This window comes from Cherax quadricarinatus, chromosome 58, assembly GCF_038502225.1.
Source record: "Cherax quadricarinatus isolate ZL_2023a chromosome 58, ASM3850222v1, whole genome shotgun sequence".
In the NCBI taxonomy this organism is placed as follows: domain Eukaryota; kingdom Metazoa; phylum Arthropoda; class Malacostraca; order Decapoda; family Parastacidae; genus Cherax; species Cherax quadricarinatus.
This window is the reverse complement of record NC_091349.1, coordinates 7,457,019-7,529,107: the sequence shown is the minus strand read 5'-3', so window position 1 is coordinate 7,529,107 and position 72,089 is coordinate 7,457,019. Positions and strand designations below refer to the sequence as shown.

The following is a 72,089-nucleotide window of genomic DNA, read 5'->3' as shown; positions in this document are numbered from 1 at the left end:
TGCCTTCCTTGTTTCGTCATTACCGCCACCAATTCTGTTACTTGGTGATTTTAATGCCCACCATTTCCTCTGGGGAGGGTCTCACTGTGATTCCCGTGGAATTCAGTTAGAGGCTTTTCTTGCCACCCACCCCCTCCATGTTTTAAATACAGGTACTCACACCCATTTTGATCCTCGGACTCATACTCTCTCTTGCATCGATCTCTCAGTTTGCTCTTCCTCCGCCGCATTAGACTTTACTTGGTCTGTTCTCCCGGACTTACATGACAGTGATCATTTCCCAATCATTCTTACTTCCCCTTCATATTCGCCACCTCTTCGCACCCCACGCTGGCAATTTAATCGGGCAAATTGGAACCTTTACTCACACCTGACTGTTTTTAAAGAGGTTCCTTCTTCGTCCTCCATCGATGAGCTTTTACACCTCTTCTCATCCTCCGTTTTCACCGCAGCTTCTCATTCTATACCCCAAACTTCGAGCAGGCATTCTCAGAAATGCGTGCCTTGGTGGTCTCCTGCTTGTGCTCGTGCAGTACGTTTGAAACGCGCTGCATGGGGCAGGTACCGGTACAATAGAACCACAGAGCGACTCCTTGATTTTAAACAGAAGCGTGCGATCGCTCGCCGTGTCATCCGTGACGCTAAACGCACTTGCTGGCGAGATTATGTCTCCACCATCACCTCTGCTTCCTCTATGAGTGCAGTCTGGAAAAAAGTACGAAAACTGAGTGGTAAATATTCTCCTGACCCGGCTCCTGTTCTGCGGGTTGCCGGTGTTGATATAGCAAACCCACTAGATGTTGCCAATGAAATTGGCAATCATCTGGTCCGTATTTCTCAGGGACTCCATCTATGCCCCTCATTTCTTTCCTCAAAGTCTGCCAGAGAGTTAGCACCCTTGGACTTTTCTTCTCTCAGAGAAGAACAGTATAATGTGCCTTTTACACTTCAAGAACTGGAGGCAACACTCTCAGCTTGTCGATCATCGGCAGCTGGGCCCGACGACATTCATATTCGTATGCTACAACATTTACATCAGTCAGCCCTTGCAGTCCTATTACGCCTTTACAATCTTATTTGGTCACAAGGAGTTCTTCCACAGCTGTGGAAATCCGCCATTGTTCTCCCTTTCCGCAAACCAGGCACTACGGGACATGAAACCTCCCACTATCGTCCCATTGCTCTTACCAGTGCAGTTTGCAAAGTAATGGAACGTCTAGTAAATAGACGTTTAGTGTGGTATTTAGAGACACACAACAGTCTCTCCACTCGTCAATATGGCTTTCGTAAGGGACGTTCTACCATAGACCCCTTACTGCGCTTGGATACGTATGTTCGTAATGCCTTTGCGAATAACCACTCAGTTATTGCCATATTTTTTGATCTTGAGAAGGCATATGACACAACTTGGAGGTATAATATTTTAGCCCAAGCCCACTCCTTAGGCCTTCGAGGCAATCTACCATCCTTCCTTAAGAACTTTTTAACTGACAGGCATTTCCGTGTTCGGGTTAATAATGTGCTCTCCCCGGACTTTATCCAAGCTGAAGGTGTCCCCCAGGGATGTGTTCTGAGCACAACACTTTTTCTCCTTGCTATTAATGATTTGGCCTCTAGTCTTCCATCAAATATTTGGTCATCACTCTATGTTGATGACTTCGCTATTGCCTGTGCAGGCGCTGACTGTCACCTCCTTACAGTTTCTCTCCAGCATGCAGTCGACCGTGTTTCCAATTGGGCCACCACACATGGGTTTAAATTTTCCAGCACTAAAACCCACCAAATCACTTTCACTAGACGCTCTGTCATCTCTGATCATCCTTTGTACCTCTATGGCTCACGTATCCCTGAACGTGATACAGTCAAGTTTCTGGGCCTCCTCTTTGATCGTAGGTTATCCTGGAAACCTCACATTACCTCTCTGAAGGCAACTTGTCACAGCCGGCTGAACCTTCTTAAAACCCTTGCTCATCTTTCGTGGGGAGCTGATCGTCGAACCCTCCTTCACCTACATTCCACCCTTATTTTATCGAAACTTGATTATGGTGACCAGATCTATTCAGCGGCATCTCCTGCTACTCTCTCTAGCCTTAACCCCATTCATCACCAAGGATTACGTTTATGCCTTGGTGCTTTTCGCTCTTCCCCTGTCGAAAGCCTCTATGCAGAAGCGAACGTTCCATCCTTATCCGATCGCCGTGATGCCCATTGCCTGCGCTACTATGTACGCTCTCATGATCTCCGCAATCCTTCCATTTATAGAATGGTCACTGATATTAGTAGACATTCTTTATTTGTTCGCCGCCCCTGCTTACTCCGTCCCTTCTCTCTTCGCCTTCATTCGCTCTTGTCTTCTCTTCAACTACCACCTTTCTATGTACATGTAGCATCACACTTTTCCCTACCCCCCTGGGAAGTTCCAGCTGTTCGAGTCTGTTCTTTCTCCCTCCCTTGCTCGAAAGCCCAACTGTCTACGGTCGCTTCCCGCTCTCTTTTTCTTGACCACTTTCACTCTCATTCTCATGCCATTGCTGTGTACACAGATGGCTCTAAGTCTTCTGACGGCGTAGGATTCGCAGCAGTGTTTCCGGACAGCGTCGTACAAGGGCATTTACTATCTTCAGCTAGTATTTTTACTGCTGAATTATATGCCATCCTTACAGCACTTATCCGTATTGCATCTATGCCTGTGTCATCATTTGTGGTTGTCTCAGACTCCCTTAGTGCTTTACAGGCTATACAAAAATTTGATACACCTCACCCCTTAGTCCTCCGTATCCAACTTTGGCTACGCCGCATCTTTACTAAGCATAAAGATATTGTTTTTTGTTGGGTCCCTGGTCATGTTGACGTACAGGGCAATGAACAGGCAGACACTGCTGCGCGGTCAGCAGTACATGACCTACCAGTTTCTTATAGAGGTATTCCATGTACGGACTATTTTGCTGTAATATCTTCCCACCTTCACACCCGTTGGCAACAACGTTGGTCTACTATGCTCGGCAACAAACTTCAGTCTATTAAACCGAGTATAGGTTACTGGCCGTCTTCTTATCACCAGTGTCGAGGTTGGGAGACTACTCTCTCCCGTCTTCGCATTGGCCATACTCGTCTTACTCATGGATATCTCATGGAGAGGCGTCTTGCTCCTCTCTGTGAGAATTGCCAAGCTCCATTATCAGTCAGCCACATTCTGTTGGACTGCCCACTTTATCAACGAGCACGCAGAATTTACCTCTGTCGTCGTCTTCGCCCCGCTGCTCTCTCTTTACCTTCCCTTCTCGCTGATGGACCCACCTTTCATCCGGACTCTCTCATTGACTTTTTGACAACGACTGACTTACTCCACAAATTTTGATACGTTCAGCCCTTTCTACTTGTATCTCTTGCTACCCTCTACCCCCGTACTATCCCCTGCCCCGCTGTTTTCTGTAACCTGCTGATCATCCCCCCTCCCTTCTGCCATCCAATTCCCTTGCTTCCTTCCCTACCCTGCAGCGCTGTATAGCCCTTGTGGCTTAGCGCTTCTTTTTGATTATAATAATAATAAATTCCCGCTCTCTTTTTCTTGATCACTTCCACTCTCATTCTCATGCCACCGCTGTGTACACAGATGGCTCTAAGTCTTCAGACGGCGTCGGATTCGCAGCAGTGTTTCCGGACAGCGTCGTACGAGGGCATTTACTATCTTCAGCTAGCATTTTTACTGCTGAACTGTATGCCATTCTTGCAGCACTTATTCGTATCGCATCTATGCCTGTGTCATCATTTGTAGTAGTCTCAGACTCCCTTAGTGCTCTACAGGCTATACGAAAATTTGATACATCTCATCCCCTAGTTCTCCGTATCCAACTTTGGCTACGCCGTATCTCTACCAAACATAAAGATATTGTTTTTTGTTGGGTCCCTGGTCATGTCGACGTACAGGGCAATGAACAGGCAGACACTGCTGCGCGGTCAGCAGTATATGACCTACCAATTTCCTATCGAGGTGTTCCATTTCTGGACTATTTTGCTGCAATAGCTACCCACCTTCGCACCCGTTGGCAACAACGTTGGTCAACTCTGCTCGGTAACAAACTTCATTCTATTAAACCGAGCATAGGTTACTGGCCGTCTTCTTGTCATCAGTGCCGAGGTTGGGAGACCACTCTCTCCCGCCTTCGCATTGGCCACACTCGTCTTACTCATGGGTATCTCATGGAGAGGCACCCTGTTCCTCTCTGTGAGCAGTGTCAAGTTCCAGTATCGATTAGCCACATTCTGTTAGACTGCCCTCTCTATCAACGAGCACGCAGAATTTACCTCCAACGTCGTCTTCGTTCTCCTACTCTCTCTTTACCTTCCCTTCTTGCTGATGGACCCTCCTTTAATCCTGACTCTCTCATTGACTTCTTGACAACGACTGATTTACTCCACAAACTCTGATGATACTTTTCGCACTCCCCTCAGCCCTTTCTGGTTCAGTCTCTTGCTGCCCTTTACCCTTTCACCATCCACTGCCCCGCTGTTATCCGTAACCTGTTGCTCATCCATCTCCCTTTTGCCACCTGATGCCCTCGCTTCCTTCCTGCCCTGCAGCGCTGTATAGTCCTTGTGGCTTAGCGCTTCTTTTTGATTATAATAATAATAATATACAGCAGCGTACTATGTTGTAATAAACATAACATTTTTAGTATATTTTTAAATGGTGCAAAGGTGACATTAAAACAATATCAAAGATGGTCGACAAACCCACTACCATTTTAGTATGCTCCTTGCTTAGCAACGAATTTGTTTACCAACATGGTCTTAGGAATGGAACTCGGTCGTTAAGTGAGGAGAGGCTGTACTTTGTTATACGCCAAGATATAATGTCATGAAAAATAAATGTACACAGAGATCTCTGCCCTTGTATCTAAGTATACACACTACTTGGTGACAGACGGCAGAATTTCATATTAGGAGTAATGACGTGATTTCTCCTGTTGTTGCTTGTATTCCTATGATCTCTCTGGAGCTTTTGTTTACTTGATATAGGCTTCCCCTCCCTTCCTCCCTGACTTCCCAGTACACCTGATAAAAAAAAAATCTAAGTGGATTTCAGTCGCTGCAACGTAAGAAGGGTATCCCGTATATCTTGAAACCCCAGACCCCTGTACGTTGACGAGTGCAAAAAGAGTAGGACACTGTGCTTCTCCACGAGACTCCCACGAGTAAGAAGGCCAGAAACCTAAACTTGACCTGATGGAGTCATATTGGACCAACACTGTTGCCAATGGTTGCAAAGATGGTTAGAGATTACAGCAAAATAATTTGTATGCTCACATTATGGATAATCAGAGGTTTCAAATACTGAAAAAGGAAACTTCAAAGTATTTTAAATGGTTTTAATGATTGTATATAATCCAGTGAACTACATTTCTGAATTCATGGCAATTGGTTTTTCTTGTACCGTATATAAAAAATAAAACAATGACAAGTATTATTTGATAACACCTAAACTGGTATACTGCAGCAAATAATACTGTACCTACAGAAAATATACTTGTATAATGCGTAGGTCTGTAAAGACTTGTATAATAAGCAAGAAAGCATAACAAATTATTCTTGCACAGCCCACTTAAAAGGCAAAACAAATTAACAATATAGGCTACCCAGTACAAATTACTCAATATATCGACAACTTTTCATAACCAATTATTTTTCTGGTACATAAATATTAAAATCTTGAGACTCGATACTGACACCAGATATGTCTATCCAATACAATTTGCACTACTGCACTTGCAATATACTGGTCACTTTGCATAACATTTAACAACAATTTTTCTGATTATTAAATTCTTCAGACTCGATACCAACACTTCCATATTTTTCCTCCCTCCAGAAAATCTAATGCTAGAAGCTTATAATAAACAGATTTCACATCTCTAGTACAATATAGAATAGATTTCAATGCTCTTCTACACATCCGGATTCAGTACTGTAATTTAGGATCATACTGCAAGTCCAGTCAAAAGCAAATTTGAAGTAACATTATCAGATCTCAACATTGCACAATTTAATAAAAATATTTCAAACTTAAAATCAACAAAGGATAATCTACTGAACTCAATACTATTTAATGTAAATGCTTTGGTTAACCACAAAATATTTCTACTGGTGCCTTCTCACCTATCACTAGGAGAAACTAACTTAATAAGGCTGTATATCCCTCTTCATATAATTAAGCATGCAACACCAAATTTCACACTCGGGTGTCTGGTTAAATTTCTTATGTACAACCTACTCTATAAAATGGAAATGGTACAACACACAAGCATATTTTTTTGTGTGTAAAGTGTACCACTCCCTAAACCAATCTGACCACACACTAATGCACAATTAAAAGTTCTTTCTCTGATCCACCACTTATTACACATACAGTACCTGTTTGCCTGACAACAATGGCAGTCATTCAACTCTCAAACTGGAAGTGAAACCAGAAGACTAGTTACCATGCCTGCTTCCTCTGGATTTGACTGAAGAAGCCTGTGTAAGCAAAATGCTTCAATCACCAATAAAGATATTTAAGTCTTGCATGTGTGTCTTACTCTTCAACAGGCTTGTTAACAGTGCAGAACATGCTGAAATGTCATCTAGTTTCCTCACCAATTTGTGCTTTGTAACTTTTATTCATCTCCTTATGCATTACATTCAATTACAACCAATTCAAATATTTCTTTAAATCTGTTTACATAATAAATCTTGGCTAACAAGAAGAGACTTTGAATCCCATTTCTTTCATATTCATTCATGAATATGTTGTTTCTTCTCTAATTCTCAGTAATTACAGGGTAGTAATAAAAAATGACCCACAGTGTTCATGCAAAGGGGTCCATTTTTTCCACCCTGTGTATCTAATATCTTACTCCTAGTTTCCTTTCAGCATCCAAAAATTATATCTGTAATATTAGTCTTGAGGTTCAAATATACCTACACTTTTTAAAAAAAAAATTAGGAATGTGAATCCATATAAAAATAGCAAAATTAATATAATCTATACATCTCAATTGTAGAGATCTTGATAGACTAATGCAAATGTTTTTAAAAATCATTATAATGGCACAAGATAAATTTATATTATACAACATAAATGAGGTTGTCAATATATTGCACATAAAGGAACATATTAGGAAGAAAATAAATTCGTCCAGATTCTCTGAAAACTATATATTGCTGTATAGTCCTTGTGGCTTAGCGCTTCTTTTTGATTATAATAATAATCTGAAAACTATAACAATTATGAGTGTTTCACCCAGGAGCAGCAGCAGCAACAGCAAAAGCTGGTTAATAGTAAGGTATTAAATATAGTTCAGTGCTAAGCTCGGACCTGACTGTAGCCCAGTGATGCTGATGAATTCTTCTCTTACTGGGGCAATAGTACAAGAGCAGGGAAAATATAACTAGTCTGAATATCACATTATATGAGAACATATAACCAGAAGACTGTATGGGTAAAGATATAAGCTGCATTCCACAACTGCAGCAATTCACAAAGCATTGTATAAAAATACACTAGAGTACTCAGCTTACTCAGAATACCAAGGGTGTGCTCCACACCAGTCGAGTGTCATAACATTATTACAAAGCTTTGTTTCCAACATTCCCAAACACCCTAAAACTACTGAAAACACAGCTTTATCAGCATACACTGTCTTTGAGCGATGACATCTAAAATTGTAAAATTAATCTGCAATCAATAAGAGAGACATGTATCGAATTATTCACCACTACATGGCAGAAAGTGGAGGTGTTGAGGGAAGGGCATTAGCTGAAAGGCTGGTGGTTCCAGTTGTTAAAATACATCAGTGACAATTAAGAGAATTTTCAGCAAAGGTAAGAGAGGTGTCTCCGAGCAGAGGCACGTTCGACCATTTCACCCCTCTCCTTTAACAAATTGGTAGCAAAGCCTCACCTTCAAGCTAACGCTAAATATGCAAAATGACGAGAGGATTTACTGCAAGACTTACGATAAATCCTGTTTCCTCTCATGTAAAGTACTTTCAGGTCTTATATTCAATGATAATTACATATGTGGCAGTGGTATTGTAATACGTAGATTAAATACTGATGAACAATGCATTTATCAACCACGATTATCTAAATAAATATCTTAAAATATAGTCACATGCCTTTGGTGGGAAATGGGCAATGGGTTAAAAAATAAGGATCCACAATTACATCACAAGAAATTATTTTAGTAAAATGCTCATTACCTAATTATTTGTTGGGCATGAGTTAAACAAGCTTTGTACCCTAATTAATAATATTTAATCACAAATTTGTAAAATTGTGTTTATATCTCTGGGTATTCAATTATGTGGAAGCTTGTGTATGAAATTCATGAAGAGAACTATTGCTTAACTTGTATTAAGAGAAGGTTGCAGGCTATGATAAGCTTTCTCTTAGAATGAATAAAATGTCCAAGTTACCACATGTAAGGTCTCTCACAAATTCTAAACCTAACTTTCTCCCAAACAACAAGGCTCTTTCTGGATTTTGTAGTGTAGTTCTTTTAGCTTGTAACAGAAACTCCCTACCAGATTATAACACAGTATTTACCATTTAAAGCAGCAGTTCCCAACCATCCCCCCCCCATGCATCTCAATCCTCTCTTTTACTGAACAATGAAGGATGATGTACCCCCTTCAATAAATTTTATACCAAATGTGAATTCTGCAACGACCGTTCCTACAACTTTATAAGAATTAGTAATGGCGATTCAATGAAATGCAACTGAAAAATCAAAATTGCTGGCGAAAAATACACAAATCTTTGACTTGCTAGTATTGGAGGTGTGTGTACCACCTGAATGCACAATAAGGTTTTCAACACTTATGATCACCCCATCCTACTGTCACTGTTGAGTTTACAACCCTCCTGAATCATAAATGGTATTGCCCAGGTTTGGAAACAAGTTGAAAGCAAAGGAATTCTTCCATATCATGAATTTAACATTATGAAGAGGAGGATTTTGCCAAAATTGTGGCACAATGGTTTCCTCTTAATCTATGACACAAAATTGGGTTCGCTCAAACTATGACACAAAATTGGGTTCTCTCAAACTATGACACAAAATTGGGTTCTCCCAAACTATGACACAAAATTACATTGCTTACATTATGATGAGGTTTTCCCATATTATGACACATATGATTCCCTCCCTATTATAAGAAGTGGATTAACCTAACGATGCAACAAATATTTTGTATGTTAGCGTTTTTTCGGTGACTAATATAAAAGTTTTTCCAGTACATTTTAGAATCTCACATTAAATTTCTGACACAGATCAACTTATATATATACTGCATACATAGTTAAATCACATTCACTCAAAACAAAGCACTGTATAGCTCAGTTAGACAGTGGGAAAGTACTAATATAAATGTAGAACACTGCAACAATCAAACTGATGTACACCAAAAAAAGGCAGGCATAAGCATTTTAAACAATCACCAAAGACAGTCATCTTTACATACTATGGAGACATTGCAGTTCATATCTAGATGAGACAGTTTTCCCCAGGTGCTCCAGTTAACCACTGGGGTTCAACTCTGTGATGTTTCATGTAGTATTAGCAACACTGATGAGTGTAAAAATCACAAGTGTCAGCAATGTGTAAATGTAAACATCTAGAGTGATCAAGGCCTTTCTTAGAGTTGGTAATGTCACCCAATTTAACATGTAAAATAATACTGCAATAGTAAGCAGGGGCTGGTGATTTAAATATTGTAAAGTACAGCAAACCATAAACAAAATAAGATATAGCAATGTTAAAAATGATGCTTCCTATATAACCTATGTTGGTGAAAAACCCAAGAGTGTACAGCATATCATCAATTATCCAAAAACCTTTATGGGGAGAATAAACTGGAAAAGGAAGGACTGAGGGAAGTTCCTGGATTTTTTAACACCAGATAATACAACATTTATCTGTGTCCCTTATTTTTATATTGCAATTTTAGTGTTGAATTCTTCCTCCACAAGCCATGTGTGTCGTAAGAGGCGACTACAACGCTAGGAGCAAGAGCCTAGTAACCCCCTCTCCTGTATAAATTACTACATGTGAAACTTATGTTTTTCTTTTTAGGTCACTCTGCCTTGGTGGGAGATGGTCAGTGCATTGAAAAATAAATTATTATCTGTTAGGCAAAAATTCAAACAAGATTGCCTAGGTAATGTAAGACATTGAATAACTGATGGTGTACTGCACTGCTTTCAAACCTTAGAATCTCCCAACTCCTTAGATATGAACATGGTTCACATCTTTGTGGCCAACACAGTAGTGGAAGAAACAACAAAATAGTTTGACACGTTTCATTGATGAAAAAGTTAGATTAAGAACAAGATGAGAGCCATGGTGCCAAGGGCAGCAAGCAGATAAATGAGCATAAAGATCCACAATGTTGAGTAAGCCTTAATTTTAGATTTTTCACTTGAGCTTTACCAAGTCTCTATCAAATCTGATCAAGCTTGATCCTGAGTTAATTTAGCTCAATAGCATTATTATGCACATCCCACCCATCCCGTAGACAGTAATTAAAAAGATAACATAATGGGCCCAGTGACTGGTCCCGAGCAAAAACACCATCTAAAATAAAGGCTTGCTCTGGCAGTGACAATAATGCAGCATGTGATTCTTAATTGATGACGTGGGCAAAACATCATCAATTAAGAATTCAATTACACTGCACTTGTCTCCTTTTTTTACCATTGTGTCAGTATTTTATATTTTATAATATCTCTCTCCAAAGGCTTCTGCTGTGAGACAGTCAACTTTTACTCCTTTCCTTATTATCTTTACCAAGGAAAAAAAATCATGTCAACTCTCAACCTTTCAAATAGTGTACCCTTTTCTAAACAATTCAAAAGCCAGTAAACATTTTATTTTGCACATGATTATGGATTTGTTTTTTTTTGAGAATATGGTGTGTTGCAATAATAATTTGCAAGCAAGTAACCAGTGGATAAATTAAGCCATTTCTGTTTGGGTTTCTGAGGTTGCAAATGCATTAACTCACAGTGTCATATTCTAGTGTCCCCAAAAACATTAGCCTGATAAGCACATTACCAATCAACTTTGCTAAGACAACAAACAGGAAGTATAATTTTTCACACGTGTTTGTGAATAATGGTGGTTGAAACTACCATTTACTGTCCCCTTCCTCTGCATCAGATTTTCTCTTACAATAACAAGGTGGGACAAATTTCTTCTCAAAAAGATGCGACCTCCAAAATCGCCAATGAATTGCTTTTGAATACCAAGTTTTATATATTAGTTTTGCTACCCTGGAGCAAATTCCCAACCCACACAAAAAGAAAGTATAGGCAGAATAAGGACTTCTTTGGAAAGACAGTGATAGTGTGACTGATGGTGAAAGTGTTTCTGTTTTGGGTGACCCTACCTTGGTGAGAGACTGCCAGCATATAAAAAAATATATACGAGGGACAAATCAAGGAAAACATAGGAAAATATAACCAGGAAATTGTGTGAATATTCATTACAAAGTAGAGAAAATGTAACAAGCACTAAGTATTAAGATCATTTTCTAATACTGTTTTTAGGAACTTGGTCAAAACATTAACATGTTAAAACAATCGCCAAACAACCTTTTTTTACGTTTATTAACAATTTACCCAAGTTATCCTAGGTTTTGAGCACTATACTAAATTCTAAAGAAAATGAAGACATTGTTCTCCCCTCTGGCTGAGAACAAGTTGAGAGACAGGGCCAAAAGCTAGAGTTTGACCCACACAACCATATGTAGTGAATATGTTTAACACTCCACATAAATCTAAATATTCATTAACATGTGTTAATTTGCTGGAGAGAAGTACTTGTCACTGTCTACTGGTATACCTGGAGAGAAATACTTGTCATTATCTACTGGTATACCTGGAGGGACATACTTGTCACTGTCTACTGGTATATGTGGAGGGTAGTATTTGTCACTGTCTACTGGTATACCTGGAGAGAAGTACTTGTCATTATCTACTGGTATACCTGGAGAGAAATACTTGTCATTGTCTACTGTTATACCTGGAGGGACATACTTGTCACTGTCTACTGGTATATGTGGAGGGTGTTTCAGGTGTCAACGTCCCTGCAGCCAATTCCATGTCCAGGCCTCATACTGACAGCAGCCAAGAAATAATTACAGTACTATCTATCTGTTAGCACACTGAGATGCCTTCACACATGAAGTACATACCTGTGATTAGTATTGAGTATTATTTTAACCTTGCTGCCTGCCTGAGGCCAAACTTTCTGCTGACTGCCTGTTCAACCAGATTGCTACAAACATCAAATAATTACTAACCACTAACTTTACATTTACACAAACACAAAAATAATTCAGCAGTGTGACTGTGTTAACAGATAGTTGTAGTGGAAGATTAAGATGATTATAATCAAGAGGAAGTACTAATCCTATAGAAGCCATACAGTGCCTGGGAATGGTGAGACATATATCATCTATGGAAGAGAAGGGTTGCTACAAGTCCTTGGAAAGGGAGCAATCATTTTTTGTTTTCATAGTCCAATAGTCCTCAAACATTAGACCAGATAGGGATAATCAAATAGTTTCACATTCAATAGTGTCATACAACAGCTATTTCCCTATTACATTAAAATGGAGTTCCAGGACAAGACAACCAATGTAGGTAACATAATATGTGAGTTATGGCATTTTATTTATAGAGATGTTGTGTCTTGGCGGATAAAACATCCTTATAAATATATAAACCATAACCCACATATTGCCTTATTTACATGCTATTGGTATATTCTATAACTGTACAACCAAGACAACCAATATTTTTGTGATTTAGCACTACCCTCTCATGTCTCTCAGTCTGATCAACAGGTCACTAGCAATGACCTAAGTCATTTTCAAGTCACACAACAAAAATCATTTCTTTGGAACATGGTATCTTGGGTACCAATACTCATACATCTCTTACACCCAGTACACTGCGTGTATTTGGAATCAGCAGAGTACAAGGATTCTATTGGATATCTGAGCTCCTGACCTGGTCTAGATGTCATCAAATGATCTTTGGAGGCTACACCTAATGTTAGCAGGAATCATCTAAAAATAAAGATTTGTCTATTATGTATTGACAAGAAACTGCAAGGGTAACTTGTATATACAAGGATGCCTGCCTGTCTATTAGGTCCCAATTAACTCTGCAGAGCCTAAATAGGCTCAGTAGATTTAGCTGAAACTAAAGAGAAAGAAAAACAAATATACATAAAGTTATTGATGCAGTTTCTTATAGAAAATACAGCCTCTCCTCACTTAGTGACGTACTTGTTCACCAACGACTAGGACTTATGGGGTCTCTGACCAGTATGCATACCTGAATAATGCATATTAAGAGCTGATTTCCTCTATTCTGTTTATTACAATATACAGTACACTATGTATAAACATTTAAAAATATACCAGAAATATTATAAATGGTGCAAAGATGACATTAAAACAATATCAAACATGGCTGACACAAACCCACTAACATTATAATATACCCCTCACTTAGCAACGAATTTGTTTGCTGACATGGTATTAGGAATGGAACTCCTTCGTTAAGTGAGGAGAGGCTGTACACAACTCTTCATGTTTAGCTTCTGTGTCCAGATGATACCCAGGGGTCACAGTGACTTCTAAGTTTAAATTAAAAGGCCAAATAATGAATTTTTGATCTAGGGGGAAATAAAACTTACATCAATGAAATTCTTGTACACTTCTAAATCCAACTGTGCATAGCTAAAAAGTCAAAACACGATTATTACTCAGGGTATCATGTTACAATAATGCATGTTATTCTACAACCTTAAAATGTCCAAGGTCACAACTCAACTTATAAGTCAGACTCAGCTAAAATTTACAAAGTTCAGAGCATAGGATAATCTTTAATATCCTATTAGATAAAGCTTCAAGGTGGTAGGGTGGAAGAACTGGTTGTTTCATCCAAGACTTCCATACAGTACTTGAAGTCCATTACCCAACAATTTATAATTATATGCAAACTACCACCTACTGTTTTTCCTCATTATCAACCCACCAAATTTTCCATTTTTTTTTTTTTCAACTTGTTCCATTTAGTACAGCATAATTTTTCTTGTGGTACAAGTGGGGATTCACAAGTTGGCAGCAAAACTAACCAAACAAATTCTAAACATTGCATTAATAACCCTGTGTTTTTAATAAGATCTTGTTAAGTAACAGCCAGATGAATGTACAACCACTAAACTTTACAAGCAAGACCCTGCTTTTGGATGAAGCACACCTGAACAAAAGAGCCAGACAAAATATTTCACAAGAAGACATAACAAATTTTGAGCAAGAAGGAATACTGCATGATTGATATGATGTAACTTAGAAAAGTCAGTATGGCTAATGCAAGTTAACTACAAGCAAGTTATAAGTAGTCAGTCACTACTAAAGATATACAGCAAATTCTTACAGTGATGTCCCAACACACGGCATGATGACATTGTCATACTGGGGAAAATAATTTTTCCCTGACACTTTCTGTAGATAGCAAAAGTGAATAAAAAAAAAGGACCATGTGGATAACTACACCAAGTATCTAAATATTTCTATGCTCTTTTCCAAACAAAGCATGGTGGGCCAAGCTCATTAAGCTGCTCGCAATCTGCTCGTATGCTTTCTACTCAATGAGTCCCTCTTCTCACGAAAGATGAGTCCCTCAACACATGGAAGATCAGTCCCTCTAGTCGCTAAAGACATACTACCCTACTCGTGAAAAAATTTCCCTTAGCTCACAAAAGACCAGTCCTTCTCAAAGACAATGAATCCACATAAACGTTTTCTTCCACAATGCCGCAGCACAAAACTGTAAATACCTAAGTTGACTCGTTAGATATTAGCTAAAAACAATTTAAAGAAATGTACTATGTAAAAATATGCTGATCTAGGAGAAAGAGAGCACACTGGAGAGTTTTCCTGTGCCAAGGAAAAGGTACTATACCATACAGTGAAAAACTGAAATTTTGCTAACCTTCTAAACTCAAGGGAAATGTGCCTACAACATGATGACATGACTGTGTTAAAAAAAATTTATATATATATATATATATATATGTATACGAATATATGTGCAGTTTTTTGTTTACATACATGTCATATAAAAATCAAAGCTTTTGCTACCCTTCCAGTAAAAAATATAAAGAAACTGCACAAATAATGGCCCAGGAGACCTATTATTAGTCTAAATTAAAGTCAGAGCTGCCCTAGACCTAGACTTGGCTATAGACATGCAAGACTCAATGGTCTTTCACGATATGACCTGAGGTTATCGCATATAATATCATCACCTCAAAGAAACAAAAAGTAGTCACCCAAGAGCACACATTTCATTAATTTCATCCAAGATTACGTCAGCAGTGGAAAAATAATGACTGTCCAATAAACAATAAAAACAATTACATATTTAGTAACATATAAAATCAGAGTTGTCTTCATTTATGTAAGCGGTGCAAATTGCTCTCTTGTAGTTGTTGTCTTCCTGCTTGACAAATTTTTATTAATAAAGTTATATACAAATTAAATAAAAAATACCCATAATTTTTTTTATGTAAACAGAGATTATTCTTTAAAAAAAAAAAAAAAAAAAAAAATCTGGTGCATGATAAACTTCACTGATTTAACCCTTAAACTGTCCAAACAAATTTAAGTTCACATGCGTAGTGCTCAAAAAGTAGATCTACGTTTTTTTTACATATTTTCGAATATAACAAAAAAAAGTAGATCAAAGTTTTTTTTTACATGTTTTCAAATGTAAAAAAAAAAAAAAAAAAAAAATCCACGTTTTATTACATACTTTCAAATGTTGAAAAAACATAGATCTACGTTTGGACAGTTTAAGGGTTAATAACCAAATTTCTAAAAAAGAATAAAAAAAAAAATAATAATACAGGATCTTCTAGAAAAATGTATACCTTGCATTATAAATTTTGCTGAAAAAAATTGTGCAAGATAATTTTTTAAACACAGTAAGTAACAGAATAGCATTTTGAGTGAAAAATAAACTACAAAAGAAACAGCTACAGTATGTACTTCTATTTATAGCACCAGTCAATATAAAAAAAATGAGAGGAAAGTCAGGCTAACCATTGCACTATACTAAAGGGGGCTGACTTATACCCTGCCTGTCGTCTTTCACTCCAAAACGTCACTTTCCCTTTCGTTCATCTGCCGACTGACATCTTTCTCAGACAGCTCTTTCAGCGTCTCAATGAATCCATTAGGATTCTTGATCCAGATGATGTGAGAGTAGTTGACGTCCTTGCAGGATTTGCGGCCAGGTATCTTGCGAAGGATGTTCAATGAATTCATGAATGCCACATACTCTCGAATGATTTTTGTCCTGTCTTTTTCCTTGATGTCTGGCTCATTGCAAATCTCCTTCTCCCAAGCTTGGTTGATGGACTGTATCCAACAACCAATGGCTTTGCTGGGTGCTATACAGTTTTTCTTCCGCTTGTGAAGAGCTGGCTGTCCTGTAACATGTAAGGGCACATTTTAATTTTTATAAGAGAAAACTCTGGTTATTATTATTTTTAACATGCTGGCCATCTCCTACTGAGGCAGGGTGACCTGAAAAAGAAACACTTTTCCTGTCATTCACTCCATCACTGTCTTGCCAGAGGTGTGCAGACACCTACTACTACAGTGGACCCCCGCTTAACGATCACCTTCCAATGCGACCAATTATGTAAGTGTATTTATGTAAGTGCGTTTGTACGTGTATGTTTGGGGCTCTGAAATGGACTAATCTACTTCACAATATTCCTTATGGGAACAAATTCAGTCAGTACTGGCACCTGAACATACTTCTGGAATGAAAAAATATCGTTAACCGGGGGTCCACTGTACTTGTAATACTGTTATCAATTTCGTCTACATTAAACTATAAAACTTATTAACTACAAATTTGGCTACCTCATACGTATTAATATATTCCTTATGGGAACAAATTCGGTCAGTACTGGCACCTGAACATACTTCTGGAATGAAAAAATATCGTTAACCGGGGGTCCACTGTACTTGTAATACTGTTATCAATTTCGTCTACATTAAACTATAAAACTTATTAACTACAAATTTGGCTACCTCATACGTATTAATAATAGAGTAAAATATTGAATATGTATTTGAAATTTACCACTTTACCTGTCTAGACCTAAGTAGTTCTTAAGTACGTACTAGGTTAAGTCTGCCCAAAATGCCCTGGCATGATAAGTGGTTTTCTTTGTGCCAATCAAATTATGAAATGTAAACACATACTGTAACCTTTGCAGCGAAATAAACTTTTGCTTGTTTTATTTTTTTAAATATTCCTCCAAACAACAAATATCCCCACCACACAATTATTATGAAATATATTCATGGAAAAGTGCTAAACCCATGGGGGTCAAAAAAGCATGAGTGGAATAAGAGATAAGTAGTTTTGATCAAAGGAAGAGGGAGGCAGCTCCAAGTCCTTTCATCAAGAGCCTTTCATCACCATCAAGGCACCTTCCATGATGGGGCAGAACACTATATGCAGCTAATCTGAATTTGGCTAATTAAATATTTTGTCTCGGTAAACTTTTGTTAATTTTGATGGAATATTCTCATCAGGTTAAACCCAAGTTTAGTTGAACATGAACAAGAAAAAGTGGTGAATAAAATAATGATTTTACTTATGGAAGAACTTGCAAAATAAATATCTGGATGCCTGAATGCCATTATTTAACATAAGAGAACTAATATATCACTCTGACATACTACAGGACTTCTTCAGCTAGAAGATTAACATTATGAAAAAAAAAAAAAAAAATCACTATCTTAAGAAGTTGCAAGCCTTTCCTACACTCCATGAATTATATTTCTTCAAGCTCAATCATCTTTATATATATATATATATATATCAACATGTATATCTGGATACTGTAACTTCTGGAGTGCCGAGTTGACCAACAAGGCAAAACCAAAACCATAAACTCCTGGGCAAAAGCACCACAAATCTTATCTTTCCAAAAAGTAATTTAAAATCAATGAACTGTTCCAAAAATAATTTTTAGAGCTAAGTGCCATACACTGAATTGTGTTTTTCCACAGACTTTCAGTGTATGAACAGAGATTTTTTTTTTTTTTTAACAAGTCGGCCGTCTCCCACCGAGGCAGGGTGACCCAAAAAAGAAAGAAAATCCCCAAAAAGAAAATACTTTCATCATCATTCAACACTTTCACCACACTCGCACATTATCACTGTTTTTGCAGAGGTGCTCAGAATACAACAGTTTAGAAGCATACACATATAAAGATACACAACATATCCCTCCAAACTGCCAATATCCCAAACCCCTCCTTTAAAGTGCAGGCATTGTACTTCCCATTTCCAGGACTCAAGTCCGACTATATGAAAATAACCGGTTTCCCTGAATCCCTTCACTAAATATTACCCTGCTCACACTCCAACAGATCGTCAGGTCCCAAGTACCATTCGTCTCCATTCACTCCTATCTAACACGCTCACGCACGCTTGCTGGAAGTCCAAGCCCCTCGCCCACAAAACCTCCTTTACCCCCTCTCTCCAACCCTTTCGAGGACGACCCCTACCCCTCCTTCCTTCCCCTATAGATTTATATGCTTTCCATGTCATTCTACTTTGATCCATTCTCTCTAAATGACCAAACCACCTCAACAACCCCTCTTCAGCCCTCTGACTAATGCTTTTATTAACTCCACACCTTCTCCTAATTTCCACACTCCGAATTTTCTGCATAATATTTACACCACACATTGCCCTTAGACAGGACATCTCCACTGCCTCCAACCGTCTCCTCGCTGCTGCATTTACCACCCAAGCTTCACATCCATATAAGAGTGTTGATACTACTATACTTTCATCTATACATCTATGCATATTAATACATCATCACACTCATAATCTCAAGATGGCTGCCATCTATTTCAAAACATATTCTAGGCAGCGAATCTCCAAGGTTACTTGCAAGACTATCACAAGAATATTTTAACAATAACATTTACTAAGCCAAATCTCTCATACCCTATAAATTATAAGATAACAACAAATAAATTATAGGTAGTAGGTTGGTAGACAGCAACCGCCCAGGGAGGTACTACCGTCCTGCCAAGTGAGTGTAAAACGAAAGCCTGTAATTGTTTTACATGATGGTAGGATTGCTGGTGTCCTTTTTTCTGTCTCATGAACATGTAAGATTTCAGGTATGTCTTGCTACTTCTACTTACACTTAGGTCACACTACACATACATGTACAAGCACATATATACACACCCCTCTGGGTTTTCTTCTATTTTCTTTCTAATTCTTATTCTTGTTAATTTCCTCTTATCTCCATGGGGAAGTGGAACAGAATTCTTCCTCCGTAAGCCATGCGTGTTGTAAGAGGTGACTAAAATGCTGGGAGCAAGGGGCTAGTAACCTCTTCTCCTGTATATATTACTAAATGTAAAAGGAGAAACTTTTGTTTTTCCTTTTGGGCCACCCCGCCTTGGTGGGATATGGCCGGTGTGTTGAAAGAAGAACAAATAAATTATAATAACCACATGTATATGATAAACTAAACCTGTATGCATCAAATAACAATGAAAGCATGATCCTCCACCTATTAATTGCAAGACAAAAATACTGCTCTTGCTTAACAAATGAACACTCATTAGGCAAAGTCTGCAGATATATAGAACCTGAATGATTGTATACTTACGTAGCAATTCCCGGTTAAAGAGTTCAACAGCACGATCCCAGCTCATGTTGTTATTAGCGCCACCCTTGACATTAACTGTACGATTGTGAACAGTATCGTGTGCTGCCAGTCTTGGAATACGCCCTGCCACCCCTGAAACCAGAAATTAATTCTCACATAGGTGATGTGAGAATTTTAACAAGCCTACAGGTAGAGGCTCATTAAAACTATTCTTGGTACCATTATTATAATGTACACATTACTTTATATATATTTTTTAACATGCTAGCCGTCTTCCACCGAGGCAAGGTACCCCCCCCCCACAAAAAAAAAAGAAAACACTTTCACCATCATTCACACTATCACTGTTTTTGCAGAGGTACACAGATACAACAGCTTAGATGTCACTCTAAACAGCAAATATCCCAAACCCCTCTTTTAAAGTGCAGGCATTGTACTTCCCACCTCCAGGACTTGAGTCCAGCTAACTGGTTTCACAAAATATTACCCTGATTACACTCTAATAGCTGCTCGTCAAGTCCCAAGAAAAGGGGGTGAATTTGAATTTGAGTAGGGATTCAGGGAAACGAGTTGGCTGGACTTAGGCCCTGGAGGCGAGAAGGGCAGTATCTGCACTCCGAAGGAGAGGTGGGGATGTTGAAGTTGGAGGGGCAATGTGAGATGTCAGCACACTTTTGGAAAGACAGCGACTGAGTGAGTGTTGGTGACAGCATTTTCTATTTTGCGTCACCCTGCATTGGTGAGAGATGGTCAAGTTAAAAAAAAAAAAAAATGGGAATGGATTTGTCTGTAGATGGGCCTATGAGAGACAAAGTGAACCACAAAATAGATGTGGGGGGGGGGGGGGGGTAGCACACTAAGGCATCTGTGGAGGCAGTAAAGATGTCATGTCTGAGTGTGCTGTGGGGTGTAAATATTAAACAGAGAATCTGGAGCTTGGAGATTAGAATATGGTGTGCTGTTCTCAAGGACTTTGGAGGGGTTGTTGAAAGCATTTATAGACAATGAAACAGAATGGGGTGGAAGGCAGGAAGGGTTGGAGGGGTATAAAGATTCTGAGCACTTGGGGGCAGGAGCATCCAACAGGTTTGTAGTGAGTGGAGACAAATGGCTTTTGTGACTTGATTTACAACTGGAGTGTGAGCAAGGTAACATTTGGTTAACCAGTTTTAGGGAAAACTAGTTACTCAGACTTGAATCCTGAGGGCAGAAAGTAAAGTTCCTACACTCTAGGGGAGTGATGAAAATGTTGCAGTTCAGAGGGTCATTTGAACCATGATGTCTGCACACTTCAGGCAAGACAGTATGAATGACAGTAAATGAGTTTCCTCATTTTTTGGGGGTCACCCTACCTCAGTGGAAGAGGACTGGTGTGTTAAAAACATATTGTTGCATCTATAACTAAATATTAAAATTTTCTTGTACTATATTGATCACCATTTGGGCCTGTGTGATACAGGAAGCAAAAGGCTAGATGAACAAGCAGTCACCAAGGAAGTCTGGCCACAAGCTGGCTATCAGGAGTATAGCTCATGAAACTGGTTACAGGTATGCCACTTACCAGAAAGAAAGGAGTATCCCTGGTGAAGATAATCAGAGTATCCTCTGGTTTCAAACAGTGGCATAGAGACCTTCCACACAGCATGCAGAAGCCAACCGTTGCCTTGCTTCTCTGCCGAGTGACCCACCCAGAAGAAGAGGCAGTACCAGAGCAGCCCCCGGTGGTATTCCCAGAGGCCATCGGTCTTCTCCAGCAGCGTTGCCATTCGTCTTTTGTGAGCACACGTGCTGCACAACCAGTCATCTGCCCGCACAAAAGTCATTAATACAATACACAACATTTATTTTAAAGTGCTAGATCTACAGGTGTCAGATAATGCCTGGGGAATGGGAGGTAATCAGGTTTAAGAGGAGGGTCACTCCAATCCCTTGGATCAAAAGCCTTTCACTAGCATCTCCATATCTTGAAGGATGGAGAAGTCAAAAATATTTCCTTTTCAGAAACTTACCAAGCTAAATTAGTTATCATGTATAGCCAAAAGGAAAATATAAGGTCACAGCCTAATACTAATGCTAATATTTATTTTTTATTTCAAACTGTTTAATTATTCAGTTTTCTTTCATCAAACTCTGTAATATAGTATATATATATTTTAGCTCAGTAATTAAAATACAGACCATACAAATGTTACAAAAGTAACTTTGAAAATAATATTTTATTATTTTATTATCACACTGGCCGATTCCCACCAAGGCAGGGTGGCCCGAAAAAGAAAAACTTTCACCATCATTCACTCCATCACTGTCTTGCCAGAAGGGTGCTTTACACTACAGTTTTTAAACTGCAACATTAACACCCCTCCTTCAGAGTGCAGGCACTGTACTTCCCATCTCCAGGACTCAAGTCCAGCCTGCCGGTTTCCCTGAACCCCTTCATAAATGTTACTTTGCTCACACTCCAACAGCACGTCAAGTATTAAAAACCATTTGTCTCCATTCACTCCTATCAAACACGCTCACGCATACCTGCTGGAAGTCCAAGCCCCTTGCACACAAAACCTCCTTTACCCCCTCTCTCCAACCTTTCCTAGGCCAACCCCTACTCCGCCTTCCTTCCACTAAGACTGATACACTCTTGAAGTCATTCTATTTCGCTCCATTCTCTCTACATGTCCAAACCACCTCAACAACCCTTCCTCAGCCCTCTGGACAACAGTTTTGGTAATCCCGCACCTCCTCCTAACTTCCAAACTACGAATTCTCTGCATTATATTCACACCACACATTGCCCTCAGACATGACATCTCCACTGCCTCCAGCCTTCTCCTCGCTGCAACATTCATCACCCATGCTTCACACCCATATAAGAGCATTGGTAAAACTATACTCTCATACATTCCCCTCTTTGCCTCCAAGGACAAAGTTCTTTGTCTCCACAGACTCCTAAGTGCACCACTCACTCTTTTCCCCTCATCAATTCTATGATTCACCTCATCTTTCATAGACCCATCCGCTGACACGTCCACTCCCAAATATCTGAATACATTCACCTCCTCCATACTCTCTCCCTCCAATCTGATATTCAATCTTTCATCACCTAATCTTTTTGTTATCCTCATAACCTTACTCTTTCCTGTATTCACCTTTAATTTTCTTCTTTTGCACACCCTACCAAATTCATCCACCAATCTCTGCAACTTCTCTTCAGAATCTCCCAAGAGCACAGTGTCATCAGCAAAGAGCAGCTGTGACAACTCCCACTTTGTGTGTGATTCTTTATCTTTTAACTCCACGCCTCTTGCCAAGACCCTCGCATTTACTTCTCTTACAACCCCATCTATAAATATATTAAACAACCACGGTGACATCACACATCCCTGTCTAAGGCCTACTTTTACTGGGAAATAATTTCCCTCTTTCCTACATACTCTAACTTGAGCCTCACTATCCTCGTAAAAACTCTTCACTGCTTTCAGTAACCTACCTCCTACACCATACACTTGCAACATCTGCCACATTGCCCCCCTATCCACCCTGTCATACGCCTTTTCCAAATCCATAAATGCCACAAAGACCTCTTTAGCCTTACCTAAATACTGTTCACTTATATGTTTCACTGTAAACACCTGGTCCACACACCCCCTACCTTTCCTAAAGCCTCCTTGTTCATCTGCTATCCTATTCTCCGTCTTACTCTTAGTTCTTTCAATAATAACTCTACCATACACTTTACTAGGTATACTCAGCAGACTTATCCCCCTATAATTTTTGCACTCTCTTTTATCCCCTTTGCCTTTATACAAAGGAACTATGCATGCTCTCTGCCAATCCCTAGGTACCTTACCCTCTTCCATACATTTATTAAATAATTGCACCAACCACTCCAAAACTATATCCCCACCTGCTTTTAACATTTCTATCTTTATCCCATCAATCCCGGCTGCCTTACCCCCTTTCATTTTACCTACTGCCTCACGAACTTCCCCCACACTCACAACTGGCTCTTCCTCACTCCTACAAGATGTTATTCCTCCTTGTCCTATACACGAAATCACAGCCTCCCTATCTTCATCAACATTTAACAATTCCTCAAAATATTCCCTCCATCTTCCCAATACCTCTAACTCTCCATTTAATAACTCTCCTCTCCTATTTTTAACTGACAAATCCATTTGTTTTCTAGGTTTTCTTAACTTGTTAATCTCACTCCAAAACTTTTTCTTATTTTCAACAAAATTTGTTGATAACATCTCACCCACTCTCTCATTTGCTCTCTTTTTACATTGCTTCACCACTCTCTTAACCTCTCTCTTTTTCTCCATATACAGTGGACCCCCGGTTAACGATTTTAATCCGTGCAAGAGGGCTCATCGTTATGCGAAATAATCGTTATGCGAATGAATTTTCCCCATAAGAAATAATGGAAATCAAATTAATCCGTGCAAGACGCCCAAAAGTATGAAAAAAATTTTTTTTTACCACATGAAATGTTAATTTTAATACACACAAACTGAAAAAGGCATGCACAATTAAATGACACTTACTTTTATTGAAGATCTGGTGATGATTGATGGGATGGGAGGAGGGGAGAGCATTATCTTCTTACTGTTTAGAAGGGGAATCCCCTTCCATTACGACTTGAGGTAGCAAGTCCTTTTCCGGGGTTACTTCCCTTCTTCTTTTAATGCCACTAGGACCAGCTTGAGAGTCACTGGACCTCTGTCGCACAACAAATCTGTCCATAGAGCTCTGTACCTCCCGTTCCTTTACGATTTGTCTAAAATGGGCCACAACATTGTCATTGAAATAGTCACCAGCACGGCTTGCAACAGCTGTGTCAGGGTGATTTTCATCTATAAAGGTTTGCAGTTCAACCCACTGTGCACACATTTCCTTAATCTTTGAAGTAGGCACAATGGATTCCACAACTGGCATAGGCTTCTCAGGGTTAGCCCCAAACCCTTCAAAATCTTTCTTAATTTCCATACTAATTCTCACCCTTTTTACCACAGGGTTGGCACTAGAAGCTTTCTTGGGGCCCATGGTCACTTATTTTCCAGAAACAGCACCGAAAACACTGTAATAATACGAAATATTCCGAGTGTATGCTTGGATGTTACCGCGGAGGCTGGCTGGTAAACAATGGGACGGCCGGCACATGTGAGGCTGGCTGAGGGCACATTGGACGCGTCTCGGACGAAAATCGGTAAGCGGGTTTTTAATCGGTATGCGCGGCAAAAATTTTGCGATAAAAGTAATCGGTATGCGGAAAAATCGCTATGTGATGCCATCGTTATGCGGGGGTCCACTGTACTCTTCCCTCCTTGCATCACTTCTACTTTGTAAAAACTTCTCATATGCTAACTTTTTCTCCCTTACTACTCTCTTTACATCATCATTCCACCAATCGCTCCTCTTCCCTCCCGCACCCACTTTCCTGTAACCACAAACTTCTGCTGAACACTCTAACACTACATTTTTAAACCTACCCCATACCTCTTCGACCCCATTGCCTATGCTCTCATTAGCCCATCTATCCTCCAATAGCTGTTTATATCTTACCCTAACTGCCTCCTCTTTTAGTTTATAAACCTTCACCTCTCTCTTCCCTGATGCTTCTATTCTCCTTTTATCCCATCTACCTTTTACTCTCAGTGTAGCTACAACTAGAAAGTGATCTGATATATCTGTGGCCCCTCTATAAACATGTACATCCTGAAGTCTACTCAACAGTCTTTTATCTACCAATGCATAATCCAACAAACTACTGTCGTTTCGCCCTACATCATATCTTGTATACTTATTTATCCTCTTTTTCTTAAAATATGTATTACCTATAACTAAACCCCTTTCTATACAAAGTTCAATCAAAGGGCTCCCATTATCATTTACACCTGGCACCCCAAACTTACCTACCACACCCTCTCTAAAAGTTTCTCCTACTTTAGCATTCAGGTCCCCTACCACAATTACTCTCTCACTTGGTTCCAAGGTTCCTATACATTCACTTAACATCTCCCAAAATCTCTCTCTCTCCTCTGCATTCCTCTCTTCTCCAGGTGCATACACGCTTATTATGACCCACTTCTTGCATCCAACCTTTACTTTAATCCACATAATTCTTGAATTTACACATTCATATTCTCTTTTCTCCTTCCATAACTGATCATTTAACATTACTGCTACCCCTTCCTTTGCTCTAACTCTCTCAGATACTCCAGATTTAATCCCATTTATTTCCCCCCACTGAAACTCCCCTACCCCCTTCAGCTTCGTTTCGCTTAGGGCCAGGACATCCAACTTCTTTTCATTCATAACATCAGCAATCATCTGTTTCTTGTCATCCGCACTACATCCACGCACATTTAAGCATCCCAGTTTTATAAAGTTTTTCTTCTTCTCTTTTTTAGTAAATGTCTACAGGAGAAGGGGTTACTAGCCCATTGCTCCCGGCATTTTAGTCGTCTCATACGACACGCATGGCTTACGGAGGAAAGATTCTTTTCCACTTCCCCATGGACAATAGAAGAAATAAAGAAGAACAAGAGCTATTTAGAAAAAGGAGAAAAACCTAGATGTATGTATATATATATGCATGTGCGTGTCTGTGAAGTGTGACCAAAGTGTAAGTAGGAGTAGCAGGATATCCCTGTTATCTAGCGTGTTTATGAGACAGAAAAAGAAACCAGCAATCCTACCATCATGCAAAACAGTTATAGGTTTCTGTTTCACAGTCATCTGGCAGGACGGTAGTACTTCCCTGGGTGGTTGCTGTCTACCAACCTACTACCTAATAATAATGTGATTAAAATATATAATAATGTGATTAAAATAAAATTATAAAGAAAAAGGTTGGAGGGAAAGGGTAAAGGTTTTGGGTGTTAGGGGCTTGGACATCCTATAGAACTGGGTGTGGGTGTTAGACAGGAGCAAGTGGAGGCAAGTGGTTTTTATGATTTGACGCACTGCTGGAGTGTGAGCAAGGTGACAGTTGTTAAGGGATTCAGGGCAACTGATTGGCTGGACTCGAGTCCTAGGGGTGGGAGTTAGTGTCTGCACTCTGGAGGGGTGGGGATGTGGCTGTCTGGAGGGTCAACAGAAGCGTGATGTTAGTGCACTTCTGGCAAGACAATGATTGAATGAGTGACAGTGTTTTCTTCTTAGTCAGGTCACTGTACCTTGGTGGGACGCAGCTGGTGTATTTAGACAAAATGAAAAAAATGACAAAGAAGACTTCCTAAGACCAACTCGTAAGAGATATAAAGTGAGTAAGAAGTGCCAAAGGTAACCTAAGTGATATGAATAAGGGATCCTAAGTGATATGATGAAATTCAGGGACAATAATTAGCCAGATATGAGTCCTGGAGGTAGGAAGGACAGTGCTAGCATTCTGAAGGAGGGGCAAGGTGTAAGGCTCAAGAAACTTACAACCTACACACTTCAGAAATATTTAATCCTGTTCTCCTAGCACTAAGCAACATTTAATTCTGTTCTCCTAGCAGCATATAGTGTCAATACTTATGTAGTATTAGTGATGGTTTTGGGTTACACCCTGGGGAAGGGTGCACCACAACTAGAGCCAGGCTCTGAAACGAGCTGAGATAGGTAACAACCTCACCTTGTAAAGAAAAATGAGTAGCAATGTTGCATAAACAAAAAACTTCAGAATGCTATTGTGCACTTCACAGACTTCAAACAATAATACAATATGACTGAAATCTACAAAGGTAGGCTGGCTGCCTTACCCTCAGGTGCCTCCACCAACCCCGAGCACTTCTTGTTGAGGTGAAACCATGCACCCCGAGGGCAGTTCTCCCTTCTGGCGCATTCCACCAAACCATCATTTAGGGGCTTCTTGCAACAAAAATAAAACGGCCGCCCGCAACGTTCTGAGCAGGGTAGACGAGCCTTGTCCCTAAAGTTTACACAATCACCGAAGGTGCACTCTGAAGAAAAAAAAAAAATTATCTCCAAGGTAAATGTTAAAGACACTTATAAATAACCTGTCTTTTTTTAGCTTAAATATTACATGCAATCGTGTCATTACGATTTCGTGAGTCATATAAATCTCATGTTAATATCTCAATAAAAATTCAGTTTGTAAAATAAAGTTCAGTATATCAATACGGAGTAAATGTTTATAGAAGGAATTTGGTTCTTAACCTTTCACCATCTCTCCAGGGAACCACTCACCATGGGGTTAAACTCCACTTGTCCGTGGTTAGTGTATCCTTGCTAACTTCAGTTAGTAAGAAAATATTGTATACGAGGAAATACAGTGGAATCTTAGTTTTTGTATGCCCTAGTCTGTATGTAAAACTATAGTTTTTTTTTTTTTTTTTCAACAAGTCGGCCGTCTCCCACCGAGGCAGGGTGACCCAAAAAAGAAAGAAAATCCCCAAAAAGAAAATACTTTCATCATCATTCAACACTTTCACCACACTCGCACATTATCACTGTTTTTGCAGAGGTGCTCAGAATACAACAGTCTAGAAGCATACACATATAAAGATACACAACATATCCCTCCAAACTGCCAATATCCCAAACCCCTCCTTTAAAGTGCAGGCATTGTACTTCCCAGTTCCAGGACTCAAGTCCGACTATATGAAAATAACCGGTTTCCCTGAATCCCTTCACTAAATATTACCCTGCTCACACTCCAACAGATCGTCAGGTCCCAAGTACCATTCGTCTCCATTCACTCCTATCTAACACGCTCACGCACGCTTGCTGGAAGTCCAAGCCCCTTACCCACAAAACCTCCTTTACCCCCTCTCTCCAACCCTTTCGAGGACGACCCCCTACCCCGCCTTCCTTCCCCTATAGATTTATATGCTTTCCATGTCATTCTACTTTGATCCATTCTCTCTAAATGACCAAACCACCTCAACAACCCCTCTTCTGCCCTCTGACTAATACTTTTATTAACTCCACACCTTTTCCTAATTTCCACACTCCGAATTTTCTGCATAATATTTACACCACACATTGCCCTTAAACAGGACATCTCCACTGCCTCCAACCGTCTCCTCGCTGCTGCATTTACCACCCAAGCTTCACACCCATATATTCTCTATAAAATGTATTTTTTGTTAACATTTCCCAAAAGAAATAATGTAAATACAATTAATTCATTCCAGACACCCAAAAATGTTAACAAAAAATACATTTTATAGAGAATAACTATAGTTTTACATAAAGACAAGGGCATACGAAAACCGAGGTTCCACTGTACATAAAAACCTGAACACCTGTTAAAAACCTAAGTCTGTAAAAGTTAAACCTTCCAATTACAGAAGTGATTTAGTCTTATAAGAAGAATAAGTATGATTTGAACTTCATGGTAAGGAAAGCCAATTCTCATCTCTTTTAAGAGCACAAAATTAATCAAGATTAATTACAGTACAGGACAGTAGTGTACGTTCATGCAGTATTACCTCCGTCTCTCACAGGCTCATTTCCTTGGCGTACAATATCAAGGGAAGAAGTGTCCACATTGGGCCAAATATCTGCCACAATTTCTTCAGAGACTTTCTCCAAAATAATTTGCTTTTCATCTGTAGTCAGCTGACTCCTGTTTGCCATGAATAACTTGTTCTCAGCCATAGCAACAATATAACTATGTGCAACAATTTCCAAAATGATACAAATTGCATTGAAATCCAACTCTTCGCACCTCTTCAGAAGAGTCTTTTCTGATTCACATAAATGATGCAGATTTCCAAACTCTTTAGCCAGTCCATTGGGAAAAAAAGTTTTGATGATATCCTGAAAGAAATCAGCAAAGATACACAATTCTGAACTGCAGCTTGAGCAGCAAACATTATCACACTATATAGAGTAAGACATTTAAAAAAAATAATCATTCTTGTAAGCAAACATTTGAGACATCAGTACCTTTGCCAGGAGTATCTGCCGACCAAAATCTGTTATAGCAGGTTCAAGGCCATCCAATCTGTCCAGCTTTTCAGAGAAGCAAGACATAACATCCTTAGCACACACCATCCTCTCCACAGACTCTTGTCCTCCGAAGATACATAATGGTATGGGTTCGCCTTCATCGTAAGCCATATATCCCTTCATATCTTTCATTAGAGATGCTACAGAACCATTATCTGCTGGACTTCGGAACACAGCGCCAAGATCCACCTTTCAAAAATTAATATTGTTTTTTAACACACCGGCCGTCTCCCACTGAGGCAGGGTGGCCCGAAAAAGATGAAAACTATAAAGTTTTTCACTCTACTTAATACATCGGGCCTAATCACTGATTGACAAAGCTATAATTCAGTGTATTTGGTAAACACATGGAGAGAATGAATTTTTCTATTATTCAACATGTGAAAAACTATATAATTTACACAATATACTTGCACAGGAGTATATTGTGTAAATTATATAGTTTTTCACATGTTGAATAATAGAAAAATTCATTCTCTCCATATGTTTACCAAATACACTGAATTATAGCTTTGTCAATCAGTGATTAGGCCCGATGTATTAAGTAGAGTGAATGCAGCAGCGAGGAGACGGTTGGAGGCAGTGGAGATGTCCTGTTTAAGGGCAATGTGTGGTGTAAATATTATGCAGAAAATTCGGAGTGTGGAAATTAGGAAAAGGTGTGGAGTTAATAAAAGTATTAGTCAGAGGGCAGAAGAGGGGGTTGTTGAGGTGGTTTGGTCATTTAGAGAGAATGGATCAAAGTAGAATGACATGGAAAGCATATAAATCTATAGGGGAAGGAAGGCGGGGTAGGGGTCGTCCTCGAAAGGGTTGGAGAGAGGGGGTAAAGGAGGTTTTGTGGGCAAGGGGCTTGGACTTCCAGCAAGCGTGTGTGAGCGTGTTAGATAGGAGTGAATGGAGACGAATGGTACTTGGGACCTGATGATCTGTTGGAGTGTGAGCAGGGTAATATTTAGTGAAGGGATTCAGGGAAACCGGTTATTTTCATATAGTCGGACTTGAGTCCTGGAACTGGGAAGTACAATGCCTGCACTTTAAAGGAGGGGTTTGGGATATTGGCAGTTTGGAGGGATATGTTGTGTATCTTTATACGTATATGCTTCTAAGCTGTTGTATTCTGAGCACCTCTGCAAAAACAGTGATAATGTGCGAGTGTGGTGAAAGTGTTGAATGATGATGAAAGTATTTTGTTTTTGGGGATTTTCTTTCTTTTTTGGGTCACCCTGCCTCGGTGGGAGACGGCCGACTTGTTGGAAAAAAAAAAAAAAAAAAAAAACTTGCACAGGAGACATAATTTGGAATGAAATTAAAGGATATTATAATTATTTTTATAATTATGGTATTATATTCACAAGGAAGTGCTAAACCCAAAAGAGTTATACAGAACCTGAGGAATGGGATGTATAGTAATTAGTTTCAGGCCAAGGAAGCAAAGGGCAGCTTCAATTCCTTAGATCAAAAGCCCTTCGCTGGCATCAAGGTACCTTCCCCACGAAGTGAAAAATATGGAAGGCTTCATAACTAAGACAATTTGCAAAGGGAAGATCGAGACATCTTGCTCGATCCTGAACCATCTATAACTGTCCAGGGTAAAAAAATGTTGCCTCAAGTTTCCTCTCTAAACTGAAAGTTACAGAGAGCTCTTATAAAGCTCCTCTGTATAGTGTATTCTTATTTTTTTTTTTGTAAACGAAAATGAAAAGGTGAATCCAGAATTGAAAGGTGCATACTATGAATTTTTCTGCTCAATTCTATTTTGGATGTACTTATTCAATCATATTTACAAAAGCCACACTATGTAATACAGCCTCTCCCCACTTAGCGATGTACTCGTTTACTGACGCCTCGGACTTACAACGGGCTCTCTGACCAGTATTCATACATAAATAATGTACATTAGAGCTGATTTACTCTAATCTGTTTACTTCAATATACAGTACACCACTGTATAAACATTTAAAAATATACCAGAAATGTTATAAATGGTGCAAAGGTGACATTAAAACAATATCAAAGATGGTTGACACAAACTCACTACCATTATAGTATGCTCCTCACTTAGCGATGAATTCTTTAAACAATGTGGTCTCAGGAACGGAACTCCGTTGTTAAGTGAGGAGAGGCTATATAAGGATGTACTGTATATAGGACATGATATGGCTGACATGGTGGAAAATGTTCGAGAGGTGAGAAATGACAATAAAGGAGACAGAAGATAAGGCTGTAAATAAGCCACAAGAATGGCAGGAAAGATTTCCTCAACCTTACTGTGATGTGGAAGCTCACTGTAATTGTGAATTGTTTCAACCAAAGTATTGTAACTTTTTATTCTTCATGGACGACTTACAATCTCACTCTTCTGCATCATGAAGTTGGAATACTGGTGCTTCTCCACCACACTTAGATCCTCAAAGGTGCTGTTATATTTAATGAGAACTCTCTGCACTTCCTTCTTCATCTGCTCTCGAATTCTGATCAGATCTTCTGAATCTGGGACAAACTCTTCATAGGAAATGTTGTCTGCAAGCCTGGTGTCTGTGTTCTTGTAGGTCATCATGAATGGCACTCGATTCTTGACAGCATAGACCTGTGCCATGAGGGGATCGGGATTTTCTTTTCGACCTTTGGAAGAGTGACCAGGATACTGAATGCTGTCCCAGCATAGCCCATATGAAGTCACTGAAAGATATTTTAATCCAATTATTAAAGACACTGAACACTTTCTGGTACACATTTTCAGGTGCATGAAATTAGCAATTCAATAAACACTCAGTATAAATTATTTTTGGAATAATGGACAAAATTCACTAAATTGTGCTTTTAACCCATTTAACCTTAATGTTTATTGAAGTTTATCTATGAGCTGTGTGTGCAATTCTGTATTAGGTATACAGTAGAGTACTTGAGTGTTTTTTCTGCAATTTTTTAACTATTTTGGTTTAATGGATATTCAGCCAATTCCTCTTATTAGTCCAACATGGGTTTATTATCAAAAAATTCTCAAACATAGCTTAAATGCAAACTATATTCTATTTCTCTAGGTCAACTTTACCTGAAGTTGGTTTTGGCAGTACACTTCGCTGTTTTCTTCTCTCGGCATAGTACTTCTTTGGTGTGGCTTCAGGCTTGCGATGAACAATTTCAATTGCAAGCTGCAGGAAATATCAACCATAGGCTTGTTATGAGAAAATTTGTATATGAAATCATTTTAAAAACAATCTCTCAGTGGCTGAGGAGAATTGCCCTAAAATTAAAAAAATTAAATAGAAGATCTTGTATAGAGGATACTGAAACTTTATACAAATTAAAACACTGATATTCAATACAGTAGGGCCCAACTTATAAAGCAGGTTAGGTTCCAGGCTACTGCCAGAAAGCAGACATCGCCAGAAAGCAGAACACCATTTTTTCCACATATAAATGCATATAAATGCCAGGTAACAAGTTTACACTAACATATATTAAGTTAGCAATAGAACTAGGCATTAAAAAACAATAAAAAGTAAAATACACACACGGTATACCCATTACTTACCTTAAAATATTTGTAGCCTTAATGTAGGTGAGAGGTGAGTTATATTTGCAGAAAGTCAGGTCTGGGAGGTATGGTAGCCAGCCAGGTCAGCCACCCCATCCACACATAATATACTACATTTAATTAAAGCTCCCCAGAGCAATAAAATACATGTACAGTACATTCATTAATTACTTTAAAATATTTGTAGTCTTAATGTAGGGTGTGAGGTGAGTTTTATTACTTACTTAAGACAGGTTTGGGAAGTATGCATAGCCAGCCAGGGCAGCCTTCCCCCCTCCACTCACATAAGAAGGAAGGAACACTGCAACAAGCCTACTGACCCATGCGGAGCAGGTCCATGTCCTCCACCCCCCGGATTAGCCCAATGACCCACCCAGTCTGGTCACCTCCACTCAAGGATGAAGCAGAGCACCAGACCCAGCAGCACAAGCTAGTCAGGTCCAACTCACACACACCCACACCCACTCATGTATTTATCTAACCTGTTTTTAAAACTACACAACGTTTTAGCCTGAATAACTGTACTCGGGAGTTTGTTCCACTCATCCACGACTCTATTACCAAACCAGTGCTTTCCTATATCCTTCCTGAATCTGAATTTTTCCAACTTGAAACCATTGCTGCGAGTCCTGTCTTGGCTGGAAATTTTCAGCACGCTATTTACATCCCCTTTATTTATTCCTGTTTTCCTTTTATACACCTCGATCATATCCCCCATAATTCTACGTCTTTTGAGAGAGTGCAGATTCAGGGCCCTCGGTCTATCCTCATATGGAAGATTTCTGATATATGGGATCACATGTAATATTTTTTTTTTTTTTTTTTAACAAGTCGGCCGTCTCCCACCGAGGCAGGGTGACCCAAAAAAGAAAGAAAATCCCCAAAAAGAAAATACTTTCATCATCATTCAACACTTTCACCACACTCGCACATTATCACTGTTTTTGCAGAGGTGCTCAGAATACAACAGTTTAGAAGCGAGATGCCCTCTGAATGTCACATACAAGGCTATAAATTATTCCACACTGACAGGGTCAACAGGAAAGGTGGTGGAGTAGCGATGTATGTCAGAGACAATTTAAATTGTTGTGTTAGACAAGATATTAAATTAGAAGCGTCAGCCACTGAATCTGTTTGGTTACAGCTTCTCGAGGGCCGAGAAAAACTAATTTTGGGTGTGATTTACAGGGCCCCAAATCTTGATAGGGAGTGCAGTAAACTTCTATGGGACGAAATTCGTAAGGCATCTACATACGAAAATGTTGTGCTAATGGGAGATTTCAACTATAGACAGATTGACTGGAGCAATTTGACAGGAAATTTAGAGTCGGGTGACTTTCTTGATACGATCCAGGATTGTTTTTTAAAACAGTTTGTGACAGAGCCAACTAGGGGAAATAACCTCCTTGACTTGGTTCTTGCCAGTAGGGAAACACTAATTAATAATCTTGAGGTTAATGATGAGCTTGGGGAGAGTGATCACAAATCACTCAGTTTTAATATATCATGGAATTCCCCTAATAATGGCAATCAAGTCTCCGTCCCTGACTTTCGCTTGGCTGATTTCATAGGACTGAAAAATTACTTAGGTGGGCTGAACTGGAATGACCTGACTAAGGGTCAGGTAGGTGGTGATGGTTGCCGATATGATGCTTTCCAGGGCATAGTTCTAGCTGCTCAGTCAAATTATGTTCCAAATAGGGAAATCAGATCAAACAAAAATGATCCTAAATGGATGAACAATAGATTAAAATATCTGATTGGTCAAAAGAGAGGCATATATAGGCAAATCAAAAGAGGAGAGGGGCAATTAAGAAATCGATATATTCAGTTAAAGAGAGAAATAAAAAAGGGAATTAGAAAAGCAAAAAGAGATTATGAGGTTAAAGTTGCAAAAGAATCGAAGACTAACCCAAAAGGATTCTTTCAGGTATACAGAAGTAAGATCAGGGACAAGATAGGCCCACTCAAAAGTTCCTCGGGTCAGCTCACTGACAGTGATAAGGAAATGTGTAGAATTTTTAACACATACTTCCTCTCAGTTTTTACACAGGAGGATACTAGCGATATTCCAGTAATGATAAATTATGTAGAACAGGACGATAATAAACTGTGCACTATTAGGGTCACAAGTGACATGGTCCTTAGGCAAATAGATAAATTAAAACCTAACAAATCCCCAGGCCCTGATGAACTGTATGCAAGGGTTCTAAAGGAATGTAAAGAGGAGCTTAGCACACCTTTGGCTAATCTTTTCAACATATCACTACAAACTGGCATGGTGCCAGATAAGTGGAAAATGGCAAATGTGATACCTATTTTCAAAACAGGTGACAGGTCCTTAGCTTCGAACTATAGACCAATAAGCCTAACCTCCATAGTGGGAAAATTTATGGAATCAATAATTGCCGAGGCAGTTCGTAGCCATCTTGAAAAGCATAAATTAATCAACGAATCTCAGCATGGTTTTACAAAGGGGCGTTCCTGCCTTACGAATTTATTAACTTTTTTCACTAAGGTATTTGAGGAGGTAGATCATGGTAATGAATATGATATTGTGTATATGGACTTCAGTAAGGCTTTTGACAGGGTCCCACATCAGAGACTATTGAGGAAAATTAAAGCACATGGAATAGGAGGAGAAATTCTTTCCTGGATAGAGGCATGGTTGACAAATAGGCAGCAGAGAGTTTGCATAAATGGGGAGAAATCAGAGTGGGGAAGCGTCACGAGCGGTGTTCCACAGGGGTCAGTGTTGGGCCCCCTGCTGTTCACAATCTACATAAACGACATAGATGAGGGCATAAAGAGCGACATCGGCAAGTTTGCCGATGACACCAAAATAGGCCGTCGAATTCATTCTGACGAGGACATTCGAGCACTCCAGGAAGATTTGAATAGACTGATGCAGTGGTCGGAGAAGTGGCAGATGCAGTTTAATATAGACAAATGCAAAGTTCTAAATGTTGGACAGGACAATAACCATGCCACATATAAACTAAATAATGTAGATCTTAATATTACGGATTGCGAAAAAGATTTAGGAGTTCTGGTTAGCAGTAATCTGAAACCAAGACAACAGTGCATAAGTGTTCGCAATAAAGCTAATAGAATCCTTGGCTTCATATCAAGAAGCATAAATAATAGGAGTCCTCAGGTTGTTCTTCAACTCTATACATCCTTGGTTAGGCCTCATTTAGATTATGCTGCACAGTTTTGGTCACCGTATTACAGAATGGATATAAATTCTCTGGAAAATGTACAAAGGAGGATGACAAAGATGATCCCATGTATCAGAAACCTTCCCTATGAGGATAGACTAAGGGCCCTGAAACTGCACTCTCTAGAAAGACGTAGAATTAGGGGGGATATGATTGAGGTGTATAAATGGAAGACAGGAATAAATAAAGGGGATGTAAATAGTGTGCTGAAAATATCTAGCCTAGACAGGACTCGCAGCAATGGTTTTAAGTTGGAAAAATTCAGATTCAGGAAGGATATAGGAAAGTACTGGTTTGGTAATAGAGTTGTGGATGTGTGGAACAAACTCCCAGGTACCGTTATAGAGGCCAGAACGTTGTGTAGCTTTAAAAATAGGTTGGATAAATACATGAGTAGATGTGGGTGGGTGTGAGTTAGACCTGATAACTTGCTACCAGGTCGGTTGCCGTGTTCCTCCCTTAAGTCAATGTGACCTGACCTGACTAGGCTGGGTGCATTGGCTTAAGCCGGTAGGAGACTTGGACCTGCCTCGCATGGGCCAGTAGGCCTTCTGCAGTGTTCCTTCGTTCTTATGTTCTTATGAAGCATATACGTATAGCGATACACAACATATCCCTCCAAACTGCCAATATCCCAAACCCCTCCTTTAAAGTGCAGGCATTGTACTTCCCATTTCCAGGGCTCAAGTCCGACTATATGAAAATAACCGGTTTCCCTGAATCCCTTCACTAAATATTACCCTGCTCACACTCCAACAGATCGTCAGGTCCCAAGTATCATTCGTCTCCATTCACTCCTATCTAACACGCTCACACACGCTTGCTGGAAGTCCAAGCCCCTCGCCCACAAAACCTCCTTTACCCCCTCTTTCCAACCCTTTCGAGGACGACCCCTACCCCTCCTTCCTTCCCCTATAGATTTATATGCTTTCCATGTCATTCTACTTTGATCCATTCTCTCTAAATGACCAAACCACCTCAACAACCCCTCTTCAGCCCTCTGACTAATGCTTTTATTAACTCCACACCTTCTCCTAATTTCCACACTCCGAATTTTCTGCATAATATTTACACCACACATTGCCCTTAGACAGGACATCTCCACTGCCTCCAACCGTCTCCTCGCTGCTGCATTTACCACCCAAGCTTCACATCCATATAAGAGTGTTGGTACTACTATACTTTCATACATTCCCTTCTTTGCCTCCATAGATAACGTTTTTTGACTCCACATATACCTCAACGCACCACTCACCTTTTTTCCCTCATCAATTCTATGATTAACCTCATCCTTCATAAATCCATCCGCCGACACGTCAATTCCCAAGTACAGTAGACCCACGGTTAACGATATTTTTTCACTCCAGAAGTATGTTCAGGTGCCAGTACTGACCGAATTTGTTCCCATAAGGAATATTGTGAAGTAGATTAGTCCATTTCAGACCCCCAAACATACACGTACAAATGCACTTACATAAATACACTTACATAATTGGTCGCATTCGGAGGTGATCGTTATGCGGGGGTCCACTGTACATGTATCTGAAAACATTCACTTCTTCCATACTCCTCCTCCCCAATTTGATATCCAATTTTTCTTTATCTAAATCATTTGATACCCTCATCACCTTACTCTTTTCTATGTTCACTTTCAATTTTCTACCTTTACACACATTCTCAATCTCATCCACTAACCTTTGCAGTTTTTCTTTAGAATCTCCCGTAAGCACAGTATCATCAGCAAAAAGTAACTGTGTCAATTCCCATTTTGAATTTGATTCCCCAAAATTTAATCCCACCCCTCTCCCGAACACCCTAGCATTTACTTCCTTTACAACCCCATCTATAAATATATTAAACAACCATGGTGACATTACACATCCCTGTCTAAGACCTACTTTTACCGGGAAGTAGTCTCCCTCTCTTCTACACACCCTAACCTGAGCCTCACTATCCTCATAAAAACTCTTAACAGCATTTAGTAACTTACCACCTATTCCATATACTTGCAACATCTGCCACATTGCTCCTCTATCCACTCTATCATATGCCTTTTCTAAATCCATAAATGCAATAAAAACTTCCCTACCTTTATCTAAATACTGTTCACATATATGCTTCAATGTAAACACTTGATCTACACATCCCCTACCCACTCTGAAGCCTCCCTGCTCATCCACAATCCTACATTCTGTCTTACCTCTAATTCTTTCAATTATAACCCTACCGTATACTTTTCCTGGTATACTCAGTAAACTTATTCCTCTATAATTTTTACAATCTCTTTTGTCCCCTTTCCCTTTATATAAAGGGACTATACATGCTCTCCGCCAATCCCTAGGTACCTTCCCCTCTTTCATACATTTATTAAACAAAAGTACCAACCACTCCAACACTATATCCCCCCCTGCTTTTAACATTTCTGTCATGATCCCATCAGTTCCAGCTGCTTTACCCCCTTTCATTCTACATAATGCCTCACATACCTCCACCACACTTACATTCTGCTCTTCTTCACTCCTAAAAGATGGTATACCTCCCTGGCCAGTGCATGAAATTACCGCCTCCCTTTCTTCCTCAACATTTAAAAGTTTCTCAAAATATTCTCGCCATCTACCTAATACCTCCCTCTCCCCATCTACTAACTCCCCTACTCTGTTTTTAACTGACAAATCCATACTTTCCCTAGGCTTTCTTAACTTGTTTAACTCACTCCAAATTTTTTTCTTATTTTCATTAAAATTTCTTGACAGTGTCTCTCCCAATCTATCATCTGCTCTCCTTTTGCACTCTCTCACCACTCTCTTCACCTTTCTTTTACTCTCCATATACTCTGCTCTTCTTATAACACTTCTGCTTTGTAAAAACCTCTCATAAGCTACCTTTTTCTCTTTTATCACACCCTTTACTTCATCATTCCACCAATCACTCCCAAGAGCGATAAAATGCACATACAGTATATTTATTAATTACCTTAAAATATTTGTAGTCTTAATGTAGGGTGAGAGGTAGGAAGTCAGGTTTGGAAAGTGTGGGTAGCCAGCCAGGGAAGCCCTCCCTACCCCACCCAAACATAATGTAAACAAACCAGGCGAACGTGTCTAGTTTTTGTCACTTTACGTTGTGTACAAGTTGTCTCACATTGATACAGTAGAATAAATAAAGAGAAATACTCCCATTCTCATGTAACCCCATTTTTAGAAGAAATGATGCCTTGAGTGAAGGCATACTTAGGTACAGGTACACATACGTATAATTATCAGTTATAATAATAATGTATACGTAGTCCGCCTGGGCTACATACTTACACCTACCTACGATATTTTATGTGGCCCAGAGCCATATTATTATCATCAACATACCATGTTCACGGAGTTTAATCATTTCTAACAACTACCTTTAGATGCCATCATAAACAAAGGGAGAAGTAATGAATAATTCATGCCAAGAATTGTAAACAAAAGCATTATGTATTAAAGGGAGTGATGTACTGTTTTCCCTCCGCCCAGCAACCACCCCTCCATAGCATATAAACAGCATGTTTATATGCTATGTAATGTGTTTCTTACATGATTTTGAAGAAAATATCATAGGTGGATTAATGAAAATGTCTATATTGACGTAAAATAAGACATTTAATGCGCCCAAGAGTGGTTATTTTTAGTATTACGTAATGTTTTCCCTCCGCCCGGCAACCACACCTCCACAGCATATAAACAGCATGTTTATATGCTATGTAATGTGTTATATAATTTTGAAGAAAATATCATAGATGGATTAATGAAAATGCCTACATTGACATAAAATAAGACATTTAATGTGCCCAAGAGTGATTATTATTACATAATAGAGAGAGGTGCTCATGGAGAATGTAAACAAACTGGGTGGCGCGTGCTGTATTTGAAAGACCGCTCGGCATATAGAAAGTTTTGGTCATAATTTGAGATTGCCGTATTAGCGGAATGCCATAAGAAGAAACACCGAGAAGCGGGGCCCTACTGTATACCAAAGGGGACAAGCAGAAGCCAAAGAATTTTCATAGAAATATGCAGGGTTTCGGATGTTCTAGTACGGCTTACACACCAGGGTTTCTGACATACTAGTATGCCTAAATTCTAGCGCCCTCAAATCTAGTGAGAAAGCTGGTAGGCCTACAAATGAAAGAATGGGTCTATGTGGTCAGTGTGTGCAGTATAAAAAAAATCACTACGCGCTGTGTGCGTAATGAGAAAAAAATAACTTTGACCGCATTTTTGGATTAAAATAGCGACTTTGCACTGTATTTTCGTATGGCATTTATTGTTGTATTCTAGTTTTCCTGGTCTCATTTTATAGAATGGAAGACATATTACAGAAATTGAGATGATTTTGACTGGTTTTACAATGAAAAGTACCTTGAAATTGAGCTCAAAGTAGCAGAAATGTTCGATTTTTACCAAAGTTCAAAAGTAAACAAATAATGCTACACGTCCAATACACGTCAACTGGTGAGTCTAATATTCTTTCACAAGTGCGCTGATATTATTTATACCGTTTCTACACTAATGCAGTAGTCTGCATAACAGTAAATATTCTATTTTGTTGTGAGAATATAAATTCAAAGTGGAAAGCAAAAGAATGTAAGAGGGGCATGGGGACGTGACTAATGAACAGAGGAAATGTTATTTTAGTGCCAGGAATGTCTTTCTTGTTTATTCTGGACCCTATTCAGAAATTGGCATCTTTTGAAATTTGTGTGAAGTTGGCAAAATTGCTAAATTCTGACCACTTCACTGGATAGTTGAAATCGGTAAATGGGTGGTTTCTTGTACTCGTTCGATAGAAAAAATGGAGATCTAGCGAAATAGTTATGATTTTTGCCAACTAGTACACTGGAATTGGCTGAAAATAGGGCTCAAAGTGGGCAAAATCGCCAATGTATAAACATCGTCGAGACCACTAACTTCGCGAGAGCATAATTCCGTAAGTTTTCCATCAAATTTCATACTTTTGGTGTCATTATGATCGGGAAAAGATTCTCTATCTTTTCAAAAGAAAAAAATTTTTTTTTTTTAACCCTTTCAGGGTCCGTCCCGTAGATCTACGGCTTTACGTTCGTGGTCCAAACCGTAGATGAGAGAATACATCTATGTGGTATGTGTGCACCACATAAAACAGATCCTGCAGCACACTGTGTATAATGAGAGAAAAAAAAACTGAAATCATGATTTTTCAATTAAAACAGCGACTTTGCAGTGTTTTTCGTATGTTTTTTATAGTTGTATTTGCGATTTCTTGGTCTCATTTGATAGAATGGAAGACATATTACAGAAATAGACATGGTTTTGATTGGTTTTAGCACTGGAAATGGCTTGAAACTGAGCTCAAATTAGCAGAAATGTTAAATTTTTGCCGATATTCAAGAGTAAACAAACGACCTCACACATCTAATACACGCCAGCTGGTGGGTCTAATATACATTCACAAATATGGTGATGATATTTATACAATTATTACAGTATTGCATAACAGTAAATCTTCTATTTTTTGGTGTGAATAAAAATTTATTATGTGAATAAAAAATCAAAATGGAATTTATTTGTAAAGCCTCAAAACATAACTAATGAACAGAGGAAATGTTAGTTTAGTTCCAGGAATACCTACATTATTTATTCTGGACCCTATTTTGAAATTGGAATATTTTGAACTTTGTGTTAAATTGGCCAAATTAACAATTTCCAATCACTTTAATTTGTAGTTGAAATAGTTGACTTGGCGATTTCTTGTGCTCAATCGATAGAATCGGAGTAATACTAGTGAAATAGCTAAGAATTTGGTTGACTGGAATAATGTAATTGGCCTAAAATGGGAGTCAAAGTCGGCAAAATCGCTGATTCGTAAATATCATTGACACATCAAAATTTGCGAGAGCATAATTTCGTCAATTTTCCATCAAATTTCGTACTTTTTGTTTTATTACCTTCACAAAAAGATTCTCTACCATTTCATAAGAAAAAATAACAAATTTTTTTTTTGGAAAATTCTTGGACACTGGGGCACCACTTCAGATTTGGGCCTTTGGCCCTGAAGGGGTTAAATTTGGCGACCCTGAGAACAAGTTTAGGAGGGGGCCTGGTGACCCTGAAAGGGTTAATAAGGGAAACCAACTGGATAAATTTAAATGCAAGGAGTTCTCACAATCATCCCACACCTCTAATTCCTTCTTCCACAGTTGAGTCACTTCACTGTTTGAAGTCGAGATCAGCTTGAAGAGGGCAGGCAATTTGAAAGCTGGGACAGTCAGACCTAACTGATGAAGAACTCTATTCACCTGAAGGAAGAGAAATTCAATGAATATACTACACTCAAATTTTCTTTTATCACATGAATGCAGCATCTTTCATTAAATACAGACAAAGCAATCATTAGTAATATCGCTAAATACATAATTATTTGTTTATCTATCTATTCAGCGACAGTAGTTATTTATTTACTTATTTATTTACGACATCATATTCATATTTGACTTACGATATTTTCAACTTATGATGGGTTCGTCAGAACGTAATCAGGAAGGATTAAAAGTGCAAGGGTTAAACAGTGCCTGGGGACTGCTAGGTAGTATAGTTTAATCCTAGGAATGAAAGAGTAGCTCCATTTCCCTGAAACAAGAGCCCTTCCCCATTGAAGGGAAAAATCTGCCAGGCACTGCTATTGCAATGCAGATTAAAAAAACACCTACCGACAGGGGAGTCCCAATATTGTGGAGATATAACGAGTGCAGCAGAGGGATGAAATTTGCACGCCGCTTGTATCGTTTATACAGAGCCATCGACAGCATACAACCAGCTAAGTTCTGTTTCGCTTCTTTTGCTTCTTGGGACCTGACAAAATAAGAAGTTGACCCATATTCAACTGTTAATCAATTTTAACAAAAATGAATAATTATCATTATATTCAGGGGAAGCACTAAGCTCGTACTGGTCATGGAGTGCCTGGGGAGTGGTAAACGCTCAGGCTCAATCTAAGGAAGGGGAGAACAAGTCCAGTTCCTTAGATGAACAGCCCCCTCTCCGGCAACAAGAAACATCCCTTGAGTGGACAAAACTAAGCAATTTGAAGTCTAAAACTTTCACCTCAAGCTGTTCATTGTGAAATACTATCCAAGGAATTCTACACATGAAAGATACAATCTTAACTGTGCAGTGGTAATCATGATTTAACCTTAACGACTTTCACATAACATTAACCCTTTCAGGGTTGGTGCTGTACTAGTACGGCTTGCACGCCAGGGTTGGTGCTGTACTAGTACGTACTCATAAATTCTAGCTTCTTCAAATCAAGCGAGAGAAAGCTGGTAGGCCTACATATGAAAGAATGGGTCTATGTGGTCAGTGTGCGCAGTATCAAAAAAAAACTGCAGCACACAGTACATAATGAGAAAAAATCTCCAACTGTATTTTTGGTTTATAACAGCGACTTTGCAGTGTATTTTTGTATGCTATTTATGGTTGTATTCTAGTTTTCCTGGTCTCATTTTATAGAATGGAAGACATATTACAGAAATTGAGATGATTTTTATTGGTTTCACAATTAAAAGTACCTTGAAATTGAGCTCAAAGTAGCAGAAATGTTCGATTTTTGCCAAAGTTCAAAAGTAAATAAATTAATCCATGCATCCAATACACATCAACTGGTGAGTCTAATATTCTTTTACAAGTGTGCTGATGTTATTTATACCATTTCTACACTAATACAGTAGTCTGCATAACAGTAAATCTTCTATTTTTTGTGAGAATAAAAATTCAAAGTGGAAAACAAAAGAAATGTAACAGAGGCCTGGGGACGTGACTAATGAACAGAGGAAATGTTATTTTTGTGCCAGGAATGTCTGTCTTATTTATTCTGGACTCTATTTGGAAATTGGCATCTTTTGAAATTTTTGTGAAATTGGCAAAATGCCAATTTCGGAGCACTTTATTGGATAGTTGGAATCGGTAAATGGGTGGTTTCTTGTACTCATTCAGTAGAAAAAATGGAGTTCTAGTGAAATAGTTATGGTTTTTGTAGACTGGTACATTGAAATTGGCAGAAAATAGGGCTCAAAGTGGGTGAAATCGCCGATGTTTATACATCGTCAAGACCGCTAACTTCGCGAGAGCATAATTCCGTAAGTTTTCCATCAAATTTCATACTTTTGGTGTCATTATGATCGGGAAAAGATACTCTATCATTTCCTAAGAATTTTTTTTTTTTTTCCAAAAAATTTCCAACTCTGAGAACAAGTTTAGGAGGGGGGCTGCCAACCCTGAAAGGGTTAAATAATGAAAAACTTTCCATCATGGAGTAAGCAAACCTCATTCACACTTGCTCCTTATAGTCACAAAAGCTTGACACAACTGTCATAACCCCAAGAAAAATATAAAATGACAGTAAGAACACAGAGAACAGTTATGAGAACCTTCTAATATACCAAGCTACGACAAAAGTCAATTACAGTCCTAAAAGAGAAAGTTTAAAATAGAAAGCTATGAGATGGGTCCAAAAGATAGAACTCATCTCCTCCTCTCCTTCCCTTCCCCATCAACTCAATTACTGAACCTTAGATAGCAGAAACTCATCATTATAATTTTTTTTAACCTCAATGGCCATGTTCTGCCAAGGCAAGGTGACCCAAAGAAAAAATGGATTCACCAACATCCATTCTATTGCTGTCTTTCCAGAAGTGTGTTGACATCACAATCATGGTGCTCATGAAAAAAGTCCTGCACATCAAAGAGAAAGAGATAGAGGGAAAGGGAAGAGGCAGAAGTTCTGAGGGAAGGTTATTGACTGAGAGTGGTGGCTTGTTGATGAAGCAATTCAGAGTCAGTTAAAATAAAGGAATCCAACGAGCAAAGGTGGAAAGGTCAGAAATGGGAGCTGGGACAGTAAGCATGTCAGGGCATTGGAGAAGATATTCAAAATGAAGTTGGTGTGAGATGGTAGAATATTATGTAGGATAGTTCTAACATCTACTGTAAAATTATCTTCAATTCTTTTTTGAAGTCTTTTCTCTTTAAATCAATTATACTCTTTGGGCATTTATGTTTTGTTTATGGATACTATTGCAATAAAAGTCATTGCGGTAGACTGAGGCCTTTATTTCCTAGAACATAACACAGAAGAAAAGTGAAAAAGCAGGAAAAATACAGAGGAATGACAGAATGATACTCCCACTATGCATTGTTCTCTCTCCTTAACACATCTTTCTTTCTTTCAACGCACCAGCCATATCCCACTGAGGTGGGGTGGCCCAAAAGGAAAAATGAAAGTTTCGCCTTTTAAATTTAGTAATATATACAGGAGAAGGGGTTACTAGCCCCTTGCTCTCAGCATTTTAGTCACCTCTTACGACACGCATGGCTTACAGAGGAAGAATTCTGTTCCACTTCCCCATGGAGTCCTTAACACATATTCCTCAATATAATAAATCTGCAAATCTATTATGATTTCAAGTTGCTAAAATGCATAAATTTAGACTCCACACTCTAGTGCAAAAAAACTATTATCAACTTACGCTCTTCGCATGTCTAGTCCCAGCAATGCAAACAGGATGTGAAGGGTGGTGGGAGCCACTTGGGATACTTTGTTCATTGTCGGTCCCCATGACACATCCTTGATGGTATTACCATCAAATTTTTTAGTAAACAGAGTCCCATGCTTCAACAAATCTGAAAAAATGGTGTATTATCATCATGTATTCCAGGAGGCACACTAAACTCATAGGAGGTCATACAGCACCTGGGGAATGGGATGTAATCAGGGTTGGTGCAGGAAGGTGGAGGGTAGCTCCAATTCCTTGGATTAAGAGCCCTTCATCAGCATCAAGGTACCCCTTTAAAATGGGGGAGAAATGGAAAGAATAAGTAAAGGCTTGTAGATAAAATCAGGTCTGTTAAGCACCAGATTCTACCAGTGAGATACTATTTAGGTTCTTATATATGCTTCCAGCATCGAACATCCTTGTACCCAAAGTTTTAGTACCTAATGAATGCTCTTGTGGTAAGATACTCAGAGATTTTTCATTGGGTTGTAACCTGTCCAATGTAGTGTCCTATGGCAACCAGCATGCCGATTTGTAAGGAAAACTGTTCCATAATTAAGACTGGAAAATATAATGCAATGCTAATAAGTCTACAATTTGCAAAGCTGACAAGTTTTTTTTTACTGTGCTAACACACTGGTTTACTTCTCTTTGTGGGAGTTTAGGCAAATTTGCTATTTTTCAATGCCCAATTTCTACCAGTAATTCCGTAGTGTAGTATACATTCCCTGGTCAGAGAGTCTAGCTGGTCTAGTGGCTAACGCGACGGGCTGGAGATTTGATACATTCCCTGTATGTGATCACTGAAGTTTACAAAGTGTATTGAAATTGATGGCCTCACTGACTTAGTATTGCTGCCATGGGCTTAAAACACATGTACCGCCTAAGACAGGGAACACCTGTACAGTAGAGCTTACCTATGATGTTTCTCACTTACAGCATTTGCATTTTGGAACCAATTAATTTCTTACAAACATGTGACTTGCACTGCCAAGGTGCGGGGGGACCACTAATGCTGGTGGAGGTGTAGATGATGTGCAGCAAACATTTTCCTAACTCTTTGTTTCCCCTCACCCTAGCATGTCAGCTGTAATTTTTTAGAGGTTACTTTGGAAAACAGCTGTGCAACATGATGAAACTGCATGAGCAGTGGTAGCAATACCAAAATACCAGGAGTAAGGAAACCTGTGATTTTTGAGATGAAGCTCGATATTATAAAGAATTCTGAAAAGAATGAAACAGCAACTAGAATTGCAAGTTTGTATGGTGTAAACAGGTCAACTATTGCAACTATTATTAAGGAGAAACATCGAATTCTGGCACAAGTTAAAGGCTATGCATTGATGAATTTGATGATCTTATGCAAGAAGTATAATGGTTGGGTAACAAAAAAGAAAAACCATTTGATGATATGGGTAGATGACTGGCACCACAAAAAAAAACCCTCTTGACAGAATGTTGATTCAAGAAAAATCCTTGAGCGTGTGATGACTTCAAGGAATATTTAGGTGATAGTTCTGGTTTTATTATATAGAATAGACAAACAATGGAACAGGTGGGGTTAGTATCCATGGCCAGTGAGTTGCAAAACTCATCAGGGGTCTAACCCCACCCATTCATAGAGTTGTTTGCAATTATGGTATTACAATTTTGCGAGTCATACAGAGTAAGCAATTGAAAAAAAAAAAACATACTGAAGGTAAGACAGGGTAAAAATTCTTGCAAGAAAAAATGAACTAAAATTAGATATAAAGAAAAGCTCTTTTTAACACATTGTTTCTTTTATGCTGTTGCTCGTGGGAAAAGAGAGTTCAGAGAAGAGTAGTTCAGTCGACTGAACATAAATTTTCAGGAACACTTTTAGCATTGCTGGGATCTTATGGCATTTGCCAATCTAAGGCAAAGTATTTTCTTCCCAACACTTGTTAGACTACTGAATCTAGATTTAGACTACGAGTCTATTTTACAAATGACTGTCTCGTATATTAAAACATTAATAAATATTTCCAATCAGGGTTAAGATACAGCAATAAAAAGTAATAAACCTTACTTCTTGTCTCTCTCTTAATGACTATGGCGAGGAAGGACAAACAGCTAGTTCTAAAGCTCTTGCTTCGTCCCCACAGCTTCCTAATTGAAGCTCGATAGTGACCATTTTCCAAGAGCTCCATGGCTTCAAATCTGAAAGCTCCCGTCTTCTGTGAATGAAAGGCATTTTAAGCTTAAACTGAAAAGAGAGTATTATATAACTCTTCCTTTTAAATTTCAACAGAAAGATATACATTTTAAGATTAAAACATTAATTCCTTATAATCTAGAGCATTATTTCTAATCGTCATGCAAAATTAAATACAAAAAATGGATGTTGAGCACCATTATTGGGGACATGTCAAGATTAAGACCCTTCCAACTGAAATCCTGGAACAGAAGAGTAAATGGGAAAAAAAGTATTTCTTCTTTCAACAAACCAGCTGCATCCCACCAAAGAAAAGTATTTACCACTTAATAAATTATATCCTCTTTCAAATAAGTGGACATAAACTTATAAACAGTAAACCCCTCAGTACAATTATATAATGATATTATATGATGAAAAATTACTGAATACAGGATAATCCAAGCACAGCTGTAGTCCTGAAATTACAGATACTCAATTATACTTTTACACCAGCTGGCTGGCAGAATAAATGTGCAAGACTGACTCACGAAATCGTAATGACACGATTGCAAACAAACCATACCACGGGCGAGGATAGAACCCGCTAGTCCAGTGGCTAACGCGACGGTCTGGAGTTTTGAGACTCTGATCGCGGGTTCTATCCCCGCCCGTGGTATGGTTTATGTGCAAGATCAATGAAGATGTGATGGGCCGGTGGGCCATCAACAGCAACAACCTGGTAGACCAGGAAATTGACAGAAAACCCTGCTTCTCAAGCAGGACTGCAGGAACAGGAAAATTCTCAAAGCCACTCACAGGTATACCACAGGAGTGGACCCCCGCATAACGATCACCTCCCAATGCAACCAATTATGTAAGTGTATTTATGTAAGTGCGTTTGTACGTGTATGTTTGGGGGTCTGAAATGGACTAATCTACTTCACAATATTCCTTATGGGAAAAAATTCAGTCAGTACTGGCACCTGAACATACTTCTGGAATGAAAAAATATCGTTAACCGGGGGTCCACTGTACGTATTGCCAAAAATTTGCCTCGGTTCCAGTTACAAAACCTGGTATGCAATACGATTCATACGAGATGTGTCCAGTGTTTACAAGCCAGCCAGTGTGCGCGCATCTAAGGATACATTCGGTACATTCTATATTATCCATATTATCAATGTTTTTGGTGCTTTTTTCTGCAAAATAAGCCACCATGGGCCCCAAGAAAGCTTCTAGTGCCAACCCTTCGAGACCAAGGGTGCTAATGACTATTGAAATGAAGAAAAAGATAATTGCAAAGTACGAAAGTGGAGTGCGTGTATCGGAGCTGGTCAGGTTGTATAGTAAACCCCAATCAACCATCTCTACTATAGTGAGCAAGAAAACGGCAATTAAGGAAGCTGTTCCTGTAAAGGTGCAACTGTGATTACGAAACAGCGACTGCAAGTGTTAGAAAATGTTGAGAATGTTATTGGTGTGGATAAATGAAAAACAGATAGCAGGAGATAGCATCTCTCAAGCGATCATTTGTGAAAAGGCTAGGCAGTTGCATGACGATTTGGTAAAGAAATTGCCTGCAACTAGTGGTGATGTGAGTGAATTTAAGGCAAGCAAAGGTTGGTTTGAAAGATTTAAGAATCGTAGTGGCATACATAGTGTGATTAGGCATGGTGAGGCTGCAAGTTCAACCGCAAAGCGGCTGAAAAATATGTGCATGAATTCAAGGGGTACATAGAGGCTGAAGGATTGAAACCTGAACAAGTGTTTAATTGTGACAAAACAGGCCTGTTTTGGAAGAAATTGCCAAGCAGGACCTACATTACTCAGGAGGTAAAGCTACCTCAAGTCCTAATGGAGGGGGATTCCCCTTCTAAACAATAGGTTCAACACACTCCCCTCCTCCCATCCCATCAATCATCACCAGATCTTCATTAAAGGTAAGTGTCAATTATTTTATTGTTATTGTAATTATTCTATTGCATTAAACTTAATATTTCATGTGGTAAAAGTTTTTTTTGTTCATACTTTTGGGTGTCTTGCACGGATTAATTTGATTTCCATTATTTCTCATGGGGAAAATTGATTCGCTTTCTGATAATTTTGGTTTACGATGAGCTCTCAGGAATGAATTAATATCGCGAACCAGGGGTCCACTGTATATGTATAACTATTTACAGGCATTGAAAAACACCTAGGTATCATCTGCAGGTAGGACTACAGATTATTATATGCATATGAAAGCACTAAGCACTTGGGGAATGGAAGGCAATCAAGTTTGGTCCAAGAAAGGGAAGGTTTCAAGGCACCCTCTTTAATGAGAAAATAAGTGCAGAAAGAGCTGGGACATGCATTATTACTAAATTTATTAGGAAGCGATGAACCTATCAAGGTCACACATTATTATAATCAAGGGGGAAGTGCTAAACCCATAGGATTATACAGCTCAAGGACACACAGATCCTGGAAATGGAAGGCATATTCAATTTAAGGGTGGCTACCTCCAAATCCTTGAATTAAAAGTAAGGATGGGACAATACCAAAATTTTCTGCTGATACCCCACCAACACTTAATTTAAGCCTGGTACTGATATCAAGATTAGCCAATACCCACTGATACCATTACTCAATTTTAAGGCAATAATGAAATTAGCCGACACTTGCTGATACCAATACCCATACTTCAGCACATCCCTAATTAAGAGCCCTTCACCAGTATCAAGGAAATGGTCTATAGAGGACAGGAATGTGTAGATTCTAAAACCACAGGAAAACAAGTACCATTAGTCATCTGATTATTTATATACAGTGGACCCCCGGTTAACGAACTTTTTTCATTCCAGTAGTATGTTCAGGTGCCAGTACTGACCGAATTTTTTCCCATAAGGAATATTGTGAAGTAGATTAGTCCATTTCAGACCCCCAAACATACACGTACAAACGCACTTACATAAATACACTTACATAATTGGTCGCATTTGGAGGTGATCGTTAAGCGGGGGTCCACTGTATTCCTAAACCTGTAGAGCCATGCAATGCCTGGGAAGTGATATAGTTTGATCCATGAAAAGGGTGGGTGGATCTAATTCCTTGAATAACAAACCTTTATCAGCATTAAAGCACTTCCCTTGAGGAGTCTTGTCATTTGACATACAGCTGGTCAAATGTGCTATGTCTGGTTCCTTAACAATTAAGTAATTAAGTGTTTTAAGTGGCTGCTCAAAATAGATACCAAATTTTTCAGTCAACAGTGATATTTGAGAAGTAAGACCTGCCAACAAGCATGAAAGGACATGATGAACACCATACATTTATTTACAGAGAGAACTTTATTAAATTTATAAATGGATGTGTCAGCTGAGCCAGTCAATGCAGGTATTAGTAAGAGTTCTCCTCAAAACAATAAACCCTGCCATTACAAAGCAACCAACAATTTCCTTTTCTACTGCTGCCACCACCACTACCAACATGGGCCAGTAGGCCTACTGCAGTGCATATGCTCTTTCATCTCACATTGTTACCAATACAGTAAGTCCTCGACAAACATGTTGAGAATCTTCTGTATTGTGTATATTATTATTATATCATTATTGTGTATAACATTATTATACACAAACAGAAGGTCCTTAACATGTTCGTAAGTTGAACACTTCCTGTATTATGAATATTATACACAATTCAGGAGGTCCCTGATGTGTTCATAAGTTGAGGCCTTCCTGTATATACCCTGTGTCCCCCAGGACGTTTGTCCTTAACAAACATCCTGGAGAGCAAAACATTGCCACATCAAAATGTCACTTTAGTTGCGCATGCCCTTTTGCCTAACATAGTCGATAATTCTACCATTATTACAACCGAAATGTGGTCTGGTTTCATCTTCAATTTGTGGTTTAGTTGTGAACTGTTGCATCTACAGTGCTAGGACACTTATTATTAACTTTGCTCCGTCCTTGCTATGAAGGACGAGGTGAATCATAGAATTAACGAGGGGAAAATGGCGAGTGGTGCACTAAGGAGTCTGTGGAGACAAAGAGCTTTATCCATGAAAGCAAAGAGGGGAATGTATGAGAGTAGAGTTATACCAATGCTCTTGTATAGGTGTGAGGCATGGGTTGTGAATATTGCAACACGGAGAAGGCTGGAGGAAGTGGAGGTGTCATGTCTGAGGACAATGTGTGGTGTGAATATAATGCAGAGAATCTGTAGTTTGGAGATTAGGAGGAAGTGTGGGATTACCAAAACTATTATCCAGAGTATGTAAAGTAAAAGGACACAAGTGCAACTAATGTGACATTTTATTGTGGCAACGTTTCGATCTATAGGAGCTTTGTCAAGCTGATACAAACAGTATATGGACACAGAGGGTATATAAAGGCTCAGAGTGAGGTGCAATACTGGCGGCGGCGGCGGCATTACAGAGAGTGAACACTGAAACAGGCCTTCTCTATCCAGTCTATATTTGTCCAACCTATTTTTATGTTACCCATGTAATAGCGTTTATATCCTTTTACTCATGTATGAATTAATTGCTCTACTACTGCTGGCGGCTGCTGCTGCTGCTGCTGCCGCTGCCGCTGCCGGCGGCGGCGGCGGCGGCGGCGGCGGCAGCGGCAGCGGCAGCGGCAGCAGCAGCCGCCAGCAGTAGTAGAGGAATTAATTCATACACGAGTAAAAGGATATAAACGCTATTACATGGGTAACATAAAAATAGGTTGGACAAATATAGACTGGATAGAGAAGGCCTGTTTCAGTGTTCACTCTCTGTAATGTGCTTTGTGTAGTATAACAGGAGAGACTTTGTGATGGCAGGGTTTACTGTTTTCAGGAGGATTCTTGCTAAGACTTCAGAGATGGTGAAGCTGCGGTTGTTTTGTTTAACTGTATTCGAAACAGCGATCAGTGCTGATTCGAGGCACTTGCGTCTGCGGAAATTAGTTTCTTTGATCACTAATTGGGCGTCACTGAATTTCATGAGATGATTGGTGGAATTTCGGTGTTGTACACAGGCATTGTTCAAGTTATCATTCCTACATGCGTAAATGTGTTCATTGAGGCGGGTGTCGAGGTTTCTTGCTGTCTCACCTACACAAATCTTGTCACAGCCTTCACAGGGTATAGTGTAAACCCCTGCATTGACTGGTTCGTGGTGCTTTGATTTTGTCCTGGTTAGATCCTTTATTGAAGCACTAGAAGCGATGGTGACTCTGGTGTTAGCTTGTGAAAGTACTTTAGAAACGTTCAGTGCAACCTGGCTGTTGGGAAAAATTATAACTTTGTTGGGAGTGGTGTTGGTGCGTGGAGAATTAATGATCTGAAGAGCTCTTTTCTTGCAGTCTTTGATGAAAAAGGAAGGAAAATGTTAACTCAGTGAAGGTTTGGTGAATGTATGTACATTCCTCGTCAAGAAACTCAGGACTACAAATTCGGTATGCTCTTAGGAAAAACCCGATGATGATGCCTCTTTTGGTCTTGGTATCTTGACTGGAATAGAAGTGTGTGAGATCATTTTTACTGGTAGGTTTCCGATAAACTTGAAATCTTAGGTTGTTGTCTACTGTGTGAATGAGGACGTCGAGGAAAGGTAGCTTGTCATTGGACTCCTCCTCTAGTGTAAACTGGATCGCCGGTTCAACTGCGTTGAGCCTTGCCTGAAGATTCTGTACATCAAAACGTTTGGGAGTTATTACAAGGACGTCGTCCACGTAACGTAACCAAATGACGCTTGAAGGGACGATGTTGGCGAAGTGTTCGGACTCTAGGTGTTCCATGTATAAGTTGGCTAGGATGGCAATGATGGGGGACCCCATTCCCATGCCGTAGGTTTGTTTGTAGAACTTGTTATTGAAAGAAAAACAGTTGAAATTAACACAGAGTTCAATCAAGTCAACAAAATCTCCGGGAGGTAGAGGAAGATTAAGGTCCTGATTGACTTTACGTCGTAGAACCTCGATGGCTTTTGTGGTATGTACTTTTGTGAAGAGGGAAGTCACGTCCAAACTGCTTAGTTTCTTGTTAAGGATGGAGAGGTTTTGGATGCGGTTGAGAAGGTCGCCTGAGTGTTTAAGATGAGTGGGGCTGATGGTCCTCAGAAGGCAGGAAAGATGTTTGGCAAGAACTCCGGCTAGTTTGTGTGGAGCACTGCCTATACCTGACGCGACTGGTCTGAGAGGAATAGTGTGTTTATGGGTCTTGGGTAAACCATACATGTGTGCTGGTTTAGGGTTGCTTGGTAACAAGTACAGAAGTTTCTTCCCTTCTCTAGTGTGTTTGAGTATTTGTCTGGTTTGTATAGAAAATCTTTGGTGAGTGTCTCCCACTGTTGAGTGCTGATGGGTTCGTATGCAGACTGATCACTCAAAAGGTCCATCATTTTAGTGTTGTAGTCACTGGTGTCGAGTATGACGACTCCACCTCCTTTGTCGGCGGTGGAGAGCGAAACGTTGCCACAATAAAATGTCACATTAGTTGCACTTGTGTCCTTTTACTTTACATATTGTCGGTAATTCTACCAATATTATTATTATCCAGAGGGATGAGGAGGGGTTATTGAGATGGTTTGGACATGTAGAGAGGATGGAGTGAAATAGAATGACTTAGAGAGTATGCAAATCTGTAGTGGAGGGAAAGTGGGGTAGGAGTCGGCCTAGGAAAGGTTGGAGGGAGGGGGTAAAGGAGGTTTTGTGTGTAAGGGGCTTGGACTTATAGCAAGCATGCATGAGCACGTTAGACAGGAGCAAATGGAGACAAATGGTTTTTAGGACTTGACGTTCTGTTGAAGTGTAAGCAAGGTAACATTTATGAAGGGATTCAGGGAAACCGGCAGGCCGGACTTGAGTACAGTGTCTGCACTCTGAAGGAGGGGTGTTAAAGTTGCAGTTTTATAACTGTAGTGTAAGCGTGCCTCTAGCAAGACAGTGATGGAGTGAATGATGATGATGAAAGATTTTCTTTTTTGGGCCACCCTGCCTTGGTGGGAAACAGCCGATGTGTTAATAAAAAATAAAAAAAAATATTATTGGGAATTTTAACCCAGAGGGTTGGCCACTCAGGATGACCACTAAAGTCAGTGCATCATCAGGAACTGTCTGCTATATTTCCATTGGGGTTCTTCAATTTTCTCTCTTAGGATGCAACCCATACAACAGTTGACTGCTGCTGTCCCTGAGTGAACATGGGCAGCAAGTGTAAGGAAAAACACCCAACATTTCACCCATGCCGAGTATCAATCCTGGTCTCTCAGTGTGTAAGCTGAGGGCACTACCAACAAAGTGTATGTATAAATTATTTAACAACTGCAAACCACAGTACCTGAAAATACAACTTTCAGAAAGTTTGAGGAAAGTACATATAAAAAATTAAAACAACAAAGACACAGTTACCAAAGTCTCTCTTCACTCACTGAGGGTCGGACTCCAGCTTCGCCTTTTTTTGCCTGCCCATTGTTCACATTTTGTGTATCATCCAAAACTTCTTCTACTGGTTGAACTTTGGGCTCCTTTTTTTCTGGACTCTGCCCAGGAGAGGATTTAGATTCTGCTGCACTACTGTCAATTTTCTGAATTTTTGATGGCCTTAATAACATTAACTCTGAATTGGGTCTATGCAAACACTTGCGTTTCAAATATGGCACGAATGGTAGCTGCCCCTGCTCATTTGCTTCCATTGGTTCTGTTAGAAGCTTTAAAGCTTCCATTTCTCGGAACTTGAAATTGGTTTTAGCTGTTGTGTAGTTGCTGAATACTGTTCGACATGAATAACAAATGAACACAAGTTCCTTCCTCAGAGGTGCTACTGTGATGTCCAGCATCTCCAACAGCCCTGAAAAAAAAATAAAGCACATTAAATAATATCATTGAAAAACAAATATCTGGGGTGGAAATGAACCTGGCAATTCAGAAAGAAAATGGTGTTATGTTAGATAGGAAGGTGAGTATAATTAAAGATGGAGAGAACATTCTGAACACTGGTGATGAAAGGAAGGCAGTGAATTAATGAGTGGGATGTTAAGGAATAGGATCTATTAGGAGAAAAAAAACGAGTGGTGAATGAGGAAGAGAGCAAGCTGAAGGGAGGAAAAGCAGTGGGAATAGAATGGAATTAAGAGTGACATGGAGAAAACAGGTGGGGATATACCAGTAGTTCTGGAATGGATAGTTTAATATACCATCATGCATGAAAGAAGGCAAATAAGCTTATTTAGGTACAGATACACACAAGTACAATTATCATAAATAGTGTAAATTACCAGGAAGCATGTATAATTTGTTTATGCAGGAGACAAAATGGGACAGGAGCATAACAGTGGAATACATTTTAGTTTACCAGGTAAGGTTTGGGAAAGATAAGGCAGGATTGTAGAGGAAACTAAAAGGATTTAGGAAAGGAATGGAATGTGTGGAACAGGTGCAGCACTGGCACTCTAAAGTATAGGTAGAGATGCTGTGATTCAGTTTATCTGAATTGTAAAGTATGTGCATGCCTGGAAGCAAACAATGAAAAAGAGTAAATTTCAAGAGTTACTTATTTCCACAACAATCATGAAGGCAGTGGGCTATTTTTTTCCCATGGCTGCGGTTAGCAGGTGGTGTCTCGCTACATTCAATATGGGCATTTTAATTATTTTCAGAGCAAATGTACAAGATAGGCTTCTCTTCTTGATTCGCTGGTACTCTCCCGGCCTGGGTCTTTACCAGATGGCGACTCGGCCTTGGCTACATGTCTTGGGAGTGACTGAGATACAAGTACCTCTTCATCTGGGACCAACTGTCACTAGGCCTAGCCCCATTCCCCACCCTCACAGGGCTCATAAGGAGAAGCTAGGCCTCTGGTCTGCCATCTTCCCTGCCCTGGGGGGGGGCTTGTGGGAATGGCAGTCTTGTGAGCTGCAGGTGGTAGCAAGCTCTGGCACCTTCCCTGCCCTAGGAAGGCTTGTAGGACTGGTGTCTTCTCTACAGGTAGGCTGAGGTTAGGTTAGTTAGGCCATTTACAAAATCTTTCTTCTAACCTTGATAATAATGCCAAGCAACCAAATACATGTAATTTAGGTCAGCCAAATTGTCTAACAACTTGCAGAAGGTTAACCATTCAAATACAGTAATACAAATTTAAATTGTGGATTTATAGACAATTTTACAAATAGCTGTGCATTTTAAACAAGCATAAATAACATTCTGCAAAACAACTTCAGTGGAAGAATGGTTCAAAATTAACAAATCTGAATAGAAAATATCAAGAAAGAAGGTAGGAGTATAACTTAAAGTATATGGAATACGTGCTTTACCCTGGGACCCACATGTTCAGTACGATTTTGTGAGCTAAATCATGTGAAATTAATGTGGATGTACATTTAAGATAATTTTTTTTGTGGAAAAGTAAAATACTAATGCAACTCAACCATACCCAATGTAACCCAAATTAACGTAAGCCAACATCGTTACGTAATGGATTCAAAATGGATAGTTTTAGATTTAGAAAGGAGGTATGAAAGTGCTGGTTCAGAAATATAGTAATGAGTGGAACAATCTGCCAAGTAGCATCACTGAAGACAGAACATCAGGCATTTTGACTGAAGAATTCTTCTGAGCAGGTGAAATATCTTGTCAGTGAAGATAATATATGATATCAAACAGTTATATATATCTCCTTGAAGGGAACGATACCAAACTTATACAATTGTATATTTCGGGATAAAGTATGACCATCTTCAGTGTAAAACAGTGACAACAACCACAATTAACTCACCCACAACCCTGACAACCTAACAACCACCATTCACACCACAATTCAAGAAAAATCACAACCATTTGGCGTTATGAAAGCGAATTCAGGACGGGATCCCCAGAACGTCCCTCCCAGAACGTCCCTCGCTCCATATTACAATGATACTCTTAACATTCATCACCATGACAGATATTACAATTCAATCTCAATTTCCACAAGACTCTACGCTGATTTTAAGGTGTAATCCAGGGTGGAAATAAAGAATGTGGTGGTGGGTGAGGAGGATGGACGCACCAGACTGCTCGACCACAGGGGACGCCAGGGACGTCCTTATATTAAGCTTGTCAGAGCCGAAGCGGTCGAAGGAGTAGCCACAGAGGGAGCAGAAGTTGCTGGAGAGTGTGTCCGCCATCTCAGGGGCTCTCTCAGGCCGCTGCTGAGCTAACACAAGCTGAGAGAAACATCACCTCCACCCGGGTTGTCCTGGTCAACTCCAGGATCGAAATGGCTCAAAACACAGAGACATAAACAGAAGCTGTTTGTGTGCTCCTCCCCCGCCACCACCGTCCCTTTACCCTAACACAACCCTTATTAAACAACATTTTCCCCCATTACCAAGTATATTTATTAATAAAATATACTCTTTTAATTTAAACACATTAAGATTCTTACCCTAATTACACAAAACTACGTCATAATCGTTATTATTTCAAAATATATAAACTAATAGAACAATTACTGCACAACTTTGCTTAAGAACACTTATGGGATTGCAATGTCTGATCCCAGAAGTTTTATAATACAAATTAATCAGTAAATAAGTTTATTTAGGTACAGGTACACATAAATACAGTTACATGAAATATCTTACATGGTGACTTATGTGTACATTACCCAGGATAACAAAAAAAAAGTCAAGGTTACTTATTTCCATAACACAAACGTTATTAATCACCATTTTTTTCCTCTATTACCAAACAAGACTTATTAACATATTATACTCTACTATTTAAAGCATTTTAAAATCCTTACTAACATTACAGAAAAATATAAATAATTTTTGTTGAATAATGGTGTTATACTTCTATACGGTTAATAATAATAATAATAATAATAATAATAATAATAATAATAATAATAATAATAATAATAATAATAATAATAATAATAATAATAATAATAATAATAATAGACAACCAGTCTACCTGGAGGGCATTCCGGGGATCAACGCCCCCGCGGCCCGGTCCACGACCAGGCCTCCCGGTGGATCAGGGCCTGATCAACTAGGCTGTTACTGCTGGCCGCATGCAATCCAACGTAAGAACCACAGCCCGGCTGATCCGGCACCGACTTTAGGTATCTGTCCAGCTTCCTCTTGAAGGAAACACGTCCGATGTTTCCACCCCTTCGCCGGGAATCGAACCCGGACCCTCACCGTGTGAAGCAACAGGTTTTACTCTTGCTTCACACGGTGAATCCTAATGACTGAAGAAGCCAGTCGTGGCGAAACGTTTCCCCTAATAAATGTGCTAAACTTTGAATAATTGTCCACCAGGCCACGGTGGCCCGTGGCCTGGTGGCTAAAGCTCTCGCGTCACACAGTGAGGGTCCGGGTTCGATTCCCCGTCCGGGTTCGATTCCCAGCGAGGGTAGAAACATCGGACGTGTTTCCTTACACCGGTTGTCTATGTTCCTCATCAGTAATAATGGGTACCTGAATAATGGGTACCTGGGTGTTAGTGGACTGGTGTGGGTCGCATCCTGGGACAAAACTGACCTAATTTACCAGAAATGCTCAGCATAACAAGTGGCTTTCTATATAGTAGTATGTTACTGACCTATAACCTCGGAGAAGTAGATTTATATATTAAAAATGCTTCGAGGGGGGAAATATTTGGATTTATTCCCCGAGGCTGTGGCAATATTCCACCTCCAACACCACCCACGCTCTTATAAATGCTCGAAATTCTCCATTTCAAAATTACTGTACATGGAAAGCATACAGTGGAGTAACAGTCTACAGCAAGGGCAACATCTGGTCGCTTTCTGATAGCTTACTGCGACCCAGTGAGGCTAGAGTAAGCAAATAAATAATTACCGCTGTCAGCCACAGTGCTGACCAGGCCTGAAGACACCGTTAACACTAATGGAAATATAACCCCCTTTAAGCTTTTATTTTAGTTTTTTGCACGCATATATAGAATTTTTTTGGACAGATCTGAGGGCACATAAAATAGTATATTATGTATATTTAACCCAGGGTAATGTTCTCTTTCTCTCTCTCTCTCTCTCTCTCTCTCTCTCTCTCTCTCTCTCTCTCTCTCTCTCTCTCTCTCTCTCTCTCTCTCTCTCTCTCTCTCTCTCTCTCTCTCTCTCTCTCTCTCTCTCTCTCTCTGTCTCGGGTGCTCGTGGCTCGGTTGGTAGCTGTCACAGCTAAACACATTGAGGGAACGGGGTTCGATCCCGGGTTTAATAAATAATAATAATAATAATAATAATAATAATAATAATAATAATAATAATAATAATAATAATAACAATGACAGTAGCCTCATGCCATGAAATGTATAAGCACGTCTATTGTCGTGCTTATACATTTTATGACATGATGCTACTGTATAACTCTCTCTCTCTCTCGTACACTGTAACTGTCCCTCTCAGAGTACACCGTGTCTCTCCCTCTCAGAGTACATTGTACTCTGAGAGGGAGATTTACATAATACATTAAGAAGACTTTAACCCGGGGTAACCTAACGAAGTCAAAATTTGTGTTTTATTCACATGAGGATTCTAATTTAGGATTAATAATGGTACGTAATAACCCATGAGAAGTAAGCACTGTGGCTTACACTGGAGATACCAGGAACCCAGGTACCTATTTATTGCTAGGTGGACAGCGGAAGCATGCATAACGATACTAAAATCCAGGTACCTATTTACTGCTAGGTGAACAAGAGAAGAATATGTAAGGATACTAACAACCAGGTACCTATTTACTGCTAGGTGAACAAGAGAAGAATATGTAAGGATACTAACAACCAGGTACCTATTTACTGTTAGGTGAACAGGGGAAGCATGTATGAGGATACTAACACCCAGGCAGTAGGTGACTTAAACCTACCTAACATGGACCAGTAGGCCTTCTCCAGTGCTCCTTCTCTCTTATGTATGAGGATACTAACACCCAATTACCTATTTACTACTAGGTGATTAGGTAGTAGGTGACTTGGACCTACTTAGCAGATGACACCCGAATCTGCATGACAGTGTCTTCCATTGCAGACACTGCAAGGCTCCAGGCGGACATCAACCAAATCTTTCAGTGGGCTGCAGAAAACAATATGAAATTCAACGATGAGAAATTTCAATTACTCAGACATGGTAAACACGAGGAAATTAAATCTTCATCAGAGTACAAAACAAATTCTGGCCACAAAATAGAGCGAAACACCAACGTCAAAGACCTGGGAGTGATCATGTCGGAGGATCTCACCTTCAAGGACCATAACATTGTATCAATCGCATCTGCTAGAAAAATGACAGGATGGATAATGAGAACCTTCAAAACTAGGGAGGCCAAGCCCATGATGACACTCTTCAGGTCACTTGTTCTATCTAGGCTGGAATATTGCTGCACACTAACAGCACCTTTCAAGGCAGGTGAAATTGCTGACCTAGAAAATGTACAGAGAACCTTCACGGCGCGCATAACGGAGATAAAACACCTCAATTACTGGGAGCACTTGAGGTTCCTAAACCTGTATTCCCTGGAACGCAGGAGGGAGAGATACATGATTATATACACCTGGAAAATCCTAGACCTAGAGGGACTAGTACCGAACTTGCAAACGAAAATCACTCACTACGAAAACAAAAGACTTGGCAGACGATGCAACATCCCCCCAATGAAAAGCAGGGGTGTCACTAGCACGTTAAGAGACCATACAATAAGTGTCAGGGGCCCGAGACTGTTCAACTGCCTCTCAGCATACATAAGGGGGATTACCAACAGACCCCTGGCAGTCTTCAAGCTGGCACTGGACAAGCACCTAAGTCGGTTCCTGACCAGCCGGGCTGTGGCTCGTACGTTGGTTTGCGTGCAGCCAGCAGTAACTGCCTGGTTGATCAGGCTCTGATCCACCAGGAGGCCTGGTCACAGACCGGGCCGCGGGGGCGTTGACCCCCGGAACTCTCTCCAGGTAAACTCCAGGTAAACTTAGCATGGACCAGTAGGTATGCTGCAGTACTCCTTTCTTACATACGAGGATACTAGCACCATGGTACCTATTTACTGCTAAGTGAATAGGGAAAGCATGTGTAGGTGAGGTGCCCGTAAGACTGGCCCGACCTACTAGGTGACAAGGTGACTGAGAGAGGACAGTGGCCCCCACTGTTTATCATGGGGGTGGTGGGGAAGGGAGGTGGTGTCGAATAACCAACCTCTCCAACACCCTGCCCATACCTACCCAATGTATCCCTTTCAGTATATATATTCTGAGAGATGTATATATACCTCGTATCTCCATGGAATTATGAACCCTCCTGAAAATATGTCCCATTGGCTCTATTAGGCTATCCTAGGTTATCTTTGGTTAAATTTACTTAATGTGTTACCTAAGTACATTCACACCTGTCAGTGAATATGTATAGATATAGTATATACATCACTCGATGTATATACTATATCTGTATATATACAGATATATATCTGTATATATACTCTCGCAGGCCTCCTCTACCCTCCCCAACTCTCCCTTTTGCATGTCAACTCTCTATCCTTGTCAACTCAATAAGATACTAGTACAGTACATAGAAAGTCCCTTGTTATGCAGAGCATTTCGGGTAAATTAGGCCAATTTTGACCCAGGATGAGACGCACACCAGTCGACTCATACCCGGGTACCTATTTTACTGCTTGGTGAACACGGTCAGCAGGTGCCTTAAGGAAACACGTCCTGTTTCCACCTGTACCGGGGATCAAACCAGTGACCTCAGTGTGTGTCTACCTACCTGTGAAATGAGTGCGCTGCCAATCGAGCTATGGGACACAGAGTAAGAAAGTTTATTTAGGCACAAGAACACAAAAGTTTAATTATCATGCAGTGTAAGTTACCTAAGATAACCCAAAAAAGTCAGACAAATGGATTTTTTTTTTCCAGTGAGGTCTACAGGCAATGAGTAAGGAAGAATCTCTGTCTCTACCTACATAAAGATGTATGTTACAACTTACCAGCCTAGGGAAAAGCTGTGAATCTTGTAGGCCCAAGCCAGTGGGGAAGCCACGCCTGTCTCCAAGTAGGCCTATGTGGCCTGGTTAATGAGTTCAGTGATAACTCACTCACAAATGTTCAAGCAAGTTTATATAGGCACAGGTACATATAAATACATATGTACAAATTATCATACATAGTAACATGTGTAAATTACCTAGGATAACCCAAAATAGTCAATGTGAAGCATTTCCATTGGGGTCAAAGTATTTTATCCACAGTGGAATAATACCCAGAATTTGTCCCAGTGGAAATCACTGTCTGACTTTTTTTTGAAGGTTAGGTAGGCAGGTTTTGACCCGAGGTTTGGAAAGATGGGGAAGGAAGAAGGATAGGCAAAGATAGAATATGGGAAAAGAGGTTTATCCTAAGTGATTTACACTGTGTGTGATAATTGTACATATGTGTAAGTAGGTATAATGTTTGTCAGGAAACAGGACAAGTGTTTCCTGACGCTGATCTTAGTCATATGATGACCCACAGCTGGAGCTTTCGGTCATCTGACCGAGGCCTCCCGCTGGCTTACCGCTCCACTTCTTTAAAAATTGTGGTTAAAATTATAATAATTTCTATTATACTTATGTGTGCCTAAACTACTTATAAACATATAATGTCGAAGAGCATAACAGTACCTTGAACTTTTTGGAACAAAAATGGAAATAAGTCGCTTTGTCTGAGTTTTTTTGGTTATCCTAGGTAATTTACATATAATTTAAACTATATATGATAATTGTACTTATATGTAACTTACTTACTTACTTACTTACATAAATAAATTTACTCACTGCGGCCGCAGCCGCAGCAAGCAGCAACAAGGCTGCTCCTACATCTTGCCGTCCCCTGGGCCTATCCGAACTCCAGTGATGGCAAGTACTGCTGCAACAACATGCAAGGAACCTATAGTGACATAAAAACTGACGGTGACGACAACGAAATGGACTAAATATGACAAAAGAGGGACCGGCATTCAAGTACCAGACCTGCTGCCATACGTGAACCAGACACGAGACGTTTTCCACTACAATGAAATAACTGACCTCCATATCAACTGCACCAGTGTTTAACGGGAAGACAACATGGCAGAAAACCTGATCAACTAAATCTCCAAGGAAATGACAGGTCTGTAGGACTTTTTTCTTCAGTGCCAAACGAGGGAAAGAATTGAGCATTTAAACATGGCTGACCGGCATCCAAACAGCCGCTACTGCCAGACGTACAACTAGCGAAGTGAAATTCTCATCTTTACTGACGTTCATCTGTTGACAGTAGCATCATATCTGTACCACCATCATATCACCTGTACCAGTGCTAACGAGAGGGAAACACAGGAGACATCGTCAAATCAACAGTACAAAACTCCAAGGTTATAGGTCGGATATCCCTCAGTGCCAGTCGTGGGAAAGAAGTGAATAGTTAAACAGTCAAGGTTAATGTTTTCGTAGCTGACCTATATTCAGCTGACCAGTGTACAGTGAGAGAATCACAGCAGAAAACGCCAAATATATTTATAAACTCAAGGAAAGTCAGGTTGTAGGTGGCGTTACTCCCCTCAGTGTTTTAAAAATGGCTGAGTCAGCAGAACAGGTCAGGAGACAACAACACCACACAACCCCCGATAAATGGAATTGAGGGGGATTTGGAAATATAAAACCATGGATTAAACCTTTCTGATCTACCAGAATGGAAAGGAGTTAGAAGTTAATTGGTGAAGCCAGACTGTGAAGTGAGGTGGGAAGGGGAGTGTGTAATAAGGGGTTAACTGTAAGGGTTTTGTGAAGTTAAGGGAAAAGTGAGCAGTGTGGCCCGGTGGCCTGGTGGCTAAAACTCCCGCTTCACACACGGAGGGCCCGGGTTCGATTCCCGGCGGGTGGAAATTCCGACACGTTTCCTTACACCTGTTGTCCTGTTCACCTAGCAGCAAATAGGTACCTGGGTGTTAGTCGACTGGTGTGGGTCGCATCCTGGGGGACAAGATTAAGGACCACAATGGAAATAAGTTAGACAGTCCTCGATGACGCACTGACTTTCTTGGGTTATCCTGGGTGGCTAACCCTCCGGGGTTAAAAATCTGAACGAAATCTTATCTTATCTTTGAAGAGGAAATTTTACTAGTAATTCAGTGGTGATTGCTAAAGCAGATACTAAGTGTACTAGGGACTGGAAAAGAGAAATAAATATTATTGTATATGAGTAAAAGAGCGAAGAGTGAAAATGGCAGGTATTAGGGGGGTACAGGCTGCCATAATTATATTTATATTTCTTCTTCAATTCCATGAAGAAAGAAATCAGTCATGGGGGCTGGAAAAGGTGAATGGAGTAACAGCGCCCTGGACAGTAAAAGCCCAACAGTTGCCATCCTACCAGAAAAGTAAATGTCACTATCGCCGCAAGGTATGGCAACACCGCATACCCAAACAAAAATTAGTGGCACACAGCTCTTATTGTAGCGCTCTTAAGTGGTGATATCCAAATTAATCCAGGACCTCAAACTATTGTGCAGAGGCAAAACAGACAGATAAATGACGGTGATAATGACGGTCTAGTAGCTAGGAATGATAACCTTAACTCCATATGTAATGCATACATAGGTCAATGTGAGACAATACAGCCATTATTATCTCAAACACTACCAAACAGGTGCATACACTGTACTAAAGTACGCATGAAAAACAGAAAAGGCACCTTATGTAAAATGTGTAAGGGGTGGGTGCATGATGGATGTATGTATAATTATAGCAACGGTGCCAGAATTCATTTTGTGTGTAACAAATGCACTTTGGCACAGTTACCCTTTAGCAGTGATGACATTGATTTACCTAATTTTAATACAAATGACCCATTGCCATATATTGATGATTATGATTGTTTTATGAAAACAGGCCTTCACTTTATTCATGTCAATGCAAGATCACTTCTTCCTAAATTGGCAGAGATTAGGATTCTAGCTAACAAAATTAGGGCGGCAGTTATAACCATCTCTGAATCTTGGTTGGATGATACGGTGACTGACGACGAGGTCAAAATAGATGGTTACAATATAAAACGCTTAGATAGGAACAGAAAGGGTGGTGGAGTATGTGCCTACATTAGAAATGACTTAGCTTACAACCCAAGACCTGATTTAAATAACAATAAACTGGAGATTCTATGGTTTGAAGTGCTGCTTCCTAAGACCAAACCCATCTTAGTAGGAACTAGTTACCGCCCTCCTACCCAGGACCAGTTCTTAGAAGACTTTTCCAGAGTCTTGTCCGGAGTTGAAAACAATTGCGAGACAATAATACTGGGCGACTTCAATATCTGTTTTCAGCAGCAAAATAACGGGCTATGCAAAAGGTATAAGCAAATTCTAGGATTAAATAGTTACACTCAACTAATTAATACTCCAACCCGGATCACACAGTTCTCAGCCACACTAATTGACCACATACTTTGTAACCGCTCTGAGAACATTAGTCAGTCAGGCGTCATTACCACAGGTCTTAGTGATCATTTCATCATTTACTGCACCAGGAAAATAACTAGGGATAGGATAGGCCTACACAGGACAATAAAAATGAGTTCAACTAGAAACTACAGTAAAGAAACACTGGTAAATAGGCTACACAATTGTGACTGGACAGAGATAACAAGTTGCACGGACGTAAACGATGCCTGGGAAAAATTCAAACCAATGTTCACTACCATCCTTGATAATATTGCACCAGTTAAAGAGGTTAGGATTAAACGAAGAACTGAACCCTGGATGAATACTGAGATATTAGATAATATGAAATTCAGAGACCAGCTGGTAAAAAGATTTAAAGCAAACAGACAGGATATTGCAGCACTAAATGAATTCCAAAGGGTGAGGAACAGAGTACAGAGACTTATAAAAGGAGCAAAGGCAAAGCACTACTGCTCAAAAATTGAAGAGTATAAGCATAACCCCAGAAAGCTCTGGCAACAACTAAAACAGTTGGGGTATAGCCATAAGCCAGTAGATAGGTCTAACATAGTACTCACTATCGATAATGAGGTATGCCACGAAACATCTAAGGTGGCAAATTGCTTTAATTCATACTACACATCTGTTGCATCAACACTAGTAAGTAAACTACCAGCTGCATCAAATACCTTTAACACAGACTCTGATAAGTTTCAAACACACTATACCAATAAAGGGGTAACCCCAAACAGTTGTCAACTAGTAAGTGTATCTCATGACTTTATTCAAAAAGAACTAAGCAGGTTAAACCCAACTAAGAGCACAGGCCCTGATAACATCCCGTCTAAGTTCCTAAAAGATGGTGCTTCTGAACTGTCAATCCCTATTGCTCACATAATAAATCTATCAATCACCACTAATACCGTACCGGAGGGGTTCAAGGAGGTTCAAGAAAAATAGTAGGTCTGATGTAAGCAACTATAGGCCTGTTAGTATACTCAGTATAATATCTAAAATTCTAGAGAGGGCGGTGTATTCTCAAGTAGTTAAGTACCTTAATGACAACAACATTCTCCATAGCTATCAATCGGGCTTTAGAAGATCCTACTCAACCGACACCTCCCTTATTAATCTGATGGATTACCTGGAGTTTACCTGGAGAGAGTTTCGGGGGTCAACGCCCCCGCGGCCCGGTCTGTGACCAGGCCTCCTGGTGGATCAGCGCCTGATCAACCAGGCTGTTGCTGCTGGCTGCACGCAAACCAACGTACGAGCCACAGCCCGGCTGATCAGGAACTGACCTGAGAACTGAAATGTCAAAGGGGAACCTCATAGGCATGGTAACCTTAGACCTGCAAAAGGCCTTCGATACTGTCAACCACAATATATTATGTAATAAACTTCAAGCTATCGGTATAGGTTCTGTAGACTGGTTTAAGTCCTACCTTAGCAACAGGAGACAAATAGTCAAAATCAACAAAACAGAATCAGAACCCCTGCCGATAACATGTGGAGTTCCCCAAGGTAGTATTCTGGGTCCCTTATTATTCTTATGTTATGTCAATGATATGCCTATCAGTGTCAAGTGCAAACTCCTACTGTATGCAGATGACAGTGCTCTGTTAGTGTCAGGTAAAGACCCACAAGATATTGCTAATGTTTTAACACTGGAACTGGAGTCCTGCAGCAAATGGTTAGTAGACAACAAACTATCATTACACCTAGGGAAAACTGAAGCCTTTCTCTTTGGCACGAAATATAAACTGAGAAGGGTAAATAATTTTAATGTTCAATGTAATGGGGAGCCCATCACTTTGGTTTCATCAGTAAAATATTTGGGAATCCCCTTTGACCCATGCATGTCAGGAGAATTGATAGGGAACAGTGTAGTAAAGAAAGCGAATGCCAGACTGAAGTTCCTGTATAGACAAGCACAGTGTCTACCTACTGAGGCTCGCAGGACCCTATGTCTAGCCCTTATACAATGCCATATGGATTACGCTTGCTCTTCTTGGTACTCTGCCTTGACAAAAAAACTGAAAGATAGACTGCAAATCACCCAGAACAAAATCGTAAGATTCATCCTGGGGCTGGGACCAAGAGAGCATGTAGGCCAGGATGAATTACAGCAGTTGGATATGCTGAATGTTGAAGACAGAGTAAAACAACTGAAGCTAAATCATGTTTATAAAATTGCTCACAAACAGTGTCCAGAATATCTTGCTGTCAATTTTGTCAAGGTTGGGAACCAAAGCAATCATAGTACTAGGGGGAGAGAGCACAACTTTGTAGTACCCACAGTCAGTGGCCTGGCTTCAAACACCTTTTATTGTACAGCAATAAAGGAATGGAACAGACTGCCCGCACATGTCAAAGCCAGTCATAGCATGAACCAGTTCAAGAAGAGTGCCAAAAGGTGTCTGATGAATGTAGCTACAGAAAGGGAGGGGAATGATTTTCTATTCTTTAGCTAACATACGTGTAAATTTTACCTTATTCCTTGTAATGACCCTCGTATTGTAGATAGTCTTAATGACCTTGGTGTAGCAGATAGTCTTTTTAGTATGATAATAAGATGTTATCTTCATTGTAGAATAATAAGAAAATATTATAACCTTTGTTATAATAGTAAGGTAAAAGGACCCCAATGGAAATAAGCCACTCTGTCTGACTTTTTTGGGTTATCCTAGGTTCTCTACACATATGCTGCTATGTATGATAATTCTATGTAACTGTATTTGTGTATACCTGAATAAACTTACTTACTTACCTACTTACTTACCTGTGTTGCAAAAATGTTTTAGTTTGTGTAAAACTTAGTATTAAAGAAAATGAAGTTATATTAGATTACAGAAAACTTAATATATTTCTTGGGTAACTTATTTATTTATTCTCAAGTTTTACTAATAATTTTTGGTTACCTATTTGAGTTCTTTGGGGGCGCATTTTAGCTCTTGGTTCCTTTAAAACGGATGTATTGTTGCTGATGAAATTCTCGTAATCCAAGGAACGTTAGGCTAACCCAAGAGAGACAGTGCGTCATCATGGGACTCTTATTTCCAGTGGGGTCCATAAATCTTGTCCCCCAGGATGCGACCCACACCAGTCGAGTAACACCCAGGTGTACACGACAGCAGGTGTAAGGAAACAAGCCCAATGATTTCACCCTTGCCGGGGATCGAACCATGGACACTGTGTGAAACGAGAGCATTGCCTACCAGGCCACGGGACACTTTGTCCAACTTTTTGGGTTATCCTAGGTAATCTACACATATACTGCTGTGTATGATAATTTATGTACCTGTATTTATGTATATCTGTACCTAAATATCTCAATAGTAGTAACCAGTTACCAGTCTCAGTAGTAGTAACCAGTTACCAGTAACCTGTCCGTTGACTCAACGACCAACCGTCTTGAGTCACGGTCTTTCATATTGTGCTGAGCTGACACCATTTCAAAAGACCCACTACGGGGTACTGGCCAGCCGGCTAGTCAGTATTACGAGTGTAACCAAGGAGACAGGTAACGGCTGCGGGCTCCCTCCACATAACAGCAATTATAAGTAATAACAGCCTACGTGAGTATTTCGAATTGTTACAACTGTGGTTTCCGTGGCCATATTGCAATTAATTGTCCTGATAGTTACCCTAAGAGACGTCGTACTGATGATGAGTACTCAGATCTTCCCTACTGTACTTATCATAGAATACATGGACATGACACATCTGAGTGTAATGCTCTCTATAACCTTCAGTACTCTAGATCTTTCCGTGGTCGTTCCAACCGCAGAACCCGTCGAGGAAACAGATCTCGTGGTTTTCAAAATAATCAGAACCAGGCTCATTCTTTCAATTCTCAACCTAACCAGAACCAGGCTCATTCTTCCAATTCGGGGGAATTCGAGCGCCCCAGTCAAACCGCCCCATGGTGACAGTAGGTGATAATGAGTACACCATCCCCGTTCACAACTCCTTTGAAGCCTTAAGCAGTCTCGAGCATGCCAACCCTGCTGATGATGTGGCTTCACATGTTTCTGACATAGATGATTTTGGGGATGGAGTAGAACAAGTCTTTTCTGATGAAAATCCACCTTTTTGTTTGCACATAACTTCCAATGCAACCATAGGCCCTATAGTGCAGGCATCTGTTTATAATGCGCCCGTTCAATTGTTCATGGACTCTGGTGCGCAAATCAATATTATTAGGTCTAGTTTGTTTAAGGATAAGAAGTTACGACATGTCCTTCTCGTAGAACCGACTCCTGTGTCCTCCCTTAGTGGAGTATCTGGTTCTCACCTGCGTGTCCGAGGTCGGACTTCCCTAACCTTTTCTATCCAAGGTAGAGACTTCACTGTCTCCTTCTTTGTTGTCGACCAGATTACTTTCCCTGGTGACCTTCTACTGGGATTTGCTTCCATGCGAGACTTACGCATTGTGCTCGACCCTTATCGATGGCATGCACAAATTGACGACTTGATCGTTCCATTCTGGGGTTACCAGCTTGGTTCAGAAATCTGTTATACTGCTGCAGAGTATGATGTACGGATTAAGTCCTTACAAGCTAATGCATTCTCCAGTAGCGTACCCAAGCGGTCAGGCACTGGTAATTCTGTCACTCCCATCAGTGTTCCACCTATACCTTCAGAATTGCAGGATAGTCCGATGCCTCAAGTGTCCGAGGACGCTCAGATTGCCTTGAGTGCTCAACCTATCCCTGCAATGCCTGCTAGTTCGAGTAGTAGTTTCTCCACAGGGGACGCCTTGTCGGAAAACAATTACTTGCAACTAGTAATGCCATCTCTTGTTGATGTCACATGCCGTCTGCAGAAAGACGTTTCTGTTGCGGCTAGTGCTCTCACTAGAGTGTCTGTAGTTGTTCCTAGTGTTCCAGATGGTGATAACGTCCTAGTTGACAGTGATTCCTGCAAAGTAAAAGGTCTATTTGTTGAACCATCCTTACATGTTGTAAGAGATAGTAAGATCCATTTCTACCTGGCCAACACTTCTGGTCACAGTGTTTGCCTCAGAGCAAATACCAATCTTGTTGACCTTGTTCACTATCCTTACCCTGTTCAGGTAGAGGATGAGTTGTCACCTGACCAGTGGGTCGGTGCTATTTCTGCCGGGGAGACCTCATCCACTTCACTGGATCAATCTGTTCCACCAGTTGAGGAGAAAGACTTAGCTCCCACTGACTTCCCAGATGAAGTCAAGCGTTTGTTGACTCTGTTGAACAAACGTCGTAAAGCCATTGCTTTACCAGGTGAGAAGATGGGTATAACGAACTTATTGTCCCATCGTATTCCACTTGAACCTGGTACTAGACCTATCTACATACCTGCGTACAGAATGCCTCATTCACAAGTTGCTGTCGCAGAAGAATTGATCAATCAAATGCTTGATGATGGAGTTATTGCACCTAGCAATTCCCCTTGGA

The 72,089-nt window shown here is 39.8% G+C and overlaps 1 protein-coding gene across 1 annotated transcript; it reads right to left on the bottom strand.

Moving 5' to 3' along the window:
• Positions 1-15,858: 15,858 nt before the first annotated feature.
• On the bottom strand, positions 15,859-58,477 carry LOC128697965 (uncharacterized). Its single transcript, XM_070097589.1, has 14 exons — positions 58,249-58,477; positions 55,634-56,052; positions 48,127-48,274; positions 46,050-46,203; positions 43,233-43,374; positions 42,702-42,821; positions 32,805-32,904; positions 32,100-32,431; positions 29,687-29,938; positions 29,227-29,557; positions 27,532-27,732; positions 21,348-21,590; positions 19,787-19,918; positions 15,859-16,552 (listed from the first exon to the last, which is right to left on the bottom strand). Exons 1-14 carry the CDS (start codon positions 58,364-58,366, stop codon positions 16,212-16,214), a joined length of 3,033 nt encoding a protein of 1,010 aa, XP_069953690.1. The 5' UTR covers positions 58,367-58,477; the 3' UTR covers positions 15,859-16,211.
• Between the last annotated feature and the right edge of the window lie 13,612 nt (positions 58,478-72,089).

What these genes read in the sequence shown, in the direction of transcription:
- LOC128697965 (XM_070097589.1), bottom strand. Translation starts at nt 58,366, where the DNA reads ATGGCGGACACACTCTCCAGCAACTTCTGCTCCCTCTGTGGCTACTCC. An exon ending in GTTGGTGGAGGCACCTGAGG is followed by an intron (nt 21,591 to 27,531) that starts GTAAGGCAGCCA and finishes TTGTGCGGGCAG; the next exon opens with ATGACTGGTTGTGCAGCACG. An exon ending in GGGATACTCCTTTCTTTCTG is followed by an intron (nt 19,919 to 21,347) that starts GTAAGTGGCATA and finishes TTCTGGTTTCAG; the next exon opens with GGGTGGCAGGGCGTATTCCA.